This window comes from Erythrolamprus reginae, unplaced genomic scaffold (genome assembly GCF_031021105.1).
Source record: "Erythrolamprus reginae isolate rEryReg1 unplaced genomic scaffold, rEryReg1.hap1 H_18, whole genome shotgun sequence".
Lineage (NCBI taxonomy): Eukaryota > Metazoa > Chordata > Lepidosauria > Squamata > Dipsadidae > Erythrolamprus > Erythrolamprus reginae.
The window spans coordinates 302,997-375,085 of record NW_027248471.1 but is presented as its reverse complement, the minus strand read 5'-3'; the positions used below and the strand labels follow the sequence as shown (position 1 = coordinate 375,085).

At 40.0% G+C, this 72,089-nt stretch overlaps 7 protein-coding genes and 1 pseudogene across 7 annotated transcripts; 5 read left to right on the top strand and 3 right to left on the bottom strand.

The window, feature by feature from the left end:
• Nucleotides 1–3,778: 3,778 nt before the first annotated feature.
• LOC139155417 (olfactory receptor 14C36-like) lies at nt 3,779–4,708 on the top strand. The gene has a single exon (XM_070730547.1). It carries the CDS (start codon nt 3,779–3,781, stop codon nt 4,706–4,708), a length of 930 nt encoding a protein of 309 aa, XP_070586648.1.
• An 8,014-nt stretch (nt 4,709–12,722) lies between these two features.
• LOC139155416 (olfactory receptor 14C36-like) lies at nt 12,723–13,688 on the top strand. Its single transcript, XM_070730546.1, has one exon. It carries the CDS (start codon nt 12,723–12,725, stop codon nt 13,686–13,688), a length of 966 nt encoding a protein of 321 aa, XP_070586647.1.
• A 13,769-nt stretch (nt 13,689–27,457) lies between these two features.
• LOC139155375 (olfactory receptor 14A16-like) lies at nt 27,458–28,374 on the top strand (annotated as a pseudogene).
• A 9,215-nt stretch (nt 28,375–37,589) lies between these two features.
• LOC139155377 (olfactory receptor 14A16-like) lies at nt 37,590–38,528 on the top strand. The gene has a single exon (XM_070730508.1). It carries the CDS (start codon nt 37,602–37,604, stop codon nt 38,526–38,528), a length of 927 nt encoding a protein of 308 aa, XP_070586609.1. The 5' UTR covers nt 37,590–37,601.
• A 7,480-nt stretch (nt 38,529–46,008) lies between these two features.
• LOC139155415 (olfactory receptor 14A16-like) lies at nt 46,009–46,950 on the top strand. The gene has a single exon (XM_070730545.1). It carries the CDS (start codon nt 46,015–46,017, stop codon nt 46,948–46,950), a length of 936 nt encoding a protein of 311 aa, XP_070586646.1. The 5' UTR covers nt 46,009–46,014.
• Nucleotides 46,951–52,569: 5,619 nt separating this feature from the next.
• On the bottom strand, nt 52,570–53,520 carry LOC139155414 (olfactory receptor 14I1-like). Its single transcript, XM_070730543.1, has one exon. The coding sequence runs from the start codon at nt 53,518–53,520 to the stop codon at nt 52,570–52,572; it is 951 nt and encodes a 316-aa protein (XP_070586644.1).
• A 10,080-nt stretch (nt 53,521–63,600) lies between these two features.
• LOC139155413 (olfactory receptor 14I1-like) lies at nt 63,601–64,545 on the bottom strand. Its single transcript, XM_070730542.1, has one exon. The coding sequence runs from the start codon at nt 64,543–64,545 to the stop codon at nt 63,601–63,603; it is 945 nt and encodes a 314-aa protein (XP_070586643.1).
• A 5,335-nt stretch (nt 64,546–69,880) lies between these two features.
• Nucleotides 69,881–70,825, bottom strand: LOC139155412 (olfactory receptor 14I1-like). The gene has a single exon (XM_070730541.1). It carries the CDS (start codon nt 70,823–70,825, stop codon nt 69,881–69,883), a length of 945 nt encoding a protein of 314 aa, XP_070586642.1.
• Between the last annotated feature and the right edge of the window lie 1,264 nt (nt 70,826–72,089).

Sequence of the window (72,089 nt, the reverse complement as noted above, 5' to 3'; positions counted from 1 at the left end):
ACACAGGCTGTTGTCCAAATACAGCCCATTATATTATTTTATGATTTAATAAGTTAATTATTCTTAATTAACTTAATTAACTAAGAAAGCAGGTATGATTCTATAATACAATTGCTAAGACTAGTGGGAACAATAAAGCTTCAACATGGATTTTTGATGGTTCTCAGGGGATGATTCCCTAAAGCTACAGAAAACAATAGTGATAAAATATTTCTTGGTCTGTGCTACATATGAAAATCATATTCAAGAAAAACGGTACACTGATCTTCAAAGAGAACAAAGGTAATTACAATATTTTTACTTTATCTCCAAGAATTATTTCTTGGAGTTGTAAAGGTGTTCAATCTTGGTTCTGAGAATAACATTGAGTGTAAGTAATTGTTAATAACATATAGAGTGTGTAATTTTAGAAAGTGTTCTCTTTTAAACATGATTACAATATAATCAATGTATTTTTTTATTTGAATAGTGGCAACCCATGTTATCGTTATTATATTTATATATTTTAATAGTGTTATGATAGGAATGTGATTAAAGGCCAGATACATTATTGTTTTAATAGTAGCAATAGTATTTAGTATTTCATACTTGTCATTAAAAAGTATCTCCAAATGTATGTATGTATACGTATTGTGTTTGCTTTTCAAGTTAGTTTTTCTACTACCTCTTTATTATCTGAGATAAATAGTTATTATTACCTACTTATCTCACAGAAAAAAGAGGTAGTAGAAAAACTAACTGGAAAAGCAAAAACTATTTATCCAATGTTCAGAGAAAATCCAGGTTAAAAAAAATCTATTTTTCAACAATATTGATCTAATATGTTTCAGATGAGAGAATCTTCCAGACTGAGAAAATAGTGTACTGTACTTATGGTAAGTTCTCCTTAGATGATTTCAGTAATAAGTACAGTCTGTCAGATATCCCAATCTTAAACTTTTTGGACCATAATTTAACTTTATTCATTAGTTCATGATGCTAAAATGTGTAAGGATGTCAAGCAGTTCCTGCCTCCCAATGCTGGAATTATAATACAATCAGGTTTCTTATTTGTTTGTTCATAAAAATTATTAGATGCCCATCTTGTCACTCATTAACTCAGAGCGGCTCAATACTGTAACTTTCATTCACACTGCCTTATATCATAGAGCAACTAATTATTTAGCTTATTGACTCTTTCATTGAATTTCAAATTGTTCATTAATCACTCAACTTTTACTATATGAACATGAATAAATACTACTTTCAGTAATAGTATCCATTGACACTTAGGAAACTATATTAACTTTTTGGGGAACCTAGCTTAAACACTGTAACAAAGTAAATATGCCAATTCTGTAAATTTGAAGGAGATATTCAGAAAGGTGATGAAGTAAGGATTTTTCTCCCTGGCCTCACATGTGCTTTAGAAAGTTGCCATGTGAATATTTAATGTAACTCTTAATGTTTTCAGCAGGTTATACTGTGTTGATAGAATCACAATACAGAGGCAGAGGTACATCAGTTGCACTCATTTCTTTGAACAGCAATAAGAATCTCTGAGCACCTTCGTGCCTATCTCTTTTTTTAACCTTTCTGTCTCTACTTTATACCTATGTTATGTTAAAAAATACTACAATACTATACAGTGGTACCTCTACTTAAGAACTTAATTTGTTCCGTGACCAGGTTCTTAAGTAGAAGCAATTTTTCCCATAAGAATCAATGTAAAAGCAAATAATGCATGCAAACCCATTAGGAAAGAAATAGAACCTTGGAATTTGGGTGGGAGGAGGAAGAAGAAGAGGAGGACAGTCGCTGCTGAAGGAAGAAGGTGAGGTGAGGGTAATAAAAAAAATCCAAAACTTTAAGGCTTTAAAAAAAGAAAAGAGGGAATCTGAGGCAGCAGCCAGAGAAAGGAAAATGCTCCGTTCACTCTGGGCTGCCCAGAGCGAAGGGAGCGTTTCTTTTCTCTGGGCGCTGGCAAAGGTTTATTCCCTCTCCAACTGCCCAGAGAAAGGAAAATGCTTTGTTCACTCTGGACTGCCAAAGCCTCCTTAAACACCACCAAAAGGCTCCTCTGGCAGCCCAGAATGGCTGGGATTAAAGGGGGAATGGCAGGAAACTGGCCGGTCCTTTGTGCTGCTCTCAAATTTCCTGGGAAATTTTTCCAGGCTTGGGTTCTTAAGTAGAAAATAATTCTTAAGTACAGGCAAAAAAATCTTGAACACCCGGTTCTTATCTAGAAAAATTCTTAAGTAGAGGCGTTCTTAAGTAGAGGTACCACTGTACTTGTATGACAAATAAATAAATAAATTGACTATTTTACATATTTCAATATTTCATTTTTCTTGCTTAAAAGCAATAAAGATATCTATCTATCTATCTATCTATCTATCTATCTCTCGTTCTCTATCTATCTATCTCTATCTATCTATCTGTCACATGTCTTTGCTGAATTTGAAAATTAAGGGAGACTAGGATAGATCTATTTCGGCCTTATTCTGGCCTCATCAGCTAGCCATAACCTTACTGGGACTTGAACTTGCAGCCTTTCCCTTGTATGGCAGAGAATTTATTTATCTATCTATCTATCTATCTATCTATCTATCTATCTATCTATCTATCTATCTATCTATCTATTTGATTTTTATGCCGCCCTTCTCCTTAGACTCAGGGCGGCCTACAACATGTTAGCAATAGCACTTTTTAACAGAGCCAGCCTATTGCCCCCACAATCTGGGTCCTCATTTTACCCACCTCGGGAGGATAGAAGGCTGAGTCAACTTTGAGCTGGTGATGAGATTTGAACCGCTGACCTGCAGATCTACAGTCAGCTTCAGTGGCCTCCAGTACAGCACTCGACCTGCTGCACCACCCCAGTTCTTCTAGGTTACAGTATCCTCTAGGTTACAGATTAACTTCTAGGTTACAGTATCCAATCCCTTCAGCTCTCTACCAGGGAAGGGTTACATCACAACTCCTTTTTTGCCTCTTGCCTTTAAATATGTTACATACATACATACATACATACATACATACATACATACATACATAAACATATGTGGTTAATAATGAAAAGAAAGGGAGACTACTATAGATCTATTTCAGGCTTATTAGCCTTCATCAGGTAGCCACCCTTTTTTATAGTGGGATTTGAAACTGGGGCTTCTGCCTTGTAAGGCAGAGGTGTTAGCCATTAGCTCAACTCCTATATCAGCTTGTATCAGGGAAGGGTTATGTGTGATTTTTTGTCGAATCAGCCTGGTATGTCACAGCTCCTTTTTGCCTCCAGGCTCCACCAGGGTCCATATTCCAAGGCAGATAAGTTTTTTATAGCTGACAACTATAATCTATAGATGTAACATATTTTGCTGATAATGAAAAGGAAGGGAGACTACTATAGATCTATTTCAGGCTTATTAATCTTCATCAGGTAGCCACACCCTTTTTTTACTGGGATTTGAACCTGGGGCCTCTATCTATTAGGCTACAGGCTCATCTCCTGTATCAGCTTATTTTGATGAGATCTCACTTGTCATCTTCAGGCTGGTGCTTTTGTCCTTGTGCTAGGGCGAACACAGTGAGACCTGAACTGCCTATTTATATATATATATAGTAATAAATCAATGACTTCTGGAATGTTAAATAGAATTTGCTATGCGACACACACTATTGGTATCCCAATCCTACAATATTATTAAATGAGAAATTTATAAAATGGTATAGAAAATATTGTGAAAATTATATTCTTCACTAATTCATTTAACTATTTTCTACAGGATTCAAATAGACAAAAATGGTCAACCAATCTTCTGTGACAGAGTTTGTTCTGATGGGATTTTCTGATGATCCAGATTTGCAAATATTGCATTCTATGATGTTCCTTATTGTTTACATAACAGCTTTAATAGGGAATAGTCTCATTATAACAGCAGTGGCAGCTGACCGTAATCTTCACAGTCCCATGTATTACTTTTTGGTCAACCTTTCTATTTTAGATATTTGTTCCATCTCTACAACAGTTCCAAAATCCATAGCTGTTTCATTGACAAACAACAAAGTGATTTCCTTTGCTGGATGTGTTACTCAAACCTTTTTAATCATTATATTTGTTGGTGGTGAACTTGCTTTGTTAACTATCATGGCTTACGACCGTTATGTAGCTATTTGTCATCCTCTGCAATATAGACTGATAATGAATTGGAATGCCTGCATTCAAATGGTAGCAATCTCCTTTGTATTAAACCTGATCCATGCAGTGTTAGAAACTAGTTTGACTTTTCGATTAGATTTCTGTAAGTCCAATGTGATTGGCCAATATTTCTGTGATATTCCTCAGCTACAAAAGATTTCTTGCACAGATACAAAATTCAATGAAACATTGATCCTTGTTAGTGGGTTCTTTTTGGATTCTTTTATTTTTGCATTCATCTTTGCTTCTTATACCTATATCTTTTCTGCAGTGATGAAAATTCCATCAGTGCAAAGCAGGCATAAAGTTTTTTCTACCTGCATTCCCCACCTAGCTGTTTTTTCTTTATTTATCATCACTGCAGTATTTTCCTATATGAGACCCAAATCACTCTCTACCCCAGTTGTGGATTTGCTTTCTGCTGTTTTATACACAATCTTGCCACCAGTTTTGAATCCTATTATTTATAGCTTCAGGAACAAGGATCTACAAAAGGCTCTTAGGTCTTTAAAAAGTAATCATTTTACAACATGATTGCAATCACTAATGTCTATGAAAATGATAGGTTGGGTACAAATATAGTGCAATTAAGCATTTGCAGTTTCTTTGTATTCATTACTAATATATTTCACTGACATAATTGATTTTAATTTGAATGTGATTTCTTTTATTCAGGATTTAATAGCTTTATAGATGTCATTAAGCATAACACCCATATTTCTACCAAATGAAGTGTATTACCTGATTTTCCCACCTCCTGTTTTTTGTACAGAACAACAATGCTTTTGAATAGATTTGGCTAAAAGGGAAGTTGATCAGAAATCACCCAATATGTTTCCAGAAATGAGAATGAATTAGTAGTTGGATCAACATACTACATTTGCTGTTTAGATAGAGAGAATGATAGACATGTCATACATTAGATAGATAGATAGATAGATAGATAGATAGATAGATAGATAGATAGATAGATAGATAGATAGATGATTGATAGATAGATAGATAGATAGATAGATAGATAGATAGATAGATAGATAGATAGATAGATAGATAGATAGATAGGATGGTACATTTTTTCTGTAACACATTGTAGAACTATATCTGCAGTTATTAAGAAAGAATAGAATACAATAGAATAGAAGAGAAGAGAATAGAATAGAATAGAACGGAACGGAGTGGAATGGAATAGCCAAATTGGAAGGAACCTTGGAGGTCTTATAGACAATACCTGCTTAGCCAGTTCAGACAAATGGTTATCTGACCTCTTTTTAAAAACTTCCAGTACTGGAGCATTCACAACTTCTTGAGAAAAGTTGTTCCATTGATTAACTTTTCTAACTGTCAGGGAATGCTCAGATCTGGACTGGTCTTGACTCCAATTGGAGTACAGAGTCGGCTGACAATGAGTCAGCCAAGGTGACAGGGGCCCATCTTAGTCCATCTGTTTGGAGTGAGTTTGACCTGGTGACACCTGATGAAGTGGACAAGGCCATTGGAGCTGTGAGTTCTGCCACCTGCTTGTTGGACCTGTGTCCCTCCTGGCCAGTTTTGGCCAGCAGGGAGGTGACATGGAGCTGGGTCCAGGAGATTACCAATGCTTCTCTGATGGAGGGGACCTACCCGGCTCCCTACAATGAGGCACTTGTGCGCCTCTTCCTCAAGAAGTCTTCCCTGGACCTAGCCATATTTAACAACTATCGTCCTGTCTCCAACTTTCCCTTTATGGGGAAGGTTGTTGAGCAGCTGGTGTTGCTCCAGCTCCAGTGGTCCTTGGAAGAAGTGAATTATCTACACCCTCAGAAGTCAGGAATCTAGCCCAGGTACAGCATGGAAACTGCTTTGGTCTCACTGATGGATGATCTCTGGTGGGCCCGGGACAGGGGTTTATCCTCTGTCCTGGTGCTTCTTGACCTCTCAGTGGCTTTCGATAGCATTGATCATGGAGGGGCTGGGAGTGGGGGGCATTGTTCTATGGTGGTTCTCCTCCTACCTCTCTGGTCGGTCGCAGTCGGTGTTAGCAGGGGTTGCAGAGTTTGACTCCAAGGTCCCTACCCTGTGGGGTTCCTCAGGGGTCAGTCCTGTCCCCCCCTGCTATTTAATATCTACATGAAACCGCTGGGAGAGATCATCCAAGGGCACGTGGTGAGTTACCACCAGTATGCTGATGATACTCAGCTGTACATCTCCACCCGGTGTCCACTCAGTGAATCAGTGGAATTGATGTGCCGGTGTCTGGAGGCTGTCAGGGTCTGGATCGGTGCAACAGGCTCAATCTCAATCCAGACAAGACAGAGTGGCTGTGGGCATTGCCTCCCAAGGACACATCGATCTGACGGTTCATTACCCTGGGGGGGAGAGGATTATTGATGCCCTCAGAGAGGGTCCCCACTTGGGCATCCTCCTTGATCCACAGCTGACTTTAGGCCACTATCTTTCGGCTGTGGCAAGGGGGGCATTTGCCCATATTTGCCTGGTGCATCACTTACAGCCCTATTTGGACAGGGTGTCTTTGCTCACTGTCACCTAGAGGTTCGACTACTGCAATGCTACATGGGGCTACCTTTGATGAGTGTTTGTAAACTTCAAACCATGCAAAATGTAGCTGCATGAGTGGTTATGGGCCTTCCAAGGCATGCCCATATTTTGTCATCACTTCACGGACTGTATTGGCTGCCGATTGGTTTCCGGACACAATTCAAAATGTTGATTATGACCTATAAAGCTCCACATGGCATAGGACCACTATCTCTGCCGCATGAATCCCAGTGACCGGTGAGGTCCCATAGAGTTGGTCTCCTTAGTGTCCCTTGTCAATGTTGGCTGTTGGGACCTAGGGGAAGAGCCTTCTCTGTGGGAGGCCCAGCCCTCTGAAGTCAGTTCCCCCTGGAGATTTGCATTGCCCCCACCCACCTTGCCTTCCAAAAGAGTCTAAAAACACATCTTTGCCATCAGGCCTTGGGACATTACACCTTCCCCTGTCCAATGAATGTCATTAGCATGATTATTTTGTGAATGTGAATAAATGTTTTAAAATTAGAATTTTAAGAATTCTTTTTTTTTTAAGCATATTCATTGGACAAACTATTGTTATGTATTTTGGTATATGTTGTGAGTTGTCCCGAGTCCACGGAGAGGGGCAGCATACAAGTCCAATTAAATTAAATAAAAATAAATAAATGTCTCCTTAGTGTTACGTTTCTTGATTAGTTTCGACCCATTGCTTCTTGTCCTACCCTCAGGTGCTTTGGAGAGTAGCTTGACTCCCTCTTCTTTGTGGCAGTTCCTGAGATATTGGAACACTGCTATCATGTTAACCTTTAATTCATTTATTTTTACTCCACATTTATCTCATAACAACACAACACATATTACCATGAAAGACACATCCATAAATTACATTTCTTTCATAAAATCAATAGCTTATTTTAACTTCAAATATTACATTAATCAGTCTGATCCTATCATCTCTTTTCACTCTCTTCTTTCTACCACTCTCATCTCTTTTCTTACATTTCTTCTTCCCCTTTCTACCAACTTCTCCTCTCCACCTCTTCTCTTTCCCCTTTTCTACTTCTTCTTTCTCCTTCTAAGTCCTTCCCTGAGCGAATCTATTGTACTGGATATTATATATAACAAATTGTATTTCTCTAATTTTATCCACATTATTATTGTATTTCTTAGTTTTTAACCTCATACTCATACTATTAAGCCTTTATTTTGGGTATATGTTGTTTATCTAATGCTGTCTCCATGTTTAGTTTTATCATCTGTGTCGTCCAAATTTATTTTTCACATTTTCCTTCCATTTCTTTTATTCATACTAACTTAACCCTATCTATACTCTTCCTCTAACCATCCATACTTTGTAGGATTCTGAATCCTCCTTGTCTTTAATTTTAATTGTTGATTGTCATTTCTGCACAGTCCGTTATTTTCTTCAGTACCACTCCTTTGGTCAGTTTTGTATTTAGTTCCCCTTTTTAGATGCTATTTGAGCAGCTGTCATCACATGTACAATTAAATATGTTTCTTCTTTATTGAATTTCTCTGGTAAAATACCCAATAAAAATATTTATAATAGCAAATAGATTCAAGAAATTTCTTAGTGATTTCATCCACACAGGTCAAAATGGATTTCTTCCAAAAAAATCAGATCAAAGATAATTTTGAACAATTTAGAATATTGTGAACACCACTCAAAACAGCAAATAACTTTAATGTTTTTGGATGCTCAAAAATAATTTGATAATGTGAACTGCCAATTTATGAAACAACAAGTAGAATACAAGGATTTTGGAGAAAGATTTGTGGTTGTTATAAAAATAATTTATAATAAGCGAATAGCAAAAATAATAATCAATGGGGAAATAACCGATAAAGAGATTATGAAAGGAAGAAGGCAAGGATGCCCATTATCACCATTGTTTTATAAAAATATTTTTATTAGATTTTTTTTACATTGAAAAACATTGAAAAAGAAAATTAAACACCAACTTTGCATTCCTTTTGTGCCTTGTTATTTTTGGAATATATTCAGTTCATTCTTTTGTAATAAAGTCCAGTTATTCTTCCCAAACAATAACAAGTTAGGAATCTGTTTCTAAAAATCCTCCTTTTTTTGGCTTTCCACTTTTTCAAGACCAGCAGCTGAGCAGGTAATCATAACAATTTTCAACAATAATAATTATTCCTCCAACCACCATATGGTATCCTCTGTTCTGTCTTCCAGTTCTGCCTTTCTGTTTGATTTCCTTGTTTGTTTATTATTATTATTGTATCAGGCATACAAATCTAATAAATAATAATAATAATAATAATAACAATAATAACAACAACAACTATTATTGTTGTTGTTGTTATTATTGTTGTTGTTGTTGTTATTATTATTGTTATTATTATTGTTGTTGTTGTTGTTATTATTATTATTGTTGTTGTTGTTGTTGTTATTATTATTATCAACAATACAACACAGCAAACGATATCACTATGCTGGATTTCATATTTCATCACCAGTCATGCCAATGCCAGTAAAGCAGCCTTTTGCAATTGACAGATGGAGATTTTGTCAATTCCAATGCTTTTCAAATTATTATTATTAGAAACATAGAAACATAGAAGACTGACGGCGGGCATGTTTAAATTTAGTTACTGTGGATTTGCCAACCACGTCTGCTGGAAGTTTGTTCCAAGGATCTACTACTCTTTCAGTAAAATAATATTTTCTCATGTTGCTTTTGATCTTTCCCCCAACTAACTTCAGATTGCTTTCCCTTGTTCTCTGATGTCTACACTTCAGCCAGCTGCAAATCCACTGAGCCATTATTGTCGTTGTTATTGTTGTTGTTATTTGATATAGTATAAATGATTCCACATTTATTTCTCCTGTACTATAACTGTATAATATTACTGTAATTGAATTTATGGAATATTTCACAACATAGTCTTCTGGGTTTTTTTTTTTTGGATATGATTACCTGCCACAACCACTGCATCAAACTATTTCTCACAGAGATATATAATAACCCACTCACAAGCATACACCTAAATTTATATCCTACACTAATTGTTTATTTAATTAGTCTTTTCTGAAGTCTGATATAGTTATTTCAAAAAGTTTGCAACTGGGGACATGAAAACAGAGCTATTTTGTATGTAAGCGATGCAATACTGTTGGCTGGGAACATGGAATATTTGAAGAGGATATTTGATATTTTATACATTGCAAAATAGATAGCAAACTAGCTTTTTTCAATGGAAAAATGTTATGTTTCTCCATTTGAATCTTTTTCTGTTATTTATACCTCTAAAGAAAGTATCTTAGCCCTCTAGATATTTGCAGGTGACTGCATGTGATGGGAGAATACAGTTGAAGAGATCCAGTTATAAATATAGTCATTTCATTAAATCCTCAATTATTCCTAACTATTACAGGGCTTACAAAGGTTGCTTTTAAACAGCATGTTGTCTCTAAAAGATAACAGATACATAGGTACCTTTGAGTCAGTTTGATGCCTGAAGTTTGGAAACTTCAGCTCGTGCAGAATGTGGCCACAAGAGCAATCATGGGCTTCCCTAGGTACGCCCATGTTTTGTTAACACTCTGTGGCTTACACTGGCTGCTGATCAGTTTCTGGTCACAATTCAAAGTGTTGGTTATGACCTATAAAGATCTACATGGCATTGGACCAGACTATCTCAGGACTCCCTTCTGCCGCATGAATCCTAGCAACCAAGAAGGGGAAGAACCTTCTTTGTGATGGCCCTAGCCCTCTGGAATCAACTCCCCCCCAGAGATTAGAACTGCCCCCACTCTCCTTACCTTTTGTAAGGTCCTGAAAACCCACCTATGTCACCAGGCATGGGGAAACTAATATACCTCTCAGCTATTATGATTTATGTATGGTCTATTGGGGCTGTATGATTGTTTTTTACTATAAGGGTTTTAAATACTGTTTTTAACATTGGATTTGTACTCTGTATATTGTTTTGTTGTGAGCCGCTCCGAGTCTTCAGATAGGGGCGGCATACAAATCTAATTTAATAATAATAATAATAATAATAATAATAATAATAATAATAATTCATTAATTTTAGTATTTCACTAATTTTTCTAGCTGCTTCTCCTCAATTCTGCCATAGACATCGCAATCCCAGGAGACAGCACAATTGAAGAAAAGCAGCTAGAGAAATTAGTGAAATATGAAGATCTAAAAATCGAGCTGCAACGACTCTGGCATAAGCCCGTGAAAGTGGTCCCAGTGGTACTTGGCACGCTGGGCGCAGCGCCAAAGGATCTCAGCGGACATTTGAAAACCATTAGAATTGACAAAATCTCCATCTGTCAATTGCAAAAGGCCGCTTTACTGGGATTGGCACACATTGCCGCTACATCACGCAGTCCTAGTCCTAATTTGATTTGTATGTTGTCCCTCTCTGAAAACTCAGAGCAGCTTACAACAACAAAACACAATACAAATCCAATGATTAAAAACAAGGAGGTGCTTATACAGTTCTACAGAGGAATTATAGAGTCAGTCATTTGGACCTCTATAACTGTTCTTGTTATGTTCACCAAGACAAATTCCTTGTGTTTTCAATTACACTTGACCAATAAAGTTCTATTCTATTCTCTTCTATTCTATTATCACTTTACAGGTATTTAAGAGAATTCTAACATGCATTCTTCTGCCAATTTGAATATCATTTGAAGATAAAAATTGGAGGTTATCACAGGAGAGAAGGAAATGATTTAAAAGATAATTAACTAACTTGCATATTAGTTAGTAAAACTCTTGATAATGTTGGGAAACAAAAGCCTCCAAGGAGTATTTCCTTCAAGAATCACAGATAACAATTAAGTTTTTAAAATGCTATTTGCTTTAATGAGGCCCATATTTAATGATGGCAGAAAATTTAAGTGAGTACAAACATCTCTAATTCTTTTGAAGAAAAGTACGGTAAGTGTGGCTAGGATGCTCAAGTAATGAATTGGTTCTAAACAATGTGAGATCTTATTTTTGAAATTGCTGTTTTTTACTAAAATAACTATATTTTAAAATCAAAACATTTTCTAGTGAGAAAAATATAATGGTAAAGATGAGAAACTCAGTTGCTCATTTGTAAGTAAAGATTTGTTTCATACTGTAAAACGATGATGAACTTTATATAAATACTACAGAATATAAAGATGAATCTTATCTATTTCATTAAGAACTTCAAGTAGCTAATGTTCTGAAAAGAAAAGAATTCTGATTCTAAGCATGATTTCTATCATGCTAAATAAATTTAAAAAGTCCTCCAAAAGAGACTGAATGGTAATCAATGTAATGTGAAATCCAGTATAATCAGTTTTTTTTAAACGTAGTGTTTACTTTTCTGATAAGAGAACATAGGACACAATCTAAAAGTATATTTATCCTTTCCATGTATCTAGTTTTAAGTGAACTATAAACAATTCTAAGATAGTCAGACATCTATGTAATTAATATAACACTTCATCTGATCTAATAAATTGATTGATTATTCTTATTGATCCTGTCATGCCCAAATATGATTGTTTTCTATGCATTTCTGGAATACTTCAAAATTCTGTGTATTAGTTTCAAAGTTTTGAAGGAGACCCATAAATGTATAAATCAAAAATTCTACATCTTTCCTAAACAACAAAAACATCCAGACATTATATTTTAGATAAAGGCAGAGGGGGCAAAGTGAACTGTTGCTTTTGTTTGTTTCTGTTACAAATAGGATACCAACATTTTGGAAGCTTGATTTTCAAATGCCATATATTCAATTTTATATTATCTGTCTAAATTAAAATAACTAATTGCAGTGAATTCCTATTTTGTATGTGAATAATATGGGGGTGGGTGGGTGGAAGGATAAGTTAGCTGAGAATATGGCAACTGTTTGTGTCTGAGCCATTGACAGTGTAAGTGGAATATTTGGAATGTATAATTCATATTGCAAGGGGATGGGAGAGATATAGGAATATGCCTCATCTTTCATGTTCTTGCAAATTGGTGTTTTGTAGGAATAAATCAGTGGAATGACCAACCACACTTCTGCAAGACATTTTGTCCTGATGGGATTTTCAGATGACTGGAATTTGCAAATTTTACATGGTGCGATATTTCTTTTTGTTTACTTAATCACTTTAATGGGGAATTGCCTCATTATAACGGCAGTGGCATTTGATCACCATCTCCACAATCCAATGTATTTCTTTTTGGTGAACCTTTACTTGGTAGATATTTGTTCTATCTCTACCACACTCCCCAAATCGATAGCTGTTTCTCTCACAAACAACAAGGGAATTTCTTTTGGTGGATGTGTCGCACAGGTCTTTTTCATGGTTACATTTGTCGGTAGTGAGCTGGCTTTGTTAACTATTATGGCGTATGACCGTTATGTGGCCATCTGCAATCCTCTGCAATATAAAATGATTATGAATTGGAATGCCTGCATTCAAATGGCAGCTGCCAGTTGGATTTGCAATCTGATCCATGCAGTGCTGGAAACAGGGATCACCTTTAGATTAAACTTCTGTGACTCTAATACTATTGGCCAATATTTCTGTGACATTCCTCAGTTACAAAAGATTTCTTGCACTGATATAAAAGTCAATCAAATTCTGATACTTGTACTTGGGTTCTTTTTTGACTCTTTTTGTTTTGGACTCATCTTTGCTTCTTATGGTTACATCTTCTCCACCATAATTAAAATGCCATCGGTCCAAAGCCGACATAAACTTTTTTCAACTTGCACTCCTCACTTGACTGTTTTTTTTGTATTCATAATGACAGCTGTGTTTTCATACATGAGGCCCAAATCACTTTCATCTTCTACATTGGATTTGTTTTCTGCTGTTTTTTATACCATTTTGCCACCAATTTTGAATCCCATCATTTATAGCCTCAGAAATAAAGACATCCAAAAAGCTGTCTTGAAACTCCTGCAAAATGTCATATACAATATAGATTGTTGGCAAAATATCAATTTTTATAAAAATTAAACATATTCTCTGGGTTATCTTGTCCTGCAATCCAAGTGGCTCCCTTCCTTATGATCTCTTGGAAGGTCTTAAACATCTGCCATGTTTTCCAGCTTTAAAATAGAGTGATTGTAGACCTCTTATCAGAAATATTTTGTATATGACATGGAGCTTCTTTCTGTCTGGTAATACACTTTTGTTCACTTGTTCACTTTATTATTTCTTGTTCATTCATAATTCTTTTGTAATGTAAGCCATTTTAGAGTTGGTAGACAGTTTAAGATTAAAGGTTTTCCTCCTATTTGATATGATAATTGGTTCATTCAATATTTATCTGATGGCATAAATTTATTTCCATATAAATAAATTGTATCTACACAGATGTGGTAGGAGTACCACATTCAAGTATCATTCGAATTAACATATTGAGTGGAACTCCAACTCCTGGAGTCATTACATGAAGCAGATTATCTAGACCCATTTCAATCATGCTTCAGGCCTGGCTACAGCATGAAAACTGCTTTGGTCATGCTGATAGATGATCTCTGGTGAGCAAGGGGTAGGGGGCATTCCTCTACCCAGTGTTTCTTGACTTCTCAGCAGCTTTTGATACCATCGACCATGGTATCCTTCTGTGATGACTAGAGGGACTGGGAGTGAGAGGCACTGTTTTATGGTGGTTCTCCTCCTATCTCTCTGGCCATTCGCAGTCAGTGTCAATGGGAGGACAGAGGTTGACTCCTAGGGTCCTCCTTTGTGTGGTGCCAAAGGGATTGGTCCTCCTATTCAACATCTATATGAAACCGCTGGGTGAGATCATCCACTGGGATGGGGTGAGATATCAGCAATATACTGATGATACCCAGCTTTATATCCCCACCCCATATCAATTCAATGAAGCAGTAGGTGTGATGTCCCGATGCCTGGAGGCTGTGAGGATCTGGGTGGGATTCAACAGACTCATGCTCAACCCCAACAAGATTGAATGACTGTGGGTGATGTCTCCAAAGAACTAGACCAACTATCCATCTCTGGTCCTGGGGGGGGGGGGACAAAACCCCCTCAGATCAAGTTCAAAATCTGAGTGTCCTCCTAGATCCACAGCTAAGGCTTGATCAACATCTCTAAGCTGTAGCTAGGGGGCTTTGCACAGGTTCTTCTTGTGCATCAGTTATGGCCCTATCTGGACCAGGAGGCTCTTTGTTGGTCATTCCTGTACTTATCACCTCTCGACTCAACTATTGCAATGTGCTCTACATGGGGCTACCCTTGAAAAGCTTTTGGAAACTTCAATTGGTACAGAACGCAATCACACAAGCTATTGTGGGTCTGCCTAGGTACACTCACATAACATCAATGCTCCACAAGCTGCACTGGCTTCCAATCAGTCTCTGAATACAATTCAAGGTGTTGCTTATCATCTATAAAGCCCTACATGGCTCAGGGCCAGACTATCTTTGAGAAGGCAGCTTCTGCCGCACACCTCCCAGGAACTGATAAGAGCCCACAGAGTCAACCTTCTCCAGGTCCTGTCAACCAAATAATATTGACTAGTGGGTTTACGGGCAAGGACCTTTTCTGTGGTGGCTCTGGCTCTATGGAACCAACTGCTTCCAGAGATTTTTATCCTCCCCACCTTACCGGCCTTCCACAAAACTGTAAAGACCTAGCTCTTCTGGCAAACCTGGGGCCATTGATGGAATGAGATACTGCCTAGATCAGGCCATGTGTGAATGTGAGACTATGTATTTTTATTAGGGTTTTTAATAAATGCTTTTATCCCACTTTTAAATGTTGTCCTTTACTTGCTGGAAGCTGCCCAGAGTCCTTTGGGAGTTGGGCAGCATATAAGTAAAACAAACAAATAAATAAATAAATATTTCACAGGTATCAAAATAAAAATGATTTAATTATGTAGAACTCTTTTTCTAAGTTGTATGTGATTATTGGTCACTATTTTAAATATTGTCTATTAAGAAAATTATTCTAGATGTAGAACATAAGTTCTACATTTCCTGACAATCTTCTTTTCATTTATGACTTGTTTAGTTTTAAATGCTGAAATCCAGATCAAGTTAATTGTTTTGCTTGCCCATTGGTTGCCGATCAGTTTCCGATCACAATTCAGTGTTGGTTATGACCTATAAAGCCCTTCATGGCATCGGACCAGAATATCTCCAGGACTACCTTCTGCCGCACGAATCTCAGTGACTGGTTAGGTCCCACAGAGGTGGCCTTCTCCGGGTCCCATTGACTAAACAATGCCAATAAATAAATAAATAAATAAATAAATAGATAGATAGATAGATAGATAGATAGATAGATAGATAGATAGATAGACAAACAAACAAACAAACAAACAAATATTGTTTCTGAATAACCTTCTAGGCAATAATATGTTTTTGATATATTTATCCTGAAAAGCCTGTGACTAATAAATATATTTTTAAAGAAGTGTTTGACACATTTGACATTAGTTTTCAATATTGAAAGTTTTTTTATTGTAATCAAGTCAAACATAACAAAATATTTTTTGCCTTTTTTCCCATAAAAAAGCACTTTCAACCACATACATTAATCTAGTTATTATCATTTAAGCTAATGATTAAAGTAAAACTATAATATGTAAGCAATTCCTGATATATAAAATAAAGGAAAACAAAATATATCTAGTTTTACATCAATTAATTATATAATTATAATTATTAATTATAATTATATAATTTTGGTTTTCAGTCCGTTATTGTATATACTGTAAGAAGGCTTGGTATTAACATCAGAGAATCACCTGTTAATTTTATATTCATTAATATTTTTTGGGATATCCTTCAAAGGATCAGAACACATATTCTCTTATTTCTGTTTGAAATTTGGTAACATTTTGTGCCACCAGACACACCAAGAGACAAGGGATTAGTAGCCCTTTCTCTCTCCTTTTAAGCTATCAGAAAACTCCAAAGATGATTCAAAATTTTCTGGAATTTCATTTTACTCCAGATATATGGCTGAGCTGAAGGTCACATGACATTTCCATGCCAAAAAATGTTCATTGCTTAAGATAGAGGGGGGAAACAAACAGAAGTTTGTTCAAATTATTCTAAAATATAACTTCATGATTAACTGTATAGAACATCATTGGAAATAGTATCAGATCCTTTTGCTTTATTCAATATATGCTTTGGTAAATAAAGAACATGATGAAACATATAAACTCTTCTTCTAAGAGTATTAGTTACTATTTCAGATTTGGTTTTGGTACAGATTTAAACTTCTAGATTTTATTTTTAAATAGAAAGGTATGAATTGTGTAACACAGTTTTTAATATTTAAGGTATTGGAAATGAACATATATACATACGTTTAAACCCAAGTTCTTAAGAAATTCTGTAGAGGATCGCTGCCATATTAAAATAACAGACTTTAGTAGATATAACATGTTAATGTAACTTAAGAAAATGGAAGATAGACAGGAGAGTATATCTTGATTTTCAAGCAGACCATTTACTCCTGCTGCTGCTTCTCTAAGACCCTGACTTACTCTTATTTGACACATCTCTTCTGTATTTGTCTAGTCTCCTCTGCAGCAGAAGGCAGTCCTGAAGATAGTCAGGCCCTAAGACATGAAGGGCTTTATAGTTCATAACCAACACCTTGATTTGCATCCAGAGACTGATTGGAAGCCAGTGCATCTCACGGAAAGTTCGAACCAAGGTGTACCCACAACAGCCGACACAGCTGCATTCTGGACTAATTGTAGTCTCCCAACACTTTTCAAGGGTAGCCCCGTTATCATAGTTGTTCTATGTTTAGAAGAGTTTACATATATCAATCTAGATCTTATTTAAACAGAATGGTTGATTTGCAAGAATGATTAACATTTATTTCTGAAAAAGCAATGACAATATGTTTAACATGAATAGTATTTTAGCATACAAAAGGAGGGATCCTTTTTAGTCATTTAGCAATATTCCATAACATAAGACATATTGGGTGAGTAGACAATGGGTGTATTTGCTCAGTTGTTAAAGATCCTGAGTTGTCAACTGGAAAGCTTACATACAAATGTGAGTAAATAAATAGGTACCACTTCAGTAGAAACATGACATGGAAGTGTCTTCAGACCATACTGATTCCTTCAGTTAAGAAATGGAGATGAGCATCGTCACTTAGAGTCAAACATGAATGGACAGAGGGAATTTTTACTTTTCTGATTAGACTGGTAATTATTCAGAGGAAAAGGATTACTTATACAAATAATATACTTGTGAAGTTCAGAGTTCAAAATGCTTGCTGGGAGCCAGGTGGATAAATTGCAGAAATTTGATGAAAAACAATTGACTACACAAAATTGTGATATTTCAGGATGTCCATCTTGATTAAGATTAGCATTGTCAAATTGACTAAAAGGCAGTATTTAGGGCTCCAGTACAGGTTGCTCATTCAAAGGGTGAAATAATGATGAAATGTGTTGACTTGAAGGAAATAAACTATCCCAAGACAGACGTTTAAACAAAAATATCGCCGGCTGACTTACCGGCCCCACGGCGCTTTTGCGGAAGGGCCGGGCAGACTCGGACCCTTCCATGGCGGCCGCCATCTTGTTTTCGGCCGAAATCTCGCGAGGCGAGATTTTGGCCGGGAATGCCTTGCCCACGTGGCTGGGCATGACGTCGGGTCCGGGCGGGGCTTGCTGGCCCTATTTAAGGGCAGCAGGCCTTGAAGCAGGCCTTTTCGCCCCGGACCCAGCTCACGAGCAGACACTCGGCTGAGTGCTGCTCTGGCGCCATTTTGGGTTGCCCTCGTGTCGCGGCCGCCATTTTGTGGCCGGCAGAGGGAGCGAAAAGATTGTCTTCATCTCGGAGGACTCGATTGAGCTCAGTTCTTCAAGAAGATCCCCCTCGGGCCCGAGGGGGACTGGTAACCTCCTCCCGGCCGGGAGGAGGGCGCGGTGGGGCGGTTTGGCTTCGGGGGTCCCCGGTCCTGGGTTCATTGGAGGCCGGATTTAAGGCCTTAAGGGCCTACCTGTGAGGGGAGGCTTTCTCTTTTGGGCCTCGGATAAGGGGCCTAGGGGGTTGGCAAGGACTTCTCCCTTTCCATTAATTAACGCTAGGTAGGGCCCAGTGGTGGGGACCTTTGCCTGCCACTCAGAAGGTGGGGAGTTCAATCCTAGGTAGCAGTTGAGGTTGCTCCCTGCATCCTAGATTTTTAAGGATTTGGGATGGCTCCAAAGAAGAGGCCTGCCACTGCCCCTATGGCTCCGCCGGCTGCGCGTCCCATGAGGGCCCTTAGGCCTTCTGCCCAGGCTCGGGACAGTAGGGAGGGGCCTACGGGGGTGGTCCCCGAGCAAGGGGGGGTGGTTTCGTTGCCTCCTGCCCCTCAACCTGATCTTTCTCCTGCTGTGTCTTGGGCCAGGGTGTTGGAGAGGCTCGACGAGCTCGAGCAGTGGAGAAGTGGTTCGGGCTCCGGAGGGTCCCTTCATCAAGTTCCTGCGGTGCTGGGAAGAGATCCTGCGGCGGCCCAGGCTGGGCAGATGGCTCCTGCTGGACGACAGGCCCCGGCAGGGCCGATGGCGGCTTTCCCGGGCCCCGCAACAATGGGCCCCCCGTGGATGTCATCAACCCCGTACGGGGCAGGTGAGGTTGCACCACACACTACACCGCTGTCCTTTCTTCCTTCACCCACCCCGGGTTTTCCCCCGGCGGGGGTTGGGAGTGGGTCCAGTCTTTTGGGGTCTTCTACGGGCACCTGCGGGCAGGTCTGGGCACAGCCGGTTCCTCCTTCGGGGCTGCTGGCGGCTGGCCCTGCTCCGCTGCCCGGGCTAGGTCCCACGGGGATACCTGCGGTGCCCGGGGCAGGGGGGTGGGTGCTGTTTTTGGTGTTGCAGCCAACACGGTATGGGACCCGTTCGCTTGCATTAAAGCAGGTGCCATCCCGTGCGGGTTGCTGTCCACCCCTTTAGGATGCCACCTTCACCCTTCGGTGAAGGAGGCTATATGGCGGGGTGAATACGTGGATCTTTTTTCGCTTTTGAACCGAGAGGTTCCTAAGCAGGAGAAAGAGATTGTCCCGGGGGAGAAAACGAAGAAGACCAAAGTAACGAAATGTTTCAGCTCCTGGCTGTATGCTTTTCTTACTTATGGGTCTGTGGTTATCCAGAGGCAGCCGGCTATGGCCTCTGCCATGTTTAAATATATAGATTTGATCGCCAGGGCCCACTTCGAATATAAGGGCACCATATGGCGCCATTATGATAAAGGCTTTCATATGAGGATGGCGGTAGAGCCTAACTTGCCTTGGGATATGGTGGTTCCGGACCTTTGGTTCCGGGCCACGCATATGTCAGGGAAGGAAGGGTGTGAGCGTACGGATAGTGGGCACTTCATGGAGGAGGAGCCTGGCGCGGCTTCGCCGGCCAAGGAGACTCCTGGTGTGGCTGGCAAGGGGGCCTCGCCCGCTTGTCATGAGTTTGCTGCAAAAGGGGCGTGTTTTCGTCCCTTTTGTAAGTACAAGCATGCCTGCGGGAATTGTGGGGGGTCCCATGCAGCTTCAGTCTGTCCCCGCCCCAAGAAAGGGGCGGAGAAGAAGGGCGGGGGGCCAGGAAAACCTCCCCCACCAGCTGGGGGAAAAGGGGCCCAGCCCAATTAATGTGTCTGTGCTCGAGGGTTGGTTTGTCGACTACCACCCTCGCCCGAGAGCCGAGTTGCTCTTGAGGGGCTTCTCCAAGGGATTTAGGATCCCTTATGTGGGCGTTAGGAAGGCTTTCATGTCGGACAACCTCAGGTCGGTTGTCGGACATGAGGACATTGTTCGGGCTAAGATTCGAAAGGAGGTTGCTGAGGGCAGGGTCCTTGGGCCTTTCCCGGAGCCGCCCTTTTCGAATCTTAGAGTGTCCCCCCTGGGGGTGGTCCCCAAAAAGGCGAGTGGTGAATTTCGGTTGATTCACCATTTGTCTTTTCCAAGAGGGGAGTCAGTGAATGACTTCATTCCTGACGAACTTTGTTCAGTCCGGTACGCATCCTTTGATGCGGCCGTGGCCATGGTTAGGGAGTGTGGGGTGGGAGCCCTTATGGGTAAATGCGACATTAAGTCGGCATTCCGGCTCCTCCCCATTCACCCAGGCGACTTCGAGCTTCTGGGCTTCCATTTTGAAGGTGGGTTTTATGTGGACAGGGCATTGCCTATGGGCTGCTCTGTTTCCTGCTCCCTTTTTGAGAGCTTCAGTACCTTCCTGGAGTGGGTGCTCAGGAGGCGTAGTGGCCTGGGTTCGGTCGTTCATTACCTTGATGATTTCTTGATGGCCGGGCCGGCGCACTCGGAGCAATGCTTTGCTTTGATGCGGGACTTCGAAGCCCTTTGTGCTCAATTGGGGGTGCCTTTAGCCCCTGAGAAGACCGAAGGCCCTGCCACCAGGATTACCTTCCTCGGTATTGAATTGGATTCAGAGGAGCAATCTTCCAGATTGCCCCTGGATAAGTTGATTAAAATTAGGACCAAGCTTGAGGCGGTCTTGGGCTGCAGGAAGGTTACTCTTCGGCAGCTCCAGGAATTGGCCGGGATCCTTAATTTCGCCTGTCGGGTAGTGGTGCCTGGTAGGGCTTTTTCTCGCCGGTTGTATGATGCGATGAAGGGGCTACGCTTGCCCCACCATCGTACCCGCTTATGCGCTGGGGTCAGGGCTGACCTCTGCGTGTGGCGGGAGTTTTTGGAACATTTTAACGGGTTGTCTTTCTGGCGGCAGGAGCTTCTTTTGGAAGCGGAGCTGCAGCTGTGTTCCGACGCCGCAGGGACTTGCGGTTTTGGGGTAGTGTTAGGTGACCAGTGGTGCTGGTCGGCATGGCCTCCGGAATGGAGTGCCTGTTCATTGGTTAAGGACTTGACCTTTTTGGAGCTTTTCCCCTTGATAGTGGCCTTAGAGCTCTGGGGTGAGCAGTTTAGGGACAAGACTGTGCATTTTTGGTGTGACAATCTAGCGGTTGTCCATGTTGTGAACGCCCTGTCCTCTAAGAGTGACAGGGTAATGCGGCTTGTCCGCCATTTTGTGCACAGGTCCTTGTCTCTGAACGCCTTGTTTTTGGCTAGGCACGTCCCGGGGCTAGATAACGGGGTGGCTGACGCCTTGTCCCGTGGTCAGTTGTCCAGGTTTCGGACCCTGGCCCCGTGGGCCCGAGAGTCGCCAGAGGTGTTTCCAGCCCACCTGTGGAGCCTGGGCAGGCTCCCGAGAGCTGGAGAGACGAGGCCTCCAGGGCGATCGCCTTATCTGTAGCGCCTGGCACCCTGCGAGCTTACCAGCGTGCAGGTAAGGAGTTTGGGGATTTCAGGCAGGGTAAGGGTTACCCCCATAGCTGGCCTGCCCCGGTTGAGCACCTAGCTGAATTTTGTGTCCTGCTGAAGGGGCGTGGCCTTTCAGTTAGGACTATCAGGTCTAGGTTAGCCGGCCTCGCCTTTCTGTCCAAGGCGGGGGGGGGTTGGTGATTTTTCGGGTGATTTTCGCATCCGGAGGATGCTGGAAGGCTGGGTGAGGGAGCGACAGGGGTTCCCTTCTGACACTCGTCAGGCCCTGACGGTTCAGCAGCTGTCTTTGATTAATCAGGCATTTGACAGTCTGTGTGCCTCTCTGTACGAGGCCCGTCTTTTTAGGGCAGCGACTTGTGTTATGTTTTTTGGGGCCCTCAGGGTCAGCGAGGCAATGGCCTCCTCGCAGTCTGACTTGTCGCTCCGTGCTTTCCAGCTTACTGATCTGACCTTTAGGCAGGGGGGTGTCTCCCTTTTGGTGAGACATTCCAAGACAGATCAGTTACACAGAGGGGTTAGAATTGAGCTTAGTGCTGCCACCGATCAGTCTGTGTGCCCGGTGGCTGCTTTGCAGCAATTTTGTGGCTTGCGGGGGTCAGGGCGTGGGTACCTTTTTCAACACCAGGATGGTACCCCCCTGACCCGGTATCAATTCTGGGCATTAGTGTCAAAGGCAATGTCTCAGGTAGGCATGGATCCCGCCGGCTACGGAACGCATTCGTTCCGTATCGGCGCCGCCACTAGCGCGGCACTTTCTGGTTTCCCGGCCCAACGGATTCAGGAGATCGGCCGCTGGCGGTCAGCGGCATATTTGGGTTATGTTAGGCCCGCTGAGGATTCTGGGCAGGGTTTAGGCTAGGTAACCTCTCTGTGTGTGTCCTCTTCCAGGTTCCCAGTCCAGGCAGAAACCGACGGCGCTGCTGTGTGGCCACAGCATGGTCTTCTGGGCCGGCCGCTCAGCAGCCAGAAGCGCCATTGGGACCCAGCTGTCGTTGGGACGGTGGGTCAATGTTGTTTGGATGGGCCGGAGGGGTATGCGGTGGGAGGGGCTCCTACCGACGTTGCTGGGTACTCAGCATCTCAGGGCGGTACCCGGCGCTGCTGGGCGGGCGGCTACCCAGGGTCGCGCCCAGATGGGACTGGGTGGTCGGCAACCCATAGCCGCACCCAGATGGCTGGTCTTGCACCTCGGTGGCAATGACCTGTGCCTGCTTGGTGGTCTTCCATTGATCATCCAGGCGCGCGAAGACCTGCGGTGGCTTCGCATGGTATGGCCCACCACGCAAGTGGTGTGGTCAGAGATCCTCCCAAGGATCGTTTGGAGGGACGCCATTTCCCTTAGGGCCATACACCGGGTCAGGCGTAGGGTGAATAAGGCCGTGGGAAAAACAGTCAAGGAATTAGGTGGGGTTGTAGTGGCCCATCCCCTCATCACAGTAGATCGGCCGTGGCTTTACCGGGCCGATGGCGTTCACCTGTCAGAGCAGGGGAACGCCATTTTCTTACAGGACCTGCAGCGGTCTCTGCGTGAGCTGGCGCAGATAGAGGGGGGAGTCGGGGGGCCAAGATAGAGATCTGACCCCCGCTCCGTGGCAGGTTAGGGGCAGAAATCTGGGTGGTGGTTCAGCAACTGCGCGTTCTCCCTTGGGCATCTTTGGGGATGATTGACAGGTTCTCTCCAAGCCCATGGTGGGTGCTACCTGCGCACTTGGGGGGAACCTGTCTTTGGGTCCCGCTATTGAAGTCCCAGGGTAGGGGTGAGCCGGCGGGACCCCCCTCATGCGAGTGCATGGCAGGGTCTCAGGTGAGGGAGAGATCCCTCACCTGGACCAGCATCGACTACGCCCTTAGTTGCCCAGGAATGTTGACCTTTTACGTCATTTCCGCCCCGGAAGTGTTTGTTTGACCCTGCAGGTCCACTGTTTCCGGGTCATAGTTGAATATGTTGATTTATGCAAATTTATGCTAATTCTTGCTAATTTAATTAATAAATTATGCAAATTTATTATAATAAAAATGACCCAAGTTTAAATCCAGCTCTGGTGTCCGAGTCGTTACTCCGTCTCTTCTGCAATATCGCCGGCTGACTTACCGGCCCCACGGCGCTTTTGCGGAAGGGCCGGGCAGACTCGGACCCTTCCATGGCGGCCGCCATCTTGTTTTCGGCCGAAATCTCGCGAGGCGAGATTTCGGCCGGGAATGCCTTGCCCACGTGGCTGGGCATGACGTCGGGTCCGGGCGGGGCTTGCTGGCCCTATTTAAGGGCAGCAGGCCTTGAAGCAGGCCTTTTCGCCCCGGACCCAGCTCACGAGCAGACACCCACCCGCCCTTCCCTATTTTGCAGTGTGCCTGGTGGGTCGCCTTCGGGGGCCGAATGGGAATTTTTTGCAGCCTCGCCCATTAGGCCGGTCTGTTTTTTCGCCCATTCCACACTGGGGAGATGGACGTGCGGTTAGGGGGTGCTTGCATTTAATAGGTTAATTGGCTTACCTCTGGTCATTTGGGTAGGCAGGTTAGGGGCGGAAATCTGGGTGGTGGTTCAGCAACTGCGCGTTCTCCCTTGGGCATCTTTGGGGATGATTGACAGGTTCTCTCCAAGCCCATGGTGGGTGCTACCTGCACACTTGGGGGGAACCTGTCTTTGGGTCCCGCTATTGAAGTCCCAGGGTAGGGGTGAGCCAGCGGGACCCCCCTCATGCGAGTGCATGGCAGGGTCTCAGGTGAGGGAGAGGTCCCTCACCTGGACCAGCATCGACTACGCCCTTAGTTGCCCAGGAATGTTGACCTTTTACGTCATTTCCGCCCCGGAAGTGTTTGTTTGACCCTGCAGGTCCACTGTTTCCGGGTCATAGTTGAATATGTTGATTTATGCAAATTTATGCTAATTCTTGCTAATTTAATTAATAAATTATGCAAATTTATTATAATAAAAATGACCCAAGCTTAAATCCAGCTCTGGTGTCCGAGTCGTTACTCCGTCTCTTCTGCAATATAACCTCTTGTCTTGACATTCTTCTAAATTGGAATTGGTAGAAATCAGACAATCTTTCAACAACAACAACCAAAATTAAGTATTTGTATTTGTGGAATTTGTATTTGTATTTCTTTATGTGTACCCTCATTAAACCAAAATAAAAATTTAAACTGAAAAATTAAAATTATAAATAAACAATTGCTTAAGATAGCATAATTACTATTGCTCCTCTTTTGTTGCTATAGTAAATGCTTTGAGATAATGAAAACAAAATCATCTATGTGTATCTATGAATTCTTGAAGACTACTTCTTACAAGCCATTTCTGTTTCTCAAACATTTTTTAAAAAATCTTTATTTTTTAAAAATGTTTGTCTTCCCAAAGCATACATGTTGACTAAAATCCCAAATACAAAACTCAATCCTCACCACCACTCTTCACTCTTGAAGTGAATAATTTATAGATGTTGGGAAAAAGAGCAATGAGCGCACTGAAATAATTGTATTGGATTCCTTGGAAGTTTGTAACTTGAGTATGGGTAATTTTCCACTGGCAGAAATTCCTGCCCTCACCACAGTTTTCAGCTTATCAATGTCTGCCCCTTATGGAGATCTAGTTGCTCTAATTTTCCCAGTTCAAACACAATGTATTTCTATCAACCACAGTTGGAGTAAGGAGATGCAGTAAATTCTTCTCTGAACAGACCTAGACATGATGACTTTACTTCTTTAATGATAAAATGCTCTAAGGTTGTTTAGATTAGAGAGCAGAAAGAATGAAACTCTATAAATTTGATATAATAAACCACAAACCACTGTTTCTAAACAGCCAGCCCCTGATATTATTTTATGGTTTAATGTGTTCAACTAAGAAATTAAGTATGATTCCACAATGTGGCTCCTGAGACCAGAGTGAACAACAATGATTCTTTATTAATGTATTATGATCCCTAAGGAACAGTGACAAAATAGTTCTTGCTGCATATAGTCCTGCTACCATATGATTGTACCAGTAAGATCACAGCCAAAAAAATTAAAAAAACACTGATATTCAAAGAGAACCAAGGTAAATACAATCTTTTTAATTTTTCACCATCTTTGACCAGAATTTCTAAGCATGCTTAACATTTTGGTTCAGTTTGGTTCAGTTTAATATAATTATTAATATTCTACACAATGATAAACTTTAGTGCAAAATTTTATATATAAACAAAATATGAGACATTTATTCTCTTACTGGAATAGGGGAAACCTACACTGTTATCATTATTAAATTTATATTATTCTATGTTTAACTGTGTTATAATTAGAATGTGAACAACATTTGTCTCATTTGGAAGATCTGTCTAAATGATGCATTAAGAATGATACATTATCATTTTAAATAATAGTAATAATATTTAATGCATTTCATACTACTTACAGTATTTAAAAAAAACAGGAAAAAAGAGGTAGTAGAAAAATTAACTTCAGAAGCAAAAATAATTCATCCAATGTTCATAGAAAATCCACATAAAAATGACAAGTTTTCAACAAGAGTCCTTAAGTATATCTATCATCTTATATGTATCAGAGGAGAGAAGCTTTCAGTCTGAGCAATTGCATGTAACTTATACTATACATACAATAAGTTCCCTTAAATGTTTTCAGCAATAAATGTAGTCTGTCAGATATCCGGATCTCAAGTTGTTTGGCTCTGTATCTAATTGTAGTTATTGTTATAAAAAAGTGTAAGGAGAGTCTACCTCCCAATGCTGGAATCGTAATACAATGAGAATTTATAATGATCATTTACACAGCAATAAATCAGGAATCACCAAACTATTCTATTAATTAGCCCTTTCCAGGAGTTTCAGATTGTTCATCAAACTCCTTACTTTTAGCATAGGAAAATAATTTAATGGATACTACTTTCATTAATAGTTCCCACTGAATACTTAGGGATCCTTATTGGACATTTTGGAGGAGCCTGTTTTAAACATTGTCACAAAACAAACAGGTCAGTTTTGGCGATATAAAATATGAAGGAGATGGTCAGAATAAGAATAATACGATGGGAATGATGATTTTGAAAGATTCCTTCCTACCCCTAAGAAAAGTCAGTTATATGTACCTTAGGAAACAGAGTGGCCATTTGATTACTTAAAACAATACTTTGTTCTTTCCAACAGTTTAGATTATAATTTGAATAATTATTGTTAGAATCATGGGAACATCATATATAATTATTTCCATGGAAAGATGTAAGATTTCATGACCCTGCATCCAGAACGATCCATATTACATATTTCATTTTTTTCTACTTATAAGAAGGATTGTCATTAGGGGGGGAATTATTTCAAACAATCTGATTAATGAACTCTAAGAAAAGTGATTACAATTTGCTATCTGTGAGACCTCACTGTTTATATTCCAATCTGACGACATTGTTAGAGGAGCAATTAGATGGAAAATGTTATGAAATTTATATTCTTCACAAATTGATTAACCATTTAACTACTTTTTTCAGGATCCAAATAGACAAAATGTCCAACCAGTCTTCTGTGAAACAGTTTGTTCTGATGGGATTTTCTGATGACCCAGATTTGCAAATGTTGCATTCTATGATGTTCCTTATTGTTTATGTAACAGCTTTAACAGGGAATTGTCTCATTATAATAGCAGTGGCAACTGACCACCACCTTCATGATCCAATGTACTTCTTTTTAGTCAACCTCTCCATTTTAGATATTTGTTCCATCTCTACAACAGTTCCTAAATCCATAGCTGTTTCGTTGACAAACAGCAAAAGGATTTCCTTTGCTGGATGTGTCACACAGATCTTTTTAATGATCACTTTTGTTGGTGGTGAGCTTGCTTTGTTAACCATCATGGCTTATGACCGTTATGTAGCGATCTGCCATCCTCTGCAATATAAACTAATGATGAACTGGAATGCCTGTGTTCAAATGGTAGCAATCTGATCAATGGGGTCTTACAAACTAGCATGACTTTTAGATTAAACTTTTGTATGTCCAATGCAATTGGCCAATATTTCTGTGACATTCCTCAGTTACAAAAGATTTCTTGCACAGATACAAAAATAAATCAAATGTTGATCTTTGTTAGTGGGTTCATTTTGGACTCATTTATTTTTACATCTGTATTTGCATCCTATGCCTGTATCTTCTCCACAATGATGAAAATGCCAACAGTTAAAAGCAGGTATAAAGTTTTTTCTACCTGCACACCCCACTTAACTGTGTTTTCTTTATTTATGACTACTGCAGTATTTTCCTATGTGAGGCCCAAATCACTCTCTACTCCTTCTATGGACTTGCTTTCTGCTGTTTTGTACACAACACTGCCACCAATTTTGAATCCTATTATCTATAGCTTTAGGAATAAGGACCTACAAAAGGCTCTCATAAAAATGCTGAAAAGAAAAAAACACATTTCATAGCACTACTGCAAGATACATTTATAACTGTGATGTGATGTTACATTTGCAACTATGTTTCTTTGTGTTCATGACTAATGTATTTCATTGAGCATTACTTCTTTTATTGATTTATGTCATTACATTACGAAACATAAACCTTTTCCTTCTATCAGGAGCTGGCAGGTGCCATGCACGGTGTACCTGCTTCCTGTTTTTCTCACAAGAGGTAAATTTGGGTGATAAAGAACGATTGATCTGAAATCACCCAATGAACATCCACAAATGAGAAGCAAAATGAAATTGGGATCACCCTTCTTATCTAACATCTGTAAGATTGACTACAGTTAAATTAGTGCATTAGGAGCCTCCATTTGCTTTTCTTAACCAATTTTAACAGGGTTAAAATTCTATGGTTAATTATTCTAGCCTCCTTAATGAACTTTATAATTTTAAACTCAAAATTTTAACTTTAACATTGTAATGGTTATATCGTGTTTTATATTTTGATGTTTAATTGTACAATGCTCAAAAAGAAAACATGTTCAGAAATGTGAGATAGATGAGAGAGGGAGAAAGAAAGAGAGAGACAGAGACAGAGATAGAGACAGAGAGATATATTCAAATGTAAGGAGCTGATTAATATTTGTTTCATATTTAAATCTCTGTCTCTCCTCCACCTTCTGTCTCTTCATCTGTCTGTGTGTCTCTGTCTGTCTGTCAGCCACTCAATCTGCCTGCCTGCCTGCCTGCCCGCCCGCCCATCCATCCATCCATCCATCCATCCATCCATCCATCCATCCATCCATTTCTTCCAGCCAGCCAGCCAGCCAGCCAGCCAGCCAGCCAGCCAGCCAGCCAGCCAGCCAGCCAGCCATTTAATTTAATTAATTTAATTTAATTTAATTTATTTGACTTCTATGCCCCCAGTCCGTCTTTCTTTCTTTCTTTCTTTCTTTCTTTCTTTCTTTCTTTCTTTCCTTCCTTCCTTCCATCCATCCATCCATCATCTTTTATGAGAGACTTGACCTATTAAGCTATGGGAAAATGCATCAATATCTAAAATGACTTCATATACTAGAAAGATCTGATGTTAGCTTTATTTTTGTCATGGTTTCTTCTTGGTTTTATATTCACCTGAGCTTTTATTTTTCAGTTGTTCCTTTTAAAAGTTTCATTGCATGTGAAAAAAGTACAAAATTCAGTAAAAATAATACAGAAAGGAAAACAGAAATTTGAGGTACAGTGATCCCTCTATTTTCGCGGCTTCAAAATTCGCGTAACGCTATACCACGGTTTTTCAAAAAATATTAATTAAAAAATACTCCACGGGTTTTTTTCTATACCACGGTTTTTCCCACCCGATGACGTCATACGTCATCACCAAGAATCACTTCTCTGTCTCTTTCTCTTTCTTTCCTGTCATTCTCTGCTTCAATCATTTTCTCATTTCTCTTTTTTTTCTCCCCTTTTTTCTATCATTTCTCTCTCTCTTCCTTCCACTCTTCTCTCTCTCTCTTTCTTCCTCTCTCTCTTCCTTCCTTCCTTTCTCATCTTTCTTTCTTTCTCTCTCTCTTTCTCTATCTTGCTTTCTTCCTCTCTCACACTCTCTTCCTCCCTCTCTCATCTCTTTCTTTCTTTCCTTCTCTCTCTTTCTGTATCTCTCCCCCTCTTGTTCTCTCTCTTTTTCTCACTTTCCCTCTTGTTTTCTTTCTCTCACTCTTTCTCTCTCTCTTGCTATCTCTTGCTCTCCCCCCTCTTTCTCTCTCAAGCACCGGCCCGTGCACTCACCAGCCTTCGGAGAATGCCTGTCCCGCCTCTCTTGCAGCAGAGGAGAAAGAGAGGTGGAGCGGGCGGTGAGCGGGCGGGCGAGCGGTGGGCGGGCGAACAGGCGAGCGGCGAGTGAGCGGGCGGGCGAACGGCGGGTGGGCGGGCGAATGGCAGGCAGGCTGGCGGGCGAACGGGCAAGCGACGAGCGAGCGGGCGAACGGCGGGTGGGCGAACGGCAGGCGGGCGGGTGAACGGCGAATGGGCGAGCGGCGAGTGAGCGGCTGGGCGAACGGCAGGTGGCCGGGCGAACGGCGGGTGAACGGCGGGCGGGCGAGCAGGCAGGCGAGCAGCGAGCGAGCGGGCAAGCGGCAAACGAGCGGGCAAGCGGCGAGCGAGCGAGCAGGCGGGCGAACGGCGGGCGGGCGAACGGCGGGCGGGCAGGTGGGCGAATGGGCGAGCGGCGAGCGAGTGGCCGAGCAAATGGCGGGTGGCCGGGCGAATGATGGGCGAATGGCGGGTGGGTGGGCGAACGGACGAGCGGCGAACGGCGGGGGGGCGGGCGAACGGCAGGCAGGCGGGTGCCTACGGGGAATGGTGGCCACCAGCGCTGCTGCAGGAGGACCCGTGTCCGAAGAAAGCTGGTGAGAGGTGTAGTTTTTGGCTGTCCATAGCCAAAAATGGTGTTTTTACTTCCGCATCGCTACTTTGCGGAAAATCGACTTTAGCGGGAGGTCTTGGAACGTAACCCCCGCGAAAATCGAGGGAACACTGTATAGTCAAAAAGGTGAGGGAACTATAAGAGAGTAATGTGACTTTCTTCAGTGTAGATACAAACCTAAAGTTCAATAAACTTTGAAACAAGCTAAATCATACTATACAACACTTATAATAAATAAATGAACCTAATCAAATTGAAAAGTTAAAATTTTGTTTCTTCCCATTTCATCCAAAAAATCTAACCATGTTTTCCAAGTAGACATGAAACTAGAGATTTTTCTGTTTTATAATCATACCACTTAGAACTATTGGGAACTGGTGGCATAGAAATTTGACAAATACATTAGATAAATAAATAGAAATATATTTAACCTGGTAATCATCTATGGACTATAATTCAGTTTTGCTTCCATATACACAGATGGATTTTCTTAAAATCAGATCTCTATACCCTTTTACTGTGATTGTTTATTTATATTATATAGTTCTCAAAATATCCAATGTGATTTTTACAATAATTAAATCAGTTTTGAAACTGTTAAACTATTATCAAACTTTTTAGATTTGTTTTAATTCAAGCTGATACATATGGACAAAAGTGTGAGGTTTCTTCCAGTTGTTGTTACTATATCAACAATTCCATCAAACATCTGAATTTTGTAGCTTCTAATTGATTAGTATTTGTTCTCTTTTTATAGAACATTAGGGTTGTAAAAAATCTAAGAGGCACATCAACCTCCTGCTCTGTGCAGAAATTATATATTTTTTTCATTCAAAAATAATTATTTTAAAAAAATAAATCTATTCTACCTTAAAATTTAAGACAATAAAGTTCTTATCTAAAATAAGATGTTTCAAGAGTTCAATGCATACATCTTAATGAAAGAGGCAATTCTGAAAATATGTAGAAACCAATCTTTTGAGACCTCATAGGCCAAATTCATACCTGGAAACATACTGCTGATCTAGAGAATTATTCTGTCTGTAGTTGCCATTATCTCCCAACAACGAAGGACTACATTTTGTATAGTATTCCAAAACATGGATAAATGCATAAATGCATAAATCCAACTCAAAGTCTAACCACAACAGATTCACCAGTCAAAGTGAGGGAAGACTACATGGCTGTTGCCATCACTTGAAAATCCAAAATAGCTCCCATGTTATGGGTCCATATTTTATGGGAATGTCATTTCATTTTGAATTGAAAATAGTTTCTAGATAAGTAGAAATTCTAGTGTGTTTTGATTCCAAAAATTGGATTGTACCAGTATGTTACATCAATTTGCTGCTAATTCTTCATGCTCATCTTTATCTAAGAACAAGTAGGATACCTTAACCCTGCTGCGTTGTTCAAAACCATTGTACACTTGTACTGTTTTCGAGTCTGTATGATTCGAACTGAAAATTCTTTATTTTAAGTGCTTATATTTGGTCAATTTGAAAACATCTTTCCCTTGGGAACTAGGTTGAACATTTCAGCACATAATGAAAATTGAAATAAAAAAATAATGCTTATTGGTTTATTTTGCTCATAACCCCCCCCCCCCTTTTGTGATTTCTTTTCCAATGTATAGATAGTTTTGTCTGCAAACAACATACAATTTTACTAAATTTGGTGTGGAATTACTAGTCTGAACATTTCTGAACATAATGAAATGAAAATTGAACTGAAAACATTGATGCTTATTTGTTTATTTTGCACATAAAAGTCCCCCTCTGCTGTGTTCAATTATTTCAATTTATATAAAATTATACTGTTAATTTCAAAATTACATACAGTAGTCCCTCACCTATCGCTGGTGTTACGTTCCAGACCTGGCCGCGATAGGTGAAATCCGCGATGGGGAATTTATTGACTGATAGTACTTATTTAAGTATTTATATTGTAATTGTTTGGTAAGTTTTCATTGTTTTAAGTGTTTATAAACCCTTCCCACACAGTATTTATTTTAGATACAGTATTTAAATACAGTATTTACAATTTTAGATATATTTTTTTTGAAAAACCTGCCGATCGAGTTCGGCAAGCTGTTTAAATCTGCCAATCGACTTCCTCAGAAACTCGCGAACCAGCGAAGATCCGCGAATGATTTTTCCTCATTAATATTTCTTGAAAACCCGCGATGAAGTGAAGCCGCAGTAGGTGAAGCGCGGTATAGCGAGGGACTACTGTACTTGTTTTCAGTAAAATGGATTTCTTTCATAAAATTAGTTGTCTGGCTATCATGTGCTTTCAAAAGGATATTCCCAATATTTCTAACCAAATCTATATAAAAAGTGAAAATAATGGCACACAGCAAGGCCGAGGGGGTGGTCAGGTATTTCAGCCAAAAACCATGCAGCTGATCAGTGCCAGGGGATGTCCAGTTCTTTACCCCCTTCACTCTTTCTGCAATCATTTCAGGTGTTATCTCCAGCTGCTGCATATTGCTCCCTGAGAATTCCTTCTCAAACTCCTTTATCCACCCAGCACTCCTGTTATCGTCCTTTTTGGCCTCCCAGAGATCTTTCCAGAACTTTGTTGTTATTTTCACCTCTGGCTTTTCAGTTTTCTTATCTGTTTGCTGATGCAGGTTCTGGTAGAACTGCCTCTGGTTGGATTGAAATGTTTGATTTTGCCTGTACTGGGTGATCCTAGCTTCATATCGTTCAATTTTCCTGGCTGTCGCTGTTATCTGCTGCTTTACAATTTCCAGAGCTTCCTCGATCTTTCTTGTACTAAGCCAGTACTTTTTTGTCAAATAGTCTTTGATCTTCTGATTGTTCAATTTCTGCTCCTTAATGTTCTTCAAGTTACTTGCATCTGATCTCAAGCTTTTGATTTTCAGTTCTAGTCGGATTTTCCACTTTGGTTTTCCAGTTGATTTTCCGATTGGTTTCTGTTGCAGTAACCCTAGTTCTTCACAGCTGTACTGTAGGCAAACTGATTCAGTTCTTCAATTGAAGTTACATTGATAGTTGCAAGTGCAGAGTTAATATCTTCCATCATTTCTTGCTTATGTTTTTTAAGGCTGGCAATCTCTTTCGCTCTGCATTGGACCTATTGTTGTTGTTGTTGTTGTTGTTGTTGCTGCTGCTACTGCTGCTGCTGTTGTTGTTGCTGTTGTTGTTGAAAGGGACCTTTCAGGTCATCAAGTCCAACCCCCTGCCTACGCAGGAAATCCTACAGCACCCCAGCCAAATGACAGTCCAATCTCCTCTTGAAAGCGTCTAGAGTTGGGGAGTTCACAACCTCCACTGGTTGATCGCTCCGACCATCAGGAAGTTCTTCCTTATTTCCAGGTTGAATCTCTCCTTGGTCAGCTTCCAACTGTTGCTCCTCATCGGGCCCACTGGTGCCCTGGAGAATAATGTGGCCACCTCCTGTCTGTGGCAACCCCTCAAGTACCTGTAGACTATTATCATATCCTCCCTGGCCCTTCTTTTCTCAAGGCTATCCATACCCAGTTCGAGCAATCTCACTTCATAAGTCTTGGTTTCTAGTCCCCTAATCATTTTTGTTGCTCTTTTTTGCACCTTCTCCAGAGTTTCAATGTCCCTTTTGAAGTGTGGTGACCAGAACTGAATGCAGTACTCCAGGTGAGCTCTGACCAGGGCATAATAGAGTGGTATTAATACCTCCCTGGTCTTGGAGTGTAACCCCCTGTTGATGCAGCTTAAAATTGTGTTGGCCTTTTTAGCCGCTGCTGCACATCGCTGGCTCATGTTTAGTTGATTATCCACCAAGACTCTGAGATCTCTTTCACAGTCGCTACTGCTAATTGGGGTTTCTCCCAGACTGTATGCATGTCTAGGATTTTTTTTACCTAGGTGAAGGACTTTAATCTTTTCAACGTTGAAAATCATTTTGTTGATTTAGGATCACAACGTTAGTCTGCCAAGGTCTTTCTGTATTTTGAGCCTGTCCTCTAGGGTGTTGGATATCCCTGCCAGCTTGGTGTCATCTGCAAATCTGATTAGTTCCCCTTCAGTTCCCTCATCTAGGTCATTGATAAAAACGTTGAAGAGTACAGGGCCTGGGACAGAACCCTGTGGTACCCCACTGCCTACCTTCTGCCATGTGGATTTGGAGCCATTGAGGACAACAAGTCGGGTGCGGTTGTTCCATCTTGATGTGTTGAAGTCTACCCCATTGTTTTCTAATAATAATTATTATAATCTCTATTATAATTATAATTTACAGCCACTAACCAACACTGTGCAAATCTTTAGCAATGGCATCAGCATGGAGTTTGACCTGGATAAATGTGTCACAGTGGCACTGAAAAAGGGGAAAATCACTGAAAGTGAGGGCATTGAAATGCCAAATGGTAAAACCATCAAGTGCCACCAGCCAGAAGCCTACAGATACTTAGGCATCTTGCAACTGGATAATATCAAGCATGGTCGTGTGGAAACTGTGATCAGCAAAGAGTACATCCAGAGGACCAAAAAATTTTTGAAGAGCAAACTGAATGGTGGCAACACTATCAAGGCTATAAATACTTGGGCTATACCTGTCATTAGATACACAGCTGGCATAGTGAACTGGACTCAAGCAGAGCTGGACAACTTGGACAGGAAAACCAGAAAATTAATGATGATAATAATGGTTTCCATCACTTTACCTGGAACTGAGGTTAAAGTGACTGATCTATTGTTTCCTGGATCACCTCTAGATCGTTTCTTGAAGATCAGGGTTACATTTGCCTCTCCCCAATCCTCAGGTACAGTGCCTGATCTTAGAGAAAGATTATATATTTTAGCTAGAAATTCAAGAATTTCACACTTGAATTCCTTGATAACTTTAAGGTGGATGCCATCTGGACCAGGCGATTTGTTGACATTTAGTTTAGAAAGGCATCTTTGGACTCTTTCTCTCTGGGATTTATTTATTTGTTTGTGTGTGTGTGTGTTTGTTTACTTACTTACTTACTTACTTACTTACTTACTTACTTACTTACTTACTTACTTACTTACTTACTTACTTACTTACTTATTTTCTAAGCTGCCCTTCTCCTGAGACTCCTGGTGGTTTACAACATAAATTACATATTTAACACAGAAATCAGAATTAATCTAAAATAACCCAATCTTATAAAAAACTTAAAAACGATTTCCTCAACCAAGACATCTTACACACCAACCTGTCATACCAATCATCCAGTTAATGGCAGGGGCTGGAGTAAGATGACTGTAATATAGTAAAAAGAGAAACATGGTATTTGATGACAGACTATAGTCTCAGGAAGCTTGACTGTTTTTTAGAATTATGGACTTTTTATAAAAGATAGCAACACCGCCTTCTCTATGGAGTTTGTAATTAGACAAACTCCAATGTGATTAGACAAACTCCATTAAAAAATTAGCATTTTTTAACAATGCTTGTTGCATTAATTAGCTTGCATTTAGGGTCAGTAATGGTGATTCATAAATTATAAATTATAAAAGTGTTGATTAACAAATTAAGAAATTTATTTAAGAACCCAAGTGTGATTCCATAATGTAGCTCCGAAGACCAATGGCAAAAATAATACTTCTTCATGGAATTATGTTAATCCCCAATGAATGACTCTCTGATGTATGGCAGGAAAACAACAGTAACAAAATATTTCTTGTTCTCTCTACATATAAATGCATAAGTAGGTTTATAACAAAAAAAGAATGGTTCACCGATCTTCAAAAACAACACAAGTGAGCATAATTCTTTTGTTTTATCAACAAGAATGACTAATGTTTAAGGATATTCTGTATTTTTTTCTGAGAGTAACATTGAATTTAATCCTTTTAATGGAATAATAATTTAATAATATTTTGTTAATATTTGGTTACTACTTCCAGTTCTTCACAATAACCTAGGATTTAAAAAAATAATATTATTAATATTACAATTAAATAATTTAATAATAATTAAATAAAATTGTAATATTATTATTTATAATATAATATATTTTAACTTTTATATTAGTATGTTATATCTGTGTCTTATTTTATTTATTTGTTTTGTCAAGCACATATTGGTTTAAACAAAGTTATAATAATATTCACATACATGATACTAGTAAAAATGAAATATTAGGACAGTGGACAGAAGGCACGCTGGTGCACATATGTACACCCCTATCTACAGAACTGTCACAATAGTGGAATAAAAGTTAAGTAGATTATTATTTTAGTGTTAGCAATAGCATTTAATACATTCCATACTTCTTCTTATAAAATACTATCAATTTTAGAAATGTTATGCCTCCCAATGCTGGAAGCATAATGCAATAAATGTCATGTTTCTGAAAGGGTTAATCACAAAACTCATTGACATTTCATCATATTTTAGATTGTTCATCAATCCCCAATCATTCCTTATTATGAAAATAATAGAATAATTGAATATTTTGCTTAGTAAATGCCATACTAACAAGATCAATACTAGACTGAATGAAACAATGAGGATCATAAGTGGTTGCATAAAAGCTACTCCTACTTGCTGGTTCCCCGTCTTGAGCCACATTGCACCACCAGCCAAATTGATCAATATTAAACATTTCAATATATGATTTTCTTTTTTATATAAAAGCAGTAGTATTGATAGTGAGAATTATTTTTAAAGTACTGCAGATAAGTAATTTCTAAGAAAGTTCATTAGAATGTCTTGGTTATGGAATAAACTCCAATATTCCAATGTTGTTAGAGAAGAACTTTATAAAATAGAAAGGGAAATGTTATGAAAATTATATTCTTCATTAACTCATTTAATTGCTTTCTGCAGGATTCAAACATATGAAATGGTCAACCAATCTGCAGTGAGAGAATTTGTTCTGATGGGATTTTTTGATGACCCATGTTTGCAAATGTTGCATTCTGTGATGTTTCTTATTGTTTACATAACAGCCTTAATGGGGAATTGTCTCATTATAATTGCAGTGGCTGTTGACCACTACCTTCATAGTCCAATGTACTTCTTTTTGGTCAATCTTTCCCTTTTAGATATTTGTTCCATCTCCACAACAATTCCAAAATCCATAACAGTTTCATTGACAAAAAACAAAGGGATTTCCTTTGCTGGATGTGTCACTCAGATCTTTTTAATGGTCACGTTTGTTGGTGGTGAGCTTGCTCTGCTCACCATCATGGCTTATGATCGTTATGTTGCTATCTGTCATCCGCTGCATTATTCGCTGATCATGAACTGGAATGCTTGCATTCGAATGGTAGCAATCTCCTTCATATGCAATCTGATCCATGCGGCATTAGAAACAAGTGTGACTTTTAAATTAAACTTCTGTGGGTCCAATGCAATTGGCCAATATTTCTGTGACATTCCTCAATTACAAAAGATTTCTTGCACAGATACAAAAGTCAGTAAAATGGTGATACTTGTTGGGTTCTTTTTGGATTCTTTTATTTTTGCATTCATCTTTGCTTCCTATGCCCATATCTTCTCTGCAGTGATGAAAATACCAACAACTCAAAGCAGGCATAAAGTGTTTTCGACCTGCACTCCCCATCTAACTGTATTTTCTTTATTTATCATTACAGCTGTTTTTTCCTATATGAGACCCAAATCACTTTCTACTCCTTCTATTGACTTTCTTTCTGCTGTTTTATATACTGCTTTGCCACCAGTTTTGAATCCTATTATTTATAGCTTTAGAAACAAGGACCTACAAAAGGCTCTCATGAAAATACTGAAAAGAATAAGAATTACATGACATTTTGCAGTCACTAATCTCTCTCTTTTAAAAAAAAATGTAATGACAATGGTACAACTGTATAACTCTGATTTAGCATACACATTTCTTTGTATTTAATGTATTTGATTGAAATAACTTAATTTTAATTTGAGGGTGATTTCTTGTATTCAGAGATTTAATAGCTTTTTTAATGTCTCAATTATTTAGTTGCTAAACCTTAATCCCATCTGTTCCTTCTTCCTATTTTTCTCCACAACAATGCTCTAAGATATGTTTGGCTAAGAGAGAATGGTTGTTTGGATGAACTTTCCAAGTACAATTGGATCTACCCAGTTCTTGGATAACAACTATACACTACACTACACTGGCAGATCTTCCTGTACATATTTACCTAACAGGGAGTAGACCAGGGATGGGTTGCTACCAGAGTGGCAGGCAAGTGCACACTGGTAGTGGGCACCAGATTGTGCAGTTTGCACGCGACCGCTCTGGTGACAGTCCCATGGGCACTACCATCTTTTTTCTTTAATTTTTCAAGCAAAATCTCATGAGAAGATACCCGTGAGCGTGAGATTTTAGCAATGTTTTGCTTCCAGGCATGTGCGGAAGCAAAAAATCACTAAAATCTCAAACACATGTGCATCCCCTCACAAGATTTTGGCATGTTTTTGCTTTCTGCACATGCATGGAAGCAAAAACACACTGGGGGCATGTATGCGCATGCACACAAGATGACCAAAGCTGCAGGCGCAGCACATCGGTAGCAGCCAGTAAGAGGAATCCGCCTCTGGAGTAGACCATCTTCAATTCTACTATATTGATGTTTAGCTGCCCCTAAAAGGATTCACATATATAACATGTATGTACAAATAGTTATTTTCAGTCAAAATATGGCTTTGTTTCTTCTCTAGTTTATACCACAAAACCTCCATTAAGCAGCTCTCACCTGCATACAATGGTCAATGAAAAGAGTCTGTGATCTAGAAATTTCTGGAGGGTACATATTCTGTCACTTGGTAAATACCATGCTTCAACAAAACTTTGAAGGATATATTCATTTTACAAAAGTGTCATAGAAACAAATATCTCAAACTAATTCCTTCAGTTCTAAAACTAAAGTTAAATAAGCACATTGTCTTGCTTTGGTCTGTTTTAGAGCCCCTCTCAGATTGCCCTACTGGGTAAAAACTTAAGAGCAGGTTCTTAATGGAGTATAATGGAAGAAAAGGCTGAGATGAACATTATTTTGCTGCAAGGCAGCTTCCAGAATAAATGGCTCTGAATAATTTATGAAAAATGTTGCACTACATGCTGTGTAACTAGTGAAGCAGCTGTTGAGAACTTGTCCACATTGGTTGGTTCTAATACAGACTATAGGGAATCTCTGGTGTGGAGATGGCAAATATGAAAGCCATAAAATCTGCTCTTTGTGAGAATTTTCTATTTTCTAGAAGTCCAATCAGTTTAGAAAAGGTAACATTCTGCAAAATCATTTAGTTCAATTCAGGCAAACATATCAGCTTTATTATTATTATTATTATTATTATTATTATTATTATTATTATTAATTAGATTTGTATGCCGCCCCTTTCCGTAGACTCGGGGTGGCTCACAACACAATAAAAACAGTTTATAACAAATCTAATAATTTACAGTTTAAAATATTTAAAAAACCCATTATTAAACAGACATACACACAAGCATACCATACATAAATTGTATAGGCCCGGGGGAGATATCTCAGTTCCCCCATGCTTGACGACAAAGGTGGGTTTTAAGGAGTTTGCGAAAGGCGAGGAGGGTAGGGGCAGTTCTAATCTCTGGGGGGAGCTGGTTCCAGAGAGTCGGGGCCGCCACAGAGAAGGCTCTTCCCCTGGGGCCCGCCAACCGATATTGTTGATGGGACCCGGAGAAGGCCCACTCTGTGAGACCTAATTGGTTGCTGGGATTCGTGCAGCAGAAGGCGGTCTCAGAGATATTCTGGTCCGATGCCATGAAGGGCTTTAAAGGTCATAACCGTCACTTTGAATTGTGACCGGAAATTGATCGGCAACCAATGCAGACTGCAGAGTGTTGGTGTAACATGGGCATACCTAGGGAAGCCCATGACTGCTCTCGCAGCTGCAGCTAATAAAGTTTGTGGGGTAAATCAGAAAAGAAACTTAACCAGATGTGCTAATTCATTTTGCTTGACATTTATCTCACCACAAAGCAATTCTTATAAAACTACATTGACAGAATATTGAATGTCTGAAAGTACAATCCCCCTGCTTCTCCTTTACAGTCCAAGAAACTGGAGAAGGTCCCTTCTGAGCATCTTGCCTATACACTATCCATACTGCAGGTAGTAGACTCTTCTATCTCTTTCCTAACTGTTCCCTTGTCTGCATCTCCTATATTACTATGAAATTACTATGAAACTACATCACAGTAAAAAAATCTTAATTTATATCTCATGTAATTAAAATGTTTATACAGTGATTGTTTGTGAATATTTTTCCCTTTTCTCCATGTTTATCTAATATATAAGCTTGTATAAGTGCATTGCTACTGATTTTTTTAAAAATGCTTATCTGAGTTTTGACAAATATACAGACTACACTATATCAGTTTGCTTCTATTATTTATTTCAATAATTCAAAAACTCCAATAAGTAGAAATTAAGACAAATCCATTAATATACTAGTTAGAAGAAAAAACATAATTTGAGAATCTTCTGCCATTGGAGCAGAGATAGCATATCTAATTATTGATCATCAACATTTATCTACCTCTAGATCCCGCTTCCAGTTTCAGGGTTATTTACAGCTCTTATACAATTTTGCACTTTTGGGATTAATCAAAACTGACATCAATATACTTTACCTGGAAGCTTTAAAGAAATCAATTTCCACTATTGCACAACTTGTACTATTTGCTCTGCTTTAATTTATTTCTTCTCACTTCTATTTCTATCAAAGCAGAGCCTGTTAGTCGCACTTCTAGGCTGAAAAGCATGATTAATCATTAAACAAAAAAATCACTGAACAAAACTGGCTATGTAATTAACTTTAAAAGTCACTACAAAAATATATGCCACCAAATAAAGACTGAATGTGCCAATTATCACATTCTACATACAAAATCCAACCAGGCCTTATATAATTTTGTAACAGCTTAAAGACTCAAGAACCATCCCACCCCTAAAAGAACCTAATGGTATAGAATGTAATGGTTAAGAAGTTAAAACCCACCTCTTTAACACATTCTTCAGCTGCTACCCTTCAAAAAGACCTTGACTTTGTGTCATAATGGTCAAACAATTGGCAACTTCAAATCTCAACCAACAAATTCTTTGTCTTACACATTGGCAAAAACAAGGGAAAAAAGAAAATCAGAACACAAAATACAAGCTGGGTGGATAGGATTCCCCATTCCTAAGAGGGCTATAAGATGCATGGATACGTGCACCATCTTCAAAAAAGGGGAAAAATAGATTCAGGAAACTACAGACCTATCAGCCTGATCTCAATACTAGGAAAGATTTTGGAAAACATAATCAAGCAACAAATCAATGAACAATAGTAGCAATCAAAGTAATAACCAAAAGCCAACATGGGTTTGTCAAAATCAGGTCTTGACAGATTAATCTTATTGCATTCTTTGACAAGGTGCTAAAATTAGTGGACCAGAGGAATGCTGTTGATATAATTTGTTTAGACTTCAGTAAGGCATTTGGTAATGGCAATAGTAGACCATAATCTACTACTAGATAAAATAGAAAAATGTAGGTTAGATAGTGTTCTGTCTGGGTGCCCCCAGACTTCAACACCAACTGGAAAAAACAGCCAGACACGCTGGTAAAAGCAAAGGCACTTTATAGTTTGAAAAATAAACACAGAGAAAAACCTGTTCTTCCCAACAGGCAGGCTATGAGGCTTCACAGCAGAGTCCTGAAGGCCAGACAATACAGCAGACTTCTTGCTGGCACACACACCACTGTAGAGAATAAGACCCATGCCTTTCCCCCCAAGGTTTCAGCCTTCAAGGCCACAAGCCAGAATCAGAGACGCCAAAGATCACAGCCAGGTCCCAGGACTCCCAAAGATAATACTCCACAATACAGGAAGGGTGGGTCTGCCTTTTCAGCCTTTCTGGGGAGAACCACACCCAAACCCAGCTGTTGCCTATTTAGGGCTTGAAATACCTGGCTAATTGTCCCCTTCGTTGTGCTGCTCTTCTCTGCCTGAGATCGATTATGGCTTGTGCATTTTCATCTAAGGACTCCAGGCTGCTTGCTGGGGAGAGCTCCACCCCGGGGGACTCAGGCTGTTCTCCCTCTCCCTCGGCCTGATATTCCTCCTCCCCGTCTGCCTGGGCCTCCTCCTCCTCCTCCTGTTCCTCATCCTCCCCCTCTGAGCATGGAGCCGGCAGAGGTTCAGCCGTTCCCCGAGGAGCCTCAGACGGAATCACAACAGATAGCAACACCACCAGATGGATACAAAACTGGCTGACCAACCATACTCAATGTGTAGTGATTGATGGTACTGCATCTACATGGAAGGAAGTATGCAGTGGAGTATTTTAGGTCCAGTACATTTCAACACTTTCAGCAACGACTTGGATGAGGGAATAGATGGGGAACTCATCAAATTTGCAGATGACACCAAAAGGTGTCAGAAGGGAAAGGGGGGGACATGATCGAAACATTTAAATATTTTAAAGGATTAAATAAGGTTCAGGGGGGAAGTGTTTTTATAGGAAATTGAACACAAGAACAAGGGGTCACAATCTGAGGTTAGTTGGGGGAAAGATTAGAAGCAACGTGAGAAAATATTATTTTACTGAAATGCTTGGAACAAACTTCCAGCAGACATGGTTGGGAAATTCACAGTAACTGAATTTAAACATGCCTGGGATAAACATATATCCATCCTAAGATAAAATACAGGAAATAGTATAAGGGCAGACTAGATGGACCATGAGGTCTTTTTCTGCCATCAATCTTCTATGTTTCTATGTTTCTAAATGACAGGAATAGCCATGTCTGCAGAAGATAGGCTCAAGATACAGAAGGATCTTGAAAGACTTGAAGCTTGGCACTATGTAAAAAAATGAAATTTGATGGAGAAAAAAGTAAGATTCTACATTTAGGTAAAAAACCAGAAATGCTCAGGTACAGTAACTGTGAGAGGAATCTTGGCCTCCTAGTGGACAATCATTTAAATAGGAGCCAGCAGTGTGCAGCCAATGCCAAAACAGCTAACACAGTTCTAAGCTGCACTAGCAGAGGAATAGAATCAAGATCACATGAAGTGTTAATACCACTTTATAATGCTTGGAATACTGCATTCAGTTTTGGTCATCGTGATGTAAAAAGTATGTTGAGACTCTAGAAAGAGTGCAGAGAAGAGCAACAAACAGTTTTAAATAATATAAAATATAAAACCTTTCTTCTATGAAGGAAATTGGCAGTTAAGAAATATGAAATAAGTCCTAGACCAAGGGTGGGCAATTAATTTTGCCATGGGGCCACATGAGAAATTGGGATGGTTTTAGAGGGCCGGATTAATATAATTAACTCAGTTCTACCCAATACTGTATATTATTGGGTAGAACTGAGTTAATGATATTATAATTATAAATTATAATTATAACATAATTAAATCAGTTCTACCCAATAATATACAATACAATTATAATAATACAATTATACTTATGTTATATTATACTATACCATACTATACTATACTATACTATACTATACTATACTATACTATACTATACTATACTATACTATACTATACTATGATATGATATGCTATATTATACTATATTATATTTTATAATTATATTATAATTATAAATTAATTGCCCACTCCTTCCTTCCTTCCTTCCTTCCTTCCTTCCTTCCTTCCTTCCTTGTTCCCTCCATTTCTCCTTCCTTCCTTTTCTAGATGGAGAGAAGCTTCTGTTTCTCTGATTTTCTCTGCCTTTTATTTCTGCTTTTGTGCAGTTCTTTACTTCTCTTTCAAAATATTCCTTTCAGGTGCCTCTCTTCAACTGACCTACATTGTCAGTTGAGAAAACATAATGCAGCCTTTGCCTGAAAGTAGCTTGGGATTCCTTTTCTTCCTCTTCCTCCCCTTTTTCCCCCTGAGAGGTGGGGTGTGGGGTTTGCTTTAAATTTCTTGGAAAAGCCAATGAAACCAATGAACAATTAAAAAATGAGCATTTATTGGACTTTTGCAAAAGGGCATGGAAAGAGAATTTCTCCTTCCTTCCTTCCTTCCTTCCTTCCTTCCTACTTCCTACTTCCGCGGGCCGGTCACAGACAGCAGGTGGGCTGCATCTGGTCCCCAGGCCGCACTTTGCCCAGGTCTGTCCTAGACAATGCTCAGCTGGTTTCAATGGATCTGAAATTAAAATTGACTAATCCAAAATATATTATTAATTTATTACATTTCCCTAATCTTCTAAAGAATGCTTTTCAAAAGATGGAAATCAGTTGGAGATCCAAAAAAGAAAAAGAGGGTTCACTGAAGGGTACTCAGGTTTAGAATTGCTTACTATTTAATTTAGAAAACAGCCATCTTCAAATTGAAAATTTATGACACAACTCATAAAACACTTTAGGGAATAGACTTGATTCCTTTTGCTTTTTCAAATATAAAATATATAAAAACAAACTTCGGCACATAAACATTTCATCTTCTAGAAGCATTGGCCGCAGGCTGAGGTAAGCAATTTTATACATGATAACCAGAACAGATTTTTTTTCCTAACAAGAATGGAGGAAATTGTATGAACAAAGAGTAGTAATAATGTAGAGATTTAAAAACATAGAGAATATATTTAAACTTGTTTTTTTACAAATCTTCAAATGATTGTTGCTAAGTTATTTTTTCATTTAAAATATGATAAGGGTTTAGGAAGAAAAATAAATAAATGTAGATATTTGCAACAACTCAGGAATATAGAAAATGCCCTGGTATGAAAGAATGCATAGCTTAGAATTTGTTAAGTTTTACACACAACAACACATATAAGCACACATAGAAGTTATTTCTAGTAAGATTTTCTTGCATAGTTGAATGGAAGAATGAGAAGATGGATGCAGTATAGATGGCTAAAGGAACACAATAATCACTCAAATTTAAGAACAACAGTCAAAACTTTTTAGTTCATTATATGAACTGATTATTTGAAAATCATTTCCTAAGAAAAAGGATTTTTTCCAAAAAGGAAGAATGATAACCCAGCATTGTATGATGCTAAAAGCGATTCAAGAGTTTGATATACCTGTGGTAGAACACTTGGAAAGGGAAAATAACTAAATGTAAACATACTGCAACCTTTACTCATGTAGATTGAGTAACAAATTATTACAAAACAATGTGTATAATTAATATTTACATGAAGATATTACTGCAAACTATTAATTAATTAGTAATATTGTTCCAAAATTTTATGTTGAAATAACTATTTTTAACTCATTCTTTATAGATATACCAAAATTAGCATAATGGGCAACAAATCCATTGTGACAGATTTTATCCTAATGGGATTTTCAGATGACCATGATATGAAACTTTTCTATTTTTTTATATTTCTCTTTGTTTATTTAACAGCAGTAGTGGGGAATTTTCTCATCATCTCAGCCGTGATACTCAATCAACATCTTCATACACCCATGTACTTCTTTCTGCTCAATCTATCATTTGTAGATATTTGCTACATCTCTACTACAGTTCCCAAAACAATAGCTGTTTCAGTTACAAACAACAAATTGATTCCTTATGCTGGATGTGTTGCACAGGTCTTTTTAGTTATTACCTTTGTTGGGGCAGAGATTTTCTTGCTTACTATCATGGCTTATGATCGGTATGTTGCCATCTGCCATCCTTTGCAGTACAGATTGATTATGACCTGGAATGCCTGCATCCAAATGGCAGCTGTTGCTTGGATATCCACTTTGATTCATGCTGTGTTAGAAACCAGTTTGACTTTTCAGGTGAACTTTTGTGGAATCAATATGATTGGACAATATTTTTGTAATGTGCCTCAATTACAAAAGATAGCTTGTACTGATTCAAAAGGCCACAAAATTCTAATTTTTCTGATTGGGCTCAGTGTGAATTCATTTTGCTTTGCATTCATCTTGACATCTTATTGTTATATTTTTTCCTCTGTGTTGAAAATCCCATCAGTTCAAGGAAGACACAAAGCTTTCTCAACTTGCATTCCCCACCTCACTGTTTTTGCCTTGTTTATTATCACAGCTGTCTTCTCATACTTGAGACCAAAGTCACTTTCCTCCCTCAAGGCAGATTTAATTTCTGGAGTTTTATATACAATTTTGCCACCTGTTTTTAATCCCATAATTTATAGTTTGAGGAATAAAGATATCCAAAGAACTGTATTGAAAATATCACAGAAATTGAAAGAATTTATGAATTAAATGTAAACATTCTTATAATGATTTGATTTCAGCTAATTAAATAGCTGAGTGGGGACTGTATAAGTTTTGTATGAGAGATTGGTCCAGAAAATGGCCTATGGCAAATTTAATATTCTTGTTATCAATGTTTGATTTTCAATAAATAAATGCAGCTCTGCTTTCTTTCCATTTACAATGTTTTTTCTTTGTAAATGGTGAAGTATAGATAGCTAAATAAATAAAGATGTTCAATGGGTATATAATACAATCATTCTATTTCTATTTGCAAGTCTTTGTATTTTATTATCTTCTCCAATTCTGTCTCTTCTATTCTGCTGCCTCCAGGTACTGTCATGTCCATTCTCCAGATATTTTTGTCTTTCTTACTGACAAATATTACAATAATCATTATTATTGCTATTATCATATTCATCATCATCATCATCTTGTTTTGCAATAGACAGAGAGGGGCGGCATACAAATCTAATAAATAAATAAATAAATAAATAAGATTTACTTGAGTTGCATTGAAAAGTACGTTGTTTGGGAAGTTGGGATAGATGCTTTTAAAGCTGATGAACAGAATTTCAAAGGAAAAAATAACCTCCTTAATAATATTTGTATAATATAATATTACTAATATCTGTGCTGCTCAAGGAGGTAGCCGGGTAGCCTGGGTTTATTGTCCTGGAAGATTTCAACCTGCCGTCACTCAACGGATGCTCTGGGTTAGCACATGAGTTCATGGCCACCATGACAGCCATGGACATGACTCAAGTAGTTTAGGGACCGATTCATGAGGGGGGACACGCACCTGACATGATATTTCTGTTGGAGCAACTTAGTAATGGTCTGAGACTAAGGGGCTTAGATGTTTTGCCTTTGTCATGGTCAGATCATTTTCTGCTATGGCTCGACTTTATGGCTCCAAACGTTCCCCACAGGGAGGTGGAACCAATTAGGTGGTTCAGCCCCAGATGCCTAATAGACCCAGAGGGCTTTCAGAGGGTGCTTGGGGTTTTACTAGACTCACTCGTCCACAGTTCGGAAGAGTCTCTTGCTGTGGCCTGGAACAAGGTTGCGACTGAGGCTCTTGACCAGATTGCACCATTGCGACTTCTCTCTGCCACTAGACCCTGGAGAGCTCCTTGGTTCACTGAGGAACTCCAGGAGTTGAAACATCAGAAGAAATGTCTAGAGAAGTGGTGGAGGAAAAGTAAGTCTGAGTCTGATCGAACACTTGTAAGACTTACAAAGTGGCGCTCAAGGCGGCAAGATGCGCATATCATGCCAACTTGATTGCATCAGTGGAATCTCACCCAGCTGCTCTGTTTAGAATGACCCACTCCCTTCTTAATCAGGGGAGCCTTTGGGGAGCCATTGCAGAGTAGTGCCGAGGATTTTAATACATTTTTCGCTGATAAAATCACTTGGATCTAGATGGACCTTGACTCCGAATGGATAGGAGAGTCAGCTGACAACAAGTCAGTCAAGGTGCCTGGGGCCTGACCTTGTCCATCTGTTTGGGAGGAGTTTGACCTGGTGACACCTGATGAAGTGGACAAGGCCATTGGAGCTGTGAGGTCCACCACCTGTTTACTGGATCTGTGTCCCTCTTGGCCAGTTTTGGCCAGCAGAGAGGTAACATGGAGCTGGGTCCAGGAGATTGTCAACACTTCTTTGGGGAGGGGGTCCTTCCTGGCTCCCTACAAGGGGGAATTTGTGTGCCCCCTCCTCAAGGAGCCTACCCTGGACCCAGCCGTACTTAATAACTATCGTCCATTTTCCAACCTTCCATTCACGGAGAAAGTGCCCTGAGTCTTCGGAGAGGGATGGCATACAGATCTAATAAATTATTATTAAATTATTATTATTATTAAGTTGGTGGCACTCCAGCTCCAGCAGTCCTTGGAAGAAGCCAATTATCTAGGCCTTCAGCAGTCTGGATTCAGGCCCAGCTACAGCACGGAAACTGATTTGGTCGTGCTGATGGATGATCTCTAGTGGGCCCGGGACATGGGTTTATCCTCTGTCCTGGTGATTTTTGACCTCTCAGCAGCTTTCAATACCATTGATCATGGTATCCTTTTGCACCGGCTGGAGGGGCTGGGAGTGGGAGGCACTGTTCTGCAGTGGTTCTCCTCCTACCTCTCCGGTCGGTCGCAGTTGGTGTTAATGGGGGGTCAGAGATCGACCTCTAGGTGTCTCCCCTGTGGGGTGCCTCAGGGGTCAGTTCTCTCCCACCTGCTATTTAATATCTACATGAAACCTATGGGTGAGATCATCCAAGGACATGGGGTGAGGGATCATCAGTATGTTGATGATATCCAGTTGTACATCTCCACTCCATGTCCAGTCAGAGAAGCAGTACAAGTGATGTGCAAGTGCCTGAAGGCTGCTGGGGTATGGATGGATGTCAACAGGCTCAAACTCAGCCCAGACAAGACGGAGTGGCTGTGGGTTTTACCTCCCAAGGACAATTCCATCTGTCCATCCTTTACCCTGGGGGGGGGGAATTATTGACCCCCCTCAGAGAGGGTCCGCAACTTGGGCATCCTCCTCTATCTACAGCTAACATTAGAGAACCATCATTCAGCAGTAGCGAGGAGGGCATTTGCCCAAGTTCACCTGATGTACCTATTTGCGGCCCTATTTGGACCGGGAGTCACTCCTCACAGTCACTCATGTCCTCATCACCTCCAGGTTCAACTTCTGCAATGCTCTCTACATGGGGCTAACTGTGAAGAGTGTTAAGAAACTTCAGATCATGCAGAATGCGGTCACATGAGCTATCGTACGGCTACCTAGATTTGCCCATGTCTCTCCAAAACTCCATGGTCTGCACTGGCTCCCAAACAGTTTCTGGTCACAATTCAAAATGTTGGTAATGACCTATAAAGCCCTACATGTCATCGGACCAGAATACCTCCGAGAGCAGTCATGGGTTTTCCCAAATATGCCCATGTTACACCAACACTCTGCAGTCTGCATTGGTTGCTGATCAGTTTCTTGTCCAATTCAAAGTGTTGGTTATTACCTATAAAGCCCTTCATGGCACCAGACCAGATTATCTCATGGACCGCCTTCTGCAGCACGAATCCCAGCGACCAGTTTGGTCCCACAGAGTGGGCCTTCTCCAGGCCCCGTCAACTAAACAATGTCATTTGGCGAGATCCAGGGGAAGAGCCTTCTCTGTGGTGGCCCCTTTGGAACCAACTCCCCCCAGAGATTAGAATTGCCCCCACCCTCCTTGCCTTTCGTAAGCTTCTTAAAACCCACCTTTGCCATCAGGCATGGGGAAACTGAGATATTCTTTCCCCCTAGGCCTTACAATTTATGCATGGTATGTTAGCATGTATGTTTGATTTTATAATAAGGCATTTTTTAGTTGTTTAGTATTGGATTGTTACATGCTGCTTTTTATCACTGTTGTTAGCCGCCCCGAGCCTGCGGAGAGGGGCAGCATACAAATCCAATAAATAATAAAATAATAATAAAATAATATTCGCCATAGATCGGCGTTCTTGAAGGACTACGCATGCGCCCCATAGGAGGAAGGGGTGTCATGTCCTTGGCAACAACAGGAAGTGCTATTTGGCGGGAACAAGTTTTGGTTTCTATTGATTGGATTCAAATATATATAAGATGTCAGTGAGTTGCTAATGTTCTTTTCTGTGGGTTCCTGTTCGTGTTACTGCAGCAGCCATGTCTCGGGGTGATTCACTATACTCTCTCTCTGTATGTGTGTGTGTGTCTGTGTCGCTGTGTGTCTCTGTCTCTGTCTCTCTTTCTCTGTGTGTGTTTCTGTGTCTGCGTCTGTCTGCCCATCTGTCTGTCTGTCTGTCTGTCTCTCTCTCTCTCTCTCACACACACACACCCACCACACACACGCTATAGACAGGAAAATTTCAAATCTTTTTTTCTCACATTATTTGATTTTACCTCCTTTTCTCCCAATCTCAAACTATTAAATTAATCAAACAAATACAATATGCAAATAAATGTAAATTTAAATGTAAATTGATCAAAGACAATTTATATGGTCAGGAGGCCAGCATTATATGCCAAAGGCACCTGAAATACAATAGATTTAAAATGCATTAAAATGGAGAGTGTATCTAGTTCTTCACAATTTTTTCAGATTCTGTTGGTTGAAGAAGCATTATGGAAAATGTTTATATTTATTTATTTAATTTATTTATTTATTATTTAGATTTGTATGGCACCCCTCTCCACAGACTCGGAGGAAACTATATACAGTATTGAGGAAACTAATAAGTATAACTGCAATTCATAATAAATGAATGGTAGGAAGCAATAAATAGATTAGCTAATTTATTATTTAAATAAATTCACATTATATTTGTATACATATTGATAGTGAAGTTGATAGACCTCAAATTGTCTACCATATATTGAAATAATGAAAGGAATAGTTGGTGGATAATAGTGAAGATTTACAGTGATTTTGGGGAAAAAAATCAGAAAATTTTATCTCTATTATCTTTAATATAGATTTCAAACATTTGAAGATTAATAGAGTATTTATAATTAACAAATAATTTTGTCATCTCCCAGTCACAAATCATCATACCATGCTGATATAGTTTGGATCAAATTCAGTGCGTTTCATTTAATATACAATTTATAGCAGAATACCACTTTATCAATGTTGATTTGTAACAGTTTCTTCACTCTTTTCACATGGATTAACTTCTATTCCTTTAATTAATTAGGAGTTTTGACTGGAAGGTATGCAAATTGTACAGGAAATTATGGATAACTTTAACATACAGAATGAGTAGTTGGTCTTAATTTTTTATTTTACTTAGTCAAATCAGATTAGACACACAAAGAATTTCTCTTTAGTGCAGAAGCACTGAGTGTACATACAAAACAAAAAGACAATCATCATCATCATCATCATCATCATCATCATTATCATCATCATCATGTGTATAGTTAACAGAACTAAAAATAATAATTCAAGGACAAATATACAGCAACCACAATCTCTGGGTTAATTATAGACACATATTTTTAAAGCCCAAACAACTGATGCTAGAAAATGAATGTTGCAACTTCACTTGGAGCACTAAATAACTTAACAGGATTGTTCTTATGGTGGGAAATAGGAAGCAGATGTATTAAGTATTTACCATTTTGATGTGTGTTTGTGTATGTGTAAAAAGGATAAATCATAACAATAGTAATGCCTATCCCATGCCCTAGAGAAGAATTCAATAAATGGATAAAAATGCCAAATATAGACTAATCGTTATTCTGACTGTGTGATGAATTGTAATAAAACAACATGGAGAAGACTTTTTAGCTTATTGTCTACTGTTATGCTTTTACCAATGTTATTGGAATTGTTTTACTTTCAAGATTTATATTGTAACATTAGTGTGCTTCAAATAGTCTAGGACAATTTTAAGAGTAGTATGCAAAATTATAAAATAAGGAAATAAATTCAAACTGTCTTGTTTATTTCAACCTACTAAATCCATGGAAAAACAACAGGAAATTTGACCTGTAATGTCTTTGTTGATATAATGCAGAACAATATCTAAGTATTTACAGAGTCTTTACTATCCATGGAAAAATACATTTATAGAATAACAAATCAATTTTATAACATTATTTTAAAATCAGTTTTTGAAAGTTATTTAAATTAAAAAGCTTGAATACAGCAAGCTTTATTTCCTTATTCCTCATGCTGTAGACCACTGGGTTCATCATGGGTGGAATCACTGAGTATATGACAGCAAATACCATATTGATTTCTGAGGAGATATGTGGTATTGGTCTCAAGTTCACAAACATTCCAGTGAATAGAAACATCGAAAATACAATGAGATGAGGAATGCATGTAGAAAAGGCCTTTTGTCTTCCTTTTGATGATGGCATTCGAAAAACTGTTATGAAAATCTGCATGTATGTCACAACTATAAAGAGAAAGCAGCCAAATGCTATGGTAACACTTACAATAAGAAGGACATATTCAACTTGATATAAATTAGAGCATGAGATTTTTAGTAGCTCTGGAAGCTCACAGAAAAACTGGTCAACTTCATTGGAACAGAAAGTCATGGCAAAGGTAATGCCAGTGTGCAAGATGGCATAAAGAAATCCACCGAGCCATGCACTGCCTGCCATCTGGATGCAGGCTCCTTTATTCATAATTATCTCATATCGAAGTGGGTTAGAGATAGCAACATATCGGTCATGAGCCATGACTGTGAGGAGAGTAAAATCAGAAGCTGCAAAGAGGAGGAAGAGAGACACTTGAAAGATGCAACCAATGTATGAAATCAATCTGGTGTTCATGAGAGAATTTGACATGGATTTGGGTATGGTGACAGAAACAGCTCCGAGATCAGTTATAGCTAAATTCATGAGGAAGAAATACATGGGAGTATGTAGTCGGCGATCAAGAATGACTGCAGAAATAATGATGAGGTTTCCTGAAATGGCAGCCAAATAAAAAACCAGAAACACAACAAATTGCAAAATCTGTATTCCACGGATATCTGAGAACTCCAACAGCAGAAATTCTGTCATGGATGTTTGGTTAGACAAAGCATTCATTTCTCAAGGTTTAATTAAGTATAGTTTCTGGGGAGTGAAAAGAATAAAACAGGAAAAAAATAAAAAATTTATAGCTATTTCATATATTTGAACTTTTTTACATTTGCTAAAAACTTGTTATTTTAACAGTTATATTTGAAAAAAATAAATGCCTGTCATCCTGATTATTGCCATACATTAGAGTTTACTTATAATGGCACTTAACTGCTGTTTGAAAGTATCTGTAAAGCTTAGAGCACAAACAGACTATAATTCCATGTCTGGTTTTTTTTCTTGTTTAGTTCTGCCTCTGGCTATATGCTACAGAAACAAAAAAATGCAGTTAAAATAATATTTTCATCAAATATTATTTTCAATCCATCTTTTTTTTATTTCTTTCATTTGAATTTATACCATGGACAATTTCTACAAATCAAATTTGTAAAGAATGATGATGATGATGGTGGTGGTGGTGGTGGTTGATGATACAAACCAATGATCATGGTGGGTAAGATAATAAAAAAATATTTTCAATTCTTTAAAATTATTTTCATCATCAATACAAAACTTCAATGCATCTTCCAAATGTGGAGACCATATTAGAATATTTGCAACTCTGCAAAAAGCTAAATTTTATAAAGGTGTAAAATGAATGAGAAGGCAGAGGGAAAAAGGGATTGTGATATTTCTGATGAGTTCAGGACTTACTGTATGTTTTTAACTATGATTATTCAGCATAATAACATTTAACAATTGACAGGGTAAGGAAGAAATTATGAATGAAAGAGTATTAGAAAAAAATAAGGCAAATGAAAAATACTTACTCTGTCATTTTTACATTATTGATTAATATCTTCTCCTGCCAAATAATATTCAGAAATACAAACTGCAATTTTGTCTCCTTCTGAGCCAGGTACAAAACATACTAGAAGTAAAAGGGATATTTATTAATGTTCCTTTAACATTTAGTGGTCTCAAGAGTCACACAGTGTTGATTAAAAGAATCAACATTTTTAATTGATGTTAAATAGATTATATAGAATACAATATAAATATACATTGATTAAACTATCTCATTCATTTAATCGTTTATTATTTTTGTTTGTGCACATTACTCCCTACTGATAATAAAAACAAAGTATTTAGCCCTACACTTATGCCTTCTAAAGTACATTAAATTATATTTGGCAAGTTGATCAATGTATTTACCATACAAATTTACTAGTAATGAAATAGTGCCAGCGGAATCACCCCGCTGGCGGCGTTTACCGAAGGGTTGGGGAGACACCGGACTCCCTTGGCGGCTGCCATCTTGGATCTCGGCCGAAGTCTCGCGAGGCGAGATTTCGGCCGAGAGTCAGGCCAGCATGGCCTGACTGCTGACGTGGCCGGGCGGGGCTTGCTGGCCCTATTTAAGGGCTTGTAGGCCCGGGCTTAGCCTTTTCGCCCAGACCTCAGCTAGTGAGCAGACACTCGGCTGGGTGTCTGCTCTCGGCGGCCATTTTAGGTGGCCTCGTGTCTCCGGTCGCCATTTTGTGGCCCTGTGGTCGGCGGAGAGAGTTTTTGACGCGGCGATTTTTGCTGGCGGCGCTGGCATCGGCTGGTGGCCGCCCTTAGTTTGCATTGGGGGGTGCCCATGGGTGGAGCAGCTGGGCCTCTCTGCCACCGCTGGGGGGGTTGGCCTGCCGCTGGGCCTCCCCTGGTAAGGCCTGGGTGCTTGGCGTCGGGCCTTGCTGCCCAGCGCGCCTCCGGCCCAACCAACAGGGTGGCCTAGGAGGGCGTTGAGGCCTTCACCCCGGGCTCGGGCTAACTGGAGGGGTCCCCTGGGGTGGTCCCACCGGAGGGGGGGGGTGGGGTTTATGCCTCCAGCCCCTCACCATGATGTTTCTTCCTCCCTTTCTTGGGCCAGGGTCCTGGAAAGGTTCGATGAACTGGAGTGGTGGCGGTCCGGATCGGGCCCGGGCGTGCCCCCCCTGCCTGCATCGGTGGCCTGGGGAAGAGATCTGGAGGAGGAGGTCACCCAGGCCGGACAGATGGCCCAGACCGGGCAGATGGCCCAGACCGGGCAGGTGGCCCAGTCGGGGCAGATGGTCCAGTCGGGGCAGATGGCCCAGTCGGGGCAGATGGCGGCGTTGCAGGGCGCTGCACGGAGGGGCCTCCCGTGGATGTCGTCAACCCCGTATGGGACAGGTGAGGCTGCACCACATTTGTCCTCCACATCGCTCCTCTCCTTGCCCAGTCCGGGGTTTAACCCGCCTGGTTTGGAGAGTGGCGCTAGTTTTCTGGGGTCCCCTTCGGGCACATGTGGTCAGGTTTGGTCCTCGCTGGCTCCGCCAGCGGTGGCGCCTCCTCCTGGGGTGGCTTTTCCACTGGGGCCCTGGGCGACTGGGGCGGGGGGTTGGACCCCTCCAGCACCCGCTATTTATGCCTCCGCCCCCTTTGGTGTACCCACCGGGGCTAGGGGTGTTGGGTGCAGGGGCCTCCACCGTGTGGGACCCGTTCGCCAGCATCAAGGCTGGGGCCATCCCATGTGGGCTGCCAGCCACTCCCCTGGGGTACCACCTCCATCCGTCGGTGAAGGAGGCGATTTGGAAAGGGGAGTACGTGGACCTCTTCTCCATATTGAACAGAGAGATCCCCAAGCAGGACAAGGATGTAGTGCCCGGGGAAAAGCCTAAAAAGACCAAAGTCACCAAGTGTTTCAGCTCATGGCTGTACGCTTTCCTGACTTATGCTTCAATAGTGATTCAAAGGCAGCCAGCTAGGGCTGCTTCCATGCTCAAATATATCGACCTAATTGCTAGGGCTCATTTTGAGTATAAAGGGACTATCTGGCGGCATTACGACAAAGGTTTTAGGATGCTGATAGCTCTCGACTCCTCCCTGCCATGGGATATGGTGGTGCCGGACCTATGGTTCCAGGCCACGCATATGTCCAGCAAGGAAGGGTGTGACAGGACCGATAGTGGTCATTTTATGGAGGAGGAGCCCGTGGCTTCCACACCAGCCAAGGCGGCTATGGGGGAGCGGGGAAGGGAGCCTCCCCTGCGTGCCATGAGTTTGCTGCAAAAGGGGCGTGTTTTCATCCCTTTTGCAAGTACAAACATGCATGTGGGAATTGTGGGGGGACTCATGCCTCTTACGTGTGCCCCCGCCCCAGGAAGGGGGGCGGAAAAGAAGGGTGGGGGTCCAGCTAAACCTACCCCACCTACTGGGGGAAAAGGGGCCCAGCCCAATTAATTTAAAAGCACTTGAGGGTTGGTTGATTGACTACCACCCTCGCTCGAAAGCAGCTGCTCTCTTGCTAGGTTTTTCCAAGGGATTCAGGATCCCTTACATGGGGGTTAGGAAGGCCTTCATGTCCGACAACCTTAGATCGGTTGTGGGACATGAAGACATCATTAGGGAAAAGATTCGGAAGGAGGTGGTCGAGGGCAGGGTTCTTGGGCCTTTCCCGGAGCCGCCCTTCCTGAATCTTATAGTGTCCCCATTGGGGGTGGTCCCCAAAAAGGCGAGTGGTGAATTTAGGTTGATTCACCACCTGTCTTTTCCTAAAGGGGAGTCAGTGAATGATTTTATTCCTGACGAACTTTGTTCAGTCTGGTACACATCCTTTGATGCGGCCATGGCCATGGTTAGGAAGTGTGGGGTTGGAGCCCTTATGGGTAAATGCGACATTAAGTCGGCATTCCGGCTCCTCCCCATACACCCAGATGACTTCGAGCTGTTGGGCTTCCATTTCGAAGGTGGTTTTTATGTAGACAGGGCTTTACCCATGGGTTGCTCTGTCTCATGCTCTCTTTTTGAGAGCTTTAGCACCTTCTTGGAGTGGGCGCTCAGGAGGCGCAGTGGTCTGGGCTCGGTCGTTCACTACCTTGATTATTTCTTGATGGTGAGGCCTGCGCATTTGGAGCAATGCTTTGCTTTAATGCGGGACTTCGAAGCCCTTTGCGCTCAGTTGGGGGTGCCTTTAGCCCCTGAGAAGACCGAAGGCCCCGCCACCAAGATTACCTTCCTCGGTATTGAATTGGACTCAGAGGAGCAATCTTCTAGATTGCCCCTGTATAAGTTGACTAAAATCAGGGGTAAGCTTGATGCGGTTCTGGGCTGCAGGAAGGTCACTCTTCGTCAGCTCCAGGAATTAGCTGGGATACTTAATTTTGCCTGCCGGGTCGTGGTGCCGGGCAGGGCTTTTTCTAGCAGGTTGTATACTGCGATGAAGGGGCTCCGTTTGCCCCATCATCGTACCCGCTTATGTGCAGGGGTCAGGGCTGACCTCTGCGTGTGGCAGGAGTTTTTAGACCGATTTAATGGGCTGTCTTTTTGGAGGCACAAGCTTCTTTTGGACAGAGTCATGCTGCTTGTCCGCCATTTTGTGCGCAGGTCCTTGTCCCTAAACACATTGTTTTTGGCTAGGCATGTCCCTGGGTTAGATAACGGGGTTGCTGATGCCTTGTCCCATGGTCAGTTGTCCAGGTTTTGGACCCTGGCCCCGTGGGCCCGAGAGTCACCAGAGGCATTCCCCAGCCACCTTTGGAGCCTGGGCGGGCTCCCGAGCAGTGGAGAGATGAGGCCTCCAGGGCTATCGCCCTCTCTGTAGCACCGGGCACCCTGCGGGCTTACCAGCGTGCAGGTAAGGAGTTTGGGGATTTTAGGCAGGGTAGGGGTTATCCCCATAGTTGGCCTGCCCCAGTGGAGCACCTGGAAGAATTTTGTGTCCAGCTTAGGCAGGGTGGCCTTTCAGTTAGGACTATTAGGTCCAGGTTAGCCGGCCTCGCCTTTCTGTCCAAGGCGGGGGGGGGGTGTTAGTGATTTTTCTGGTGACTTCCGCATTCGGAAGATGCTGGAAGGCTGGGTGAGGGAGCGACAGGGGACCCCTTCTGACACTCGTCAGGCCCTGATGGTCCAGCAGCTCTCCCTGATTAATCAGGCCTTGGAGAGTCTGTGTGCCTCTCTGTACGAGGCCCGTCTTTTTAGGGCAGCGACTTGTGTCATGTTTTTTGGGGCCCTAAGGGTCAGCGAGGCCATGGCCTCCTCTCAGGCTGACACGTCGGTCCGTGCCTTCCAGTTCACTGATCTAGCCTTTAGGCAGGGGTTGTCTCCCTTTTGGTGAGACATTCCAAGCAGATCAGTTGCACAGAGGGGTTAGAATAGAGTTTAGTGCGGCCACCGACCAGTCCGTGTGCCCAGTGGCTGCTTTACAGCATTTTTGTAGCTTGAGGGGGTCGGGGAAAGGGTACCTTTTTAAATATCAGGACGGTATCCCTCTGACCCGTTATCAATTCTGGGCGTTAGTGTCCAAGACAATGGCTCAGGTAGGCATGGACCCCGCCGGCTACGGAACGCATTAGTTCCGTATCAGCGCCGCCACTAGCACGGCACTTTCAGGTTTCCTGGCCCAACGGATTCGGGAGATTGACCACTGGCGGTCAGCGGCATATTTGGGTTATGTTAGGCCCGCTGAGGATTCTGGGCAGGGCTTAGGCTAGGTAACCTCTCTGTGTCCTCTTCCAGGTCCCCATGCCAATACGAAACCGACGGCGCTGCTGTGCGGCCACAGCATGATATTTTGGGCCGGCCGCTCAGCAGCCAGAAGCACCATCGGGACCCAGTTGTCATTGGGACGGTGAGTCAAGATTGTTTGGATGGGCCGGTGGGAGGGACTCCTGCCGGCATTGCTGGGCGGGCAGCATCCCACGGCTGCACCCGGCGGTAATGGGTGGGCGGCTACCCAGGGCCACGCCCAGGTTGGACTGGGAGGGCGGCATCCCATTGCTGTGACCAGATGGCTGGTCTTGCACCTCGGTGGCAATGACCTGTGCCTGCTTGGGGGTCTACCATTGATCATCCAGGCGAGCGAGGACCTGCGGTGGCTTCGCACGGTGTGACCCAACACGCAAGTGGTGTGGTCAGAGATCCTCCCGAGGATCACGTGGAGGGACACCATTTCCCTTAGGGCCATTCACCGGCTCAGGCGTAGAGTAAATAAGGCCCTGGTACGGATAGTCAGGGAACTAGGTGGGGTTGTAGTGGCCCATCCCCTCATCACTGTAGATCGGCCATGGCTTTACCGGGCCGACGGCGTTCACCTGTCAGAACAGGGGAACGCCATTTTCTTACAGGACCTGCAGTGGTCTCTGCATGAGCTGGCACAGCACCTTTAAGTCCCCTGTTAGGGGTTAGTCGGCGGGACCCTCCTCATGCAAGTGCATGGCAGGGTCTCAGGTGAGGGAGGGGTTCCTCACCTGGACTAGCATCGAGCTACGCCCATAAGTTGCCCAGGAATGTTTATTGCTACGTCATTTCCGCCCCGGAAGTATTTGTTTGACCCATTGTTTGGGTCATAGTTAGTTATGTTGTTATGCTAATTTATTTAAATTAAATTATGCTAATTTATGTTAATAAAAATGACCCAGTTTAAATCCAGCTCTTGTGTCCGTGTCGTTACTCCGTCTCTTCTGCAATAGCGCCAGTGGACTCACCCTGCTGGCGGCGATTGCCGAAGGGTCGGGGAGACACCGGACTCCCTTGGCGGCCGCCATCTTGCATCTTGGCTGAAGTCTCGCGAGGTGAGATTTCGGCCGAGAGTCAGGCCAGCATGTGTCCGGGCGGGGCTTGCTAGCCCTATTTAAGGGCTTGCAGGCCTGGGCTCAGCCTTTTCACCCGGACCTCAGCTAGTGAGCAGACACCCACCCGCCCTCCCTATTTTGCAGTGTGCTATTATGGGTCGCCCCTAGGGGAATTTTTTGCGGCTTTGCCCCTTAGCCGGGCCGTTTTTTCGCCCATTCCACACTGGGGAGATGGATGTGCAGTTAGGGGGTGCTTGCACCTTTTAGACTGATTGGCTTACCTTTGGTCATGAGGGTAGGCAGGTCAGGGGCGGAAAACTGGGTGGTGGTTTAGCAACTGCGCGTTCTCCCTTGGGCATCTTTGGAGGTGATTGACAGGTTCTCTCCAAGCTTGTGGTGGAAGCGACCTGAGCAGTTGGGGGGAACCTGTCTTTGGGTCCCGCACCTTTAAGTCCCCTGTTAGGGGTTAGCCAGCGGGACCCCCCTCATGCAAGTGCATGGCAGGGTCTCAGGTGAGGGAGGGGTCCTTCACCTGGACTAGCATCGAGCTACGCCCATAAGTTGCCCAGGAATGTTCATTGCTACGTCATTTCCGCCCCGGAAGTATTTGTTTGACCCTGCAGGTCCATTGTTTGGGTCATAGTTAGTTATGTTGTTATGCTAATTTATTTAAATTAAATTATGCTAATTTATGTTAATAAAAATGACCCAGTTTAAATCCAGCTCTTGTGTCCGTGTCGTTACTCCGTCTCTTCTGCAAAATCTAAATATATAACTATCTGAAAATTCAGCAGAGAAAGAAAGAAAGAGCCAACAAGTTTCTGGTCACAATTCAAAGTGTTGGTTATGATCTATAAAGCCCTTCATGGCACCGGACCAGATTATCTCATGGACCGCCTTCTGCTGCACGAATCCCAGCAACCATTTAGGTCTCACAGAATGGGCCTTCTCCGGGTCCCGTCAACTAAATAATGTCGTTTGGCGGGATCCAGGGGAAGAGCCTTCTCTCTGGCGGGTCCGGCCCTTTGGAACCAACTCCCCCCAGAGATTAGAATTGCCCCCACCCTCCTTGCCTTTCGTAAGCTTCTTAAAACCCACCTCTGCCTTCAGGCATGGGGGAACTGAGATATTCTTTCCCCCTAGGCCTTACAATTTACGCATGGTATGTTTGTATGTATGTTTGGTTTTATAATAAGTTTTTTTTTAGTTGTTTAGTATTGGATTGTTATATGCAGCTTTTTATCACTGTTGTTAGCCACCCCGAGCCTGTGGAGAGGGGCAGCATACAAATCCAATAAATAATAAAATAATAATAAAATAATATTCGCCATAGATCGGCGTTCTTGAAGGACTACGCATGCGCCCCATAGGAGGAAGGGGTGTCTTGTCCTTGGCAACAACAGGAAGTGCTATTTGGCGGGAACAAGTTTTGGTTTCTATTGATTGGATTCAAATATATATAAGCTGTCAGTGAGTTGCTATTGTTCTTTTCTTTGGATTCCTGTTCATGTTACTGCAGCAGCCATGTCTCGGGGTGATTCATTATACTCTCTCTCTCTGTGTATGTGTGTGTGTGTGTCTGTGTCGCTTTGTGTCTCTTTCTCTATCTCTCTTTCTGTGTGTGTCTTTCTGTGTCTGTGTCTATCTGCCCATCTGTCTGTCTGTCTGTCTGTCTCTCTCTCTCTCACACACACACACACACATACACACGCTATAGACAGGAAAATTTCAAATCTTTTTTTCTCACATTATTTGATTTTACCTCCTTGTCTCCCAATCTCAAACTATTAAATTAATCAAACAAATACAATATGCAAATAAATGTAAATTTAAATGTAAATTGATCAAAGACAATTTATATGGTCATGAGGCCAGCATTATATGCCAAAGGCACCTGAAATACTTCCACTAAAGTGGTATCTATTAAACTACTTGTGTTTGCATTTGAAATTGCTACAATAGCATTTAAGGAGAAGGGCAGTATTAAAAAATTGAATAAACAAACAAACAAACAAACAAACAAACAAACAAACAGACAGACAGACAAATAAATTCTAATAGTTAAAACAATATATTTAAAATGCATTAAAAATGGAGAGTGTATCTAGTTCTTCACAATTTCTTCAGATTATGTTGGTTGAAGAGGCATTATGGAAAATGTTTATATATTGAGGAAACTAATAGGTATAACTGCAATTCATAATAAATGTATGGTAGGAAGCAATAAATAGATTAGCTAATTTATTATTTAAATAAATTCACATTATATTTGTATACATATTGATAGTGAAGTTGATAGACCTCAAATTGTCTACCGTATATTGAAATAATGAAAGGAATAGTTGGTGGATAAGATTTACAGTGATTTTGGGGGGGGGGAATTCAGAAAATTTTATCTCTATTATCTTTAATATAGATTTCAAACATTTGAAGATTAATAGAGTATTTATAATTAACATATAATTTTGTCCTCTCCCAGTCACAGATCATCATCCTATGCTGGTATAGTTTTGGATCAAATTCAGTGCGTTTCATTTTAATATACAATTTATAGCAGAATACCACTTTATCAATGTTGATTTGTAACAGTTTCGTCACTCTTTTCACTTGGATTAACTTGTATTCCTTTAATTAATTAGGAGCTTTGACTGGAAGGTATACAAATTGTACAGGAAATTATGGATAACTTTAACATACAGAATGAGTAGTTGGTCTTAATTTTTTATTTTACTTCGTCAAATTAGATTAGACACACAAATAATTTGTCTTTAGTGCAGAAGCACTGAGTGTACATACAAAACAACAAGACAATCATCATTATCATCATCATGTGTATAGTTAACAGAACAAAAAATAATAATTCAAGGATAAATATACAGCAACCACAACCTCTGGGTTAATTATAGATACATATTTTTAAAGCCCAAACAATTGATGCTAGAAAAAGAATGTTGCAACTTAAACTTGGAGCACTAAATAACTTAACAGGATTGTTCCTATGGTGGAAAATAGGAAGCAGATGTATTAAGTATGTTTACCATTTTGATATGTATTTGTGTATGTGTAAAAAGGATAAATCATAACAATAGTAATGCCTATCCCATGCCCTAGAGAAGAATTCAATAGATGGATAAAAATGCCAAATATAGACTAATCGTTATTCTGACTGTGTGATGAATTGTAATAAAACAACATGGAGAAGACTTTTTAGCTTATTGTCTACTGTTATGCTTTTACCAATGTTATTGGAATGGTTTTACTTTCAAAATTTATATTGTAACATTAGTGTGCTGCAAATAGTCTAGGACAATTTTAAGAGTAGTATGAAAAATTATAAAATAAGGAAATAAATTCAAACTGTCTTGTTTATTTCAACCGCTGCCCTACTAAATCCATGGAAAAACAACAGGAAATTTGACCTGTAATGACTTTGTTGATATAATGCAGAACAATATCTAAGTATTTACAGAGTCTTTACTATCCATGGAAAAATACATTTATAGAATAGCAAATCAATTTTATAACATTATTTTTAAATCAGTTTTTGAAAGTTATTTAAATTAAGAAGCTTGAATACAGCAAGCTTTATTTCCTTATTCCTCATGCTGTAGATCACTGGGTTCATCATGGGTGGAATCACTGAGTATATGACAGCAAATACCATATTGATTTCTGTGGATACATATGGTATTGGTCTCAAGTACACAAGCATTCCAGTGAATAGAAGCATTGAAACTACAATGAGATGAGGAATGCATGTAGAAAAGGCCTTTTGCCTTCCTTTTGATGATGGCATTCGAAAAACTGTTATGAAAATCTGCATGTATGTCACAACTATAAAGAGAAAGCAGCCAAATGCTATGGTAGCACTTAGAATAAGAAGGACATATTCAACTTGATATAAATTAGAGCATGAGATTTTTAGTAGCTCTGGAAGCTCACAGAAAAACTGGTCAACTACATTGGAACAGAAAGTCATGGCAAAGGTAGTGCCAGTGTGCAAGATGGCATAAAGAAATCCACTGAGCCATGCACTGCCTGCCATCTGGATGCAGGCTCCTTTATTCATAATTATCTCATATCGAAGTGGGTTAGAGATAGCAACATATCGGTCATGAGCCATGACTGTGAGGAGAGTAAAATCAGAAGCTGCAAAGAGGAGGAAGAGACACACTTGAAAGATGCAACCAATGTATGAAATCAATCTGGTGTTCATGAGAGAATTTGACATGGATTTGGGTATGGTGACAGAAATAACTCCGAGATCAGTTATAGCTAAATTCATGAGGAAGAAATACATGGGAGTATGTAGTCGGTGATCAAGAATGACTGCAGAAATAATGATGAGGTTTCCTGAAATGGCAGCCAAATAAAAAACCAGAAACACAACAAATTGCAAAATCTGAATTCCACGGATATCTGAGAACTCCAACAGCAGAAATTCTGTCATTGATGTTTGGTTAGACAAAGCTTTCATTTCTCAAGGTTAAATTAAGTATAGTTTCTGGAGAGTAAAAAGAATAAAACAGGGGGAAAAATAAAAAAAAATTATAACTATTTCATGTATTTGAACTTTTTTACATTTGCTAAAAACTTGTTATTTTAACAGTTATATTTGAAAAAAAATAAATGCCTGTCATCCTGATTATTGCCACACATTAGAGTTTACTTATAATGGCACTTAACTGCTGTTTGAAAGTATCTGTAAAGCTTAGAGCACAAACAGACTATAATTCCATGTCTGGTTTTTTTCTTCTTTAGTTCTGCCTCTGGCTATATGCTACAGAAACAAAAAATGCAGTTATAATAATATTTTCATCAAATATTATTTTCAATCCATCTTTTTTGATTTTTTTTCATTTGAATTTATACCATGGACAATTTCTACAAATCAAATTTGTAAAAAATGATGATGATGGTGGTGGTGGTGGTTGATGATACAAACCAATGATCATGGTGGGCAAGATAATGAAAACATATTTTCAATTCTTTAAAATTATTTTCATCATCAATACAAAACTTCAATGCATCCTCCAAATGTGGAGACCATATTAGAATATTTGCAACTCTGCAAAAAGCTAAATTTTATAAAGCTGTAAAGTGAATGAGAAGAAGGCAGAGGGAAAAAGGGATTGTGATATTTCTGATGAGTCCAGGACTTACTGTATGTTTTTAACTATGATGATTCAGCATGACAACATTTAACAATTGACAGGGTAAGGAAGAAATTATGAATGAAAGAGTATTAGAAAAAAAATAAGGCAAATGAAAAATACTTACTCTGTCATTTTTACATTATTGATTAAAATCTTCTCCTGCCAAATAATATTCAGAAATACAAACTGCAATTTTGTCTCCTTCTGAACCAAGTACAAAATATACTAGAAGTAAAAGGGATATTTATTAATGTTCCTTTAACATTTAGTGGTCTCAAGAGTCACACAGAGTTGATTAGAAGAATCAACATTTTTAATTGATGGTAAATAGATTATATAGAATAGAATACAAACATACATTGATTAAACTATCTCATTCATTTAATCCTTTATTATTTTTGTGTGCGCACATTACTCCCTACTGATAATAAAAACAAAGTATTTAATCCTACACTTATGCCTCCTAAAGTACATTAAATTATATTTGGCAAGTTGATCAATGTATTTACCATACAAATTTACTAGTAATGAAAAATCTAAATATATAACTATCTGAAAATTCAGCAGAGAAAGAAAGAAAGAGACTGAGAAAAAGAGAAAGAGAAATAAGAGAAAAGAAAGGAAGGTAAGGAAGAGAGGAAATGGAGAGAGAGAGAAGAAGAAGATAAAAGCATCAGAAACCCTACCACTAGATGTGGCTTCAGAAGACACTTTGAAACAGCATAGCAATTTAGGGCTGGAAGATATCTCAGAGGTCATCTAGTCCAAACCAGCATTGCAGAAGGAAACCTTAGATTGTTTGGATTATTAGATTGTCTCAAACATGCAGGAGAAGGTAGAGCTAGTCCTTGACTTATGACCACAGTTGAGCCCAAAATTTTGGTTGCTAAGCAAGAGTGTTGTTAAATGAGTTTTACCACATTTTACTCAATCCATTACATTTCCAGGTTCCTACAGTCATGTGCAAGTTAGGGAAGAACATTTGAAGGCATGTGTAATGTTCTAATGTACAGAAGTTATGGTTAAATGTGTGGCAGAAAGTGGACTCTGAGTGGTATTTTTCCAAATCCACTAACTAAGGTTGAATGTATAGTTTTAGAAGAGCGCTCTCTCCCTTTCTCTCTCCCTTTCTCCCTTTCTCTCTCTCTCTCTCTGTGTACATACACATACAGTATGTGTAGTAGATAACATAGAAACATAGAAGATTGATGGCAGAAAAAGACCTCATGGTCCATCTAGTCTGCCCTTATACTATTTCCTGTATTTTATCTTAGGATGGATTTGCAGCAGAGGCGGAGTAATGACACGGACACAAGAGCTGGATTTAAAATGGGTCATTTTTATTAATTAAATTTGCATAATTTATTCATTAAATTAGTATAAATTTAAATAAACCCTAACAAGGACCCACAGGGTCAAACAATTACTTCCGGGGCGGAAAACGACGTCAGGAAAACTTTCGGGGGAACTTTTGGGTGTAGCTCCATTCAGATCCAGGTGAAGGGCCCCGCCCTCACCTGGATCCCAGCCATACAGCTGCATGTGGGAGGTCTTGCCGTCTAACCCCTACAAGGGGATAGAGATGGGCAGGACCCAAAGACGGTTTCCCCCCAAATGGTCAGATCGACCTAAAGGCACCATGACCTTTGGAGAGAACCTGTCAATCATCCCCAAAGATGCCCAACGGAGAACACGCAGTTGCTAAACACCTTTGAAGAGTGTTCAGAAACTTCAGATCATGCAGAATGCGGCCGCGTGACCTATCGTAGGGCTACCTAGATTTGCCCATGTCTCTCCAACACTCCATGGCCTGCACTGGCTCCCAATCAGTTTCTGGTCACAATTCAAAATGTTCGTAATGACCGATAAAGCCCTACATGTCATCGGACCAGAATACCTCCGAGAGCAGTCATGGGCTTTCCCAAATATGCCCATGTTACACCAGCACTCCGCAGTCTGCCTTGGTTGCCGATCAGTTTCTGGTCACAATTCAAAGTGTTGGTTATGACCTATAAAGCCCTTCATGGCACTGGACCAGATTATCTCATGGACCGCCTTCTGCTGCACGAATCCCAGCGACCATTTAGGTCTCACAGAGTGGGCCTTCTCTGGGTCCCGTCAACTAAACAATGTCGTTTGGCGGGATCCAGGGGAAGAGCCTTCTCTGTGGCGGGCCCGGCCCTTTGGAACTAACTCCCCCCAGAGATTAGAATTATCCCCACCCTCCTTGCCTTTCGTAAGCTTCTTAAAACCCACCTCTGCCTTCAGACATGGGGTAACTGAGATATTCTTTCCCCCTAGGCCTTACAATTTACGCATGGTATGTTTGTATGTATGTTTGGTTTTATAATAAGGTTTTTTTTAGTTGTTTAGTATTGGATTGTTATATGCAGCTTTTTATCACTGTTGTTAGCCGCCCCGAGCCTGAGGAGAGGGGCGGCATACAAATCCAATAAATAATAAAATAATAAAATAATATTTGCCATAGATCGGTGTTCTTGAAGGACTACGCATGCGCCCCATAGGAGGAAGGGGTGTCATGTCCTTGGCAACAACAGGAAGTGCTATTTGGCGGGAACAAGTTTTGGTTTCTATTGATTGGAGTCAAGTATACATAAGCTGTCAGTGAGTTGCTATTGTTCTTTTCTGTGGGTTCCTGTTCATGTTACTGCAGCAGCCATGTCTCGGGGTGATTCACTATACTCTCTCTCTCTGTGTATGTGTGTGTGTTTGTCTGTGTCGCTGTGTGTCTTTGTCTCTGTCTCTCTTTCTGTGTGTGTGTTTCTGTGTCTGTGTCTATCTGCCCATCTGTCTGTCTGTCTGTCTGTCTCTCTCTCTCTCTCTCTCTCTCTCATACACACACACACGCTATAGACAGGAAAATTTCAAATCTTTTTTTCTCACATTATTTGATTTTACCTCCTTGTCTCCCAATCTCAAACTGTTAAATTAATCAAACAAATACAATATGCAAATAAATGTAAATTTAAATGTAAATTGTTCAAAGACAATTTATATGGTCATGAGGCCAGCATTATATGCCAAAGGCACCTGAAATACTTCCACTAAAGTGGTATCTATTAAACTACTTGTGTTTGCATTTGAAATTGCTACAATAGCATTTAAGGAGAAGGGCAGTATTAAAAAATTGAATAAACAAACAAACAAATAAATTCTAATAGTTAAAACAATATATTTAAAATGCATTAAAAATGGAGAGTGTATCTAGTTCTTCACAATTTCTTCAGATTATGTTGGTTGAAGAGGCATTATGGAAAATGTTTATATATTGAGGAAACTAATAAGTATAACTGCAATTCATAATAAATAATGGTAGGAAGCAATAAATAGATTAGCTAATTTATTATTTAAATAAATTCACATTATATTTGTATACATATTGATAGTAAAATTGATAGACCTCAAATTGTCTACCGTATATTGAAATAATGAAAGGAATAGTTGGTGGATAATAGTGAAGATTTACAGTGATTTTGGGGGGGAAATTCAGAAAAATTTATCTCTATTATCTTTAATATAGATTTCAAACATTTGAAGATTAATAGAGTATTTATAATTAACATAATTTTGTCATCTCCCAGTCACAAATCATCATCCCATGCTGGTATAGTTTGGATCAAATTCAGTGTGTTTCATTTAATATACAATTTATAGCAGAATACCACTTTATCAATGTTGATTTGTAACAGTTTCTTCACTCTTTTCACTTGGATTAACTTCTATTCCTTTAGTTAATTAGGAGTTTTGACTGGAAGGTATACAAATTATATAGGAAATTATGGATAACTTTAACATACAGAATGAGTAGTTGGTCTTAATTTTTTATTTTACTTAGTCAAATATAATTAGACGCACAAAGAATTTGTCTTTGGTGCAGAAGCACTGAGTGTACATACAAACAAAAAGACAATCATCATCATCATCATCATCATCATCATCATCTTCATGTGTATAGTTAACAGAACTAAAAATAATAATTCAAGGATAAATATACACAATCTCTGGGTTAATTATAGATACATTTTTTTAACGCCCAAACAATTGATGCTAGAAAATGGATGTTGCAACTTCACTTGGAGCATTAAATAACTTAACAGGATTGTTCTTATGGTGGGAAATAGGAAGCAGATGTATTAAGTATTTACCATTTTGATGTGTGTTTGTGTATGTGTAAAAAGGATAAATCATAACAATAGTAATGCCTATCCCATGCCCTAGAGAAGAATTCAATAGATGGATAAAAATGCCAAATATAGACTAATCGTTATTCTGACTGTGTGATGAATTGTAATAAAACAACATGGAGAAGACTTTTTAGCTTATTGTCTACTGTTATGCTTTTACCAATGTTGTTGGAATGGTTTTACTTTCAAAATTTATATTGTAACATAAGTGTGCTGCCAATAGTCTAGGACAATTTTAAGAGTAGTATGCAAAATTATAAAATAAGGAAATAAATTCAAACTGTCTTGTTTATTTCAACCGCTGCCCTACTAAATCCATGGAAAAACAACAGGAAATTTGACCTGTAATGTCTTTGTTGATCTAATGCAGAACAATATGTATTTACAGAGTCTTTACTATCCATGGAAAAATATATTTATAGAATAACAAATCAATTTTATAACATTATTTTTAAATCAGTTTTTGAAAGTTATTTAAATTAAAAAGCTTGAATACAGCAAGCTTTATTTCCTTATTCCTCATGCTGTAGATCACTGGGTTCATCATGGGTGGAATCACTGAGTACATGACAGCAAATACTATATTGATTTCTGAGGAGACATGTGGTATTGGTCTCAAGTACACAAACATTGCAGTGAATAGAAACATCGAAAATACAATGAGATGAGGAATGCATGTAGAAAAGGCCTTTTGCCTTCCTTTTGATGATGGCATTCGAAAAACTGTTATGAAAATCTGCATGTATGTCACAACTATAAAGAGAAAGCAGCCAAATGATATGGTAATACTTACAATAAGAAGTACATATTCAACTTGATATAAATTAGAGCATGAGATTTTTAGTAGCTCTGGAAGCTCACAGAAAAACTGGTCAACTTCATTGGAACAGAAAGTCATGGCAAAGGTAATGCCAGTGTGCAAGATGGCATAAAGAAATCCACTGAGCCATGCACTGCCTGCCATCTGGATGCAGGCTCCTTTATTCATAATTATCTCATATCGAAGTGGGTTACAGATAGCAACATATCGGTCATGAGCCATGACTGTCAGGAGAGTAAAATCAGAAGCTGCAAAGAGGAGGAAGAGAGACACTTGAAAGATGCAACCAATGTATGAAATCAATCTGGTGTTCATGAGAGAATTTGACATGGATTTGGGTATGGTGACAGAAACAGCTCCGAGATCAGTTATAGCTAAATTCATGAGGAAGAAATACATGGGAGCATGTAGTCGGCGATCAAGAATGACTGCAGAAATAATGATGAGGTTTCCTGAAATGGCAGCCAAATAAAAAACCAGAAACACAATAAATTGCAAAATCTGTATTCCACGGATATCTGAGAACTCCAACAGCAGAAATTCTGTCATGGATGTTTGGTTAGACAAAGCTTTCATTTCTCAAGGTTTAATTAAGTATAGTTTCTGGGGAATAAAAAGAATAAAACAGGGAAAAAAATAAAAAATTTATAGCTATTTCATATATTTGAACTTTTTTACATTTGCTAAAAACTTGTTATTTTAACAGTTATATTTGAAAAAAAATAAATGCCTGTCATCCTGATTATTGCCATACATTAGAGTTTACTTATAATGGCACTTAACTGCTGTTTGAAAGTATCTGTAAAGCTTAGAGCACAAACAGACTATAATTCCATGTCTGGTTTTTTTCTTCTTTAGTTCTGCCTCTGGCTATATGCTACAGAAACAAAAAATGCATATAATAATATTTTCATCAAATATTATTTTCAATCCATCTTTTTTGATTTTTTTTTCATTTGAATTTATACCATGGACAATTTCTACAAATCAAATTTGTAAAAAATGATGATGATGGTGGTGGTGGTGGTTGATGATACAAACCAATGATCATGGTGGGCATGATAATGAAAACATATTTTCAATTCTTTAAAATTATTTTCATCATCAATACAAAACTTCAATGCATCTTCCAAATGTGGAGACCATATTAGAATATTTGCAACTCTGCAAAAAGCTAAATTTTATAAAGCTGTAAAGTGAATGAGAAGAAGGCAGAGGGAAAAAGGGATTGTGATATTTCTGATGAGTTCAGGACTTACTGTATGTTTTTAACTACGATGATTCAGCATAATAACATTTAACAATTGACAGGGTAAGAAAGAAATTATGAATGAAAGAGTATTAGAAAAAAAATAAGGCAAATGAAAAATACTTACTCTGTCATTTTTACATTTTACATTATTGATTAAAATCTTCTCCTGACAAATAATATTCAGAAATACAAACTGCAAATTTGTCTCCTTCTGAGCCAGGTACAAAATATACTAGAAGTAAAAGGGATATTTATTAATGTTCCTTTAACATTTAGTGGTCTCAAGAGTCACACAGAGTTGATTAGAAATATCAACATTTTTAATTGATGGTAAATAGATTATATAGAATAGAATACAAATATACATTGATTAAACTATCTCATTCATTTAATCGTTTATTATTTTTGTGTGTGCACATTACTCCCTACTGATAATAAAAACAAAGTATTTAGTCCTACACTTATGCCTCCTAAAGTACATTAACAAGTTTATCAATGTATTTACCATACAAATTTACTAGTAATGAGAAATCTAAATATATAACTATCTGAAAATTCAGCAGAGAAAGAAAGAAAGAAAGAAAGAAA

Bases quoted from the DNA above. Each gene is read 5' to 3' on its own strand.
- LOC139155417 (XM_070730547.1), top strand. From the start codon at position 3,779: ATGGTCAACCAATCTTCTGTGACAGAGTTTGTTCTGATGGGATTTTCT.
- LOC139155416 (XM_070730546.1), top strand. From the start codon at position 12,723: ATGACCAACCACACTTCTGCAAGACATTTTGTCCTGATGGGATTTTCA.
- LOC139155377 (XM_070730508.1), top strand. From the start codon at position 37,602: ATGGTCAACCAATCTGCAGTGAGAGAATTTGTTCTGATGGGATTTTTT.
- LOC139155415 (XM_070730545.1), top strand. From the start codon at position 46,015: ATGGGCAACAAATCCATTGTGACAGATTTTATCCTAATGGGATTTTCA.
- LOC139155414 (XM_070730543.1), bottom strand. From the start codon at position 53,520: ATGAATGCTTTGTCTAACCAAACATCCATGACAGAATTTCTGCTGTTG.
- LOC139155413 (XM_070730542.1), bottom strand. From the start codon at position 64,545: ATGAAAGCTTTGTCTAACCAAACATCAATGACAGAATTTCTGCTGTTG.
- LOC139155412 (XM_070730541.1), bottom strand. From the start codon at position 70,825: ATGAAAGCTTTGTCTAACCAAACATCCATGACAGAATTTCTGCTGTTG.